Below are 67587 nucleotides of genomic sequence, written 5' to 3' on the forward strand. Positions count from 1 at the left end.
TCAGATCAGACCTATGCCCCTCCTGCCCACCCCATGCCCCCCACTCCTGCAAAGAGGACCTCAACATGGAAGTCACACATATGCCAAAGCTTTGAGCAGGCAAACAGGCCCAACCCCCACTCGTACACTAGTCCAAGCCAATGGTATGTACCAGATGCTCAGCAGGCTCTACTCACACTTACTGGCCTGAGGCCAAACCACACGACCAACAACATTGGACACTTTATGGAACACAAAGCCTTCACTATCTTATCCTGGAATATCCAAGGCCTGAGGTCATCTGCCTTTGATCTAAAGAGCAGGAACCTGGATTTCATCAAAGAAATCGGAAATACAGACATTGTCATCCTACAAGAAACATGGTATAGAGGAGACGGACCCACTGGTTGCCCTCTAGGTTACAGAGAGCTGGTAGTCCCATCCACCAAACTACCAGGTGTGAAACAGGGAAGGGACTCAGGGGGTATGCTAATTTGGTATAGAGCAGACCTAACTCACTCCATTAAATTAATCAAAACAGGAACATTTGACATTTGGCTAGAAATTCAAAAGGAAATGATCTTAACAGAGAAAAATGTCCTCCTGTGTGCTACCTGTATCCCCCCACTAGAATCCACATACCTTAATGAAGACAGCTTCTCCATCCTGGAGGGGAAATCAATCATTTCCAGGCCCAGGGACATGTACTAGTCTGTGGCGACATAAATGCCAGAACCCGGACAAGAACCTGACACCCTCAGCACACAGGTGGACAAACACCTGCCTGGAGGTGACAGCATTCCCTCCCCCATATGCCCCCCTAGGCACAACTATGACAACATAACCAGCCGCTCTGTCACACGCTGGGTATGTACATAGTCAATGGTAGGCTTCGAGGGGACTCCTATGGTAGGTACACCTATAGCTCATCTCTTGGCAGTAGTACTGTAGACTACTTTATCATTGACCTCAACCCAGAGTCTCTCAGAGCGTTCACAGTCAGCCCACTGACACCACTATCAGAACACAGCAAAATCACAGTCTACTTGAACAGAGCAATACTCAATCATGAGTCATCAAAGCCAAAGGAACTGAGTAATATTAAGAAATGCTATAGATGAAAGGAATGTAGTTAGGAAACCTACCAAAAAACAATTAGGAAACAACAAATTCAATCCCTTTTAGACAACTTCCTGTACAAAACGTTCCAATGTAATAGTGAAGGTGTAAACTTGGCAGTAGAAAATCTTAACAGTATATTTGACCTCTCAGCTTCCCTATCAAATCTAAAAATTTCAAACAGAAAACCAAAGAAAATGAACAACAATGACAAATGGTTTGATGAAGAATGCAAAAACCTAAGAAAGAAATTGAGAAACCTGTCCAACCAAAAACATAGAGACCCAGAAAACCTGAGTCTACGCCTTCACTATGGTGAATCATTAAAACAATACAGAAATACACAACGGAAAAAGAAGGAACAGCACGTCAGAAATCAGCTCAATGTAATTGAAGAATCCATAGACTCTAACCACTTCTGGGAAAATTGGAAAACAATAAACAAACAACAACATGAAGAATTATCTATCCAAAATGGAGATGTATGGGTAAACCACTTCTCCAATCTTTTTGGCTCTATAACAAAGAACAAACAGCAAAAACGTATACATGATCAAATACAAATCTTCGAATCAACTATTAAAGACTACCAGAACCCACTGGATTCTGCAATTACCTTGAATGAACTACAGGACAAAATAAAAACCCTCCAACCCAAAAAGGCCTGTTGTGTTGAAGGTATCCTCAATGAAATGATAAAATATGCAGACAACTAATTACAATTGGCTCTGGCATCTTCCCCAATATTTGGAACCAAGGACTGATCACCCCAATCCACAAAAGTGGAGACAAATTTGACCCTAATAACTACCGTGGGATATGCATCAACAGCAACCTTGGGAAAATCCTCTGCATTATCATTAACAGCAGACATTTCCTTAGTGAAAACAATGTACTGAGCAAATGTGAAATTGGCTTTTTACCAAATTATTGTACGACAGACCACATATTCACCCTGTACACCCTAATTGACAAACAAACAAACCAAAATAAAGGCAAAGTCTTCCCATTCTTTGTTGATTTCAAAAAAGCCTTTGACTCAATTTGGCATGAGGGTCTGCTATACAAATTGATAGAAAGTGGTGTTGGGCTAAAAACATAAGACATTATAAAATCCATGTACACAAACAACAAGTGTGCGGTTAAAATAGGCAAAAAACACACACACTTCTTCCCACAGGGCCGTGGGGTGAGACAGGGATGCAGCTTAAGCCCCACCCTCTTCAACATATATATCAACGAATTGGCGAGGGTACTAGAACAGGCTGCAGCACCCGGCCTCACCCTACTAGAATCTGAAGTCAAATGTCTACTGTTTGCTGATGATCTGGTGCTTCTGTCACCAACCAAGGAAGGCCTACAGCAGCATCTAAATAATCTGCACAGATTCTGCCAGACCTAGGCCCTGAAAGTAAATCTCAGTAAGACCAAAATAATGGTGTTCCAAAAAAGGTCCAGTCGCCAGCACAACAAATACAAATTCCATCTAGACACCGTTGCCCTAGAGCACACAAAAAACGATACATACCTTGGCCTCAATATCAGCGTCACAGGTAACTTCCACAAAGCTGTGAACGATCTGAGAGACAAGGCAAGAAGGGCATTCTATGCCATCAAAAGGAACATAAAATTCGACATACCAATTAGGATCTGGCTAAAAATACTTGAATCAGTTATAGAACCCATTGCCCTCTATGGTTGTGAGGTCTGGGGTCCGCTCACCAACCAAGAATTCACAAATTGGGACAAACACCAAATTGAGCCTCTGCATGCAGAATTCTGCAAAAACATCCTCCGTGTACAATGTAAAACACCAAATAATGCACRCGTAGCAGAATTAGGCCGATACTCGCTAATTATCAAAATCCAGAAAAGAGCTGTTAAATTCTACAACCACCTAAAATGAAGCGATTCCCAAACCTTCCACAACAAAGCCATCACCTACAGAAAGATGAACCTGGAGAAGAGTCCCCTAAGCAAGCTGGTCCTGGGGCTCTGTTCACAAACAGACCCCTCGGGGCCCCTGGACAGCAACACAATTAGACCCAACCAAATCATGAGAAAACAAAAAGATAATTACTTGACACATTGGAAAGAATTAACAAAAAAACAGAGCTAACTAGAATGCTATGTGGCCCTAAACTGAGAGTACACAGTGGCAGAATACCTGACCACTGTGACTGGCCTAAAATGAAGGACAGCTTTGACTATGTACAGACTCAGTGAGCATAGCCTTGCTATTGAAAAAGGCCGCCGTAGGCAGACCTGGCGAGAAGACAGGCTATGTGCACACTGCCCACAAAATGAGGTGGAAACTGAGCTACACTTCCTAACCTCCTGCCAAATGTATGACCATATTAGAGACACATATTTTATTTCCCTTAGATTACACAGATCCACAAAGAAATCAAAAACAAACCCGATTTTGATAAACTTYCATATCTACTAGGTTAAAATCCCACAGTGTGCCATTGTAAATACAACCCATATTTATGTGTATTTATTTTCCCTTTGTACTTTAACCATTTACACATCGCTACAACACTGTATATATCCATAATATGACATTTGTAATGTTTTTATTATATTGGAACTTTTGTGAGTGTAATGTTTACTGTTCATTTTATTCTTTATTTCACTTTTGTATATTATCTACTTCACTTGCTTTGGCAATGTTAACATATGTTTCCCATGGCAATAAAGCCGCTTGCACTGATCGATATGTGGGAGAGAGGGAGGACAAGAGGATAATGAGAGAGAGGAAGAGAAGAGAGAGAGAGAGAGAGAGAGAGAGAAGAGAAGAGAGAGAGAGGAGAGAGAAGAGGAGATGGAGAGCGAGAGACGACGAGCAGAGAGAGAGGAGGAGAGGGACGCAGGAGGTGGGAGGGAAAAGAGCAGCCGAGGAAGAGCAGAAGAAGAGAGAAGGATCAGAGAGGCAACGCGAGGGAGAGATCATAGAGAAGAGGGAGGGCGAGAGAGCGAGAAGAGAGAGAAGAGATGAAGAGAGAGAGAGAGAGAGAGGAGGAGAGAGAGAGAAGAGAGTGAGGGAGAGATGAGGGGAGGGAGAGAGAGAAGAGGGAGGAGGACAGAGACAGAGGACAGAGAGAGAGGGTGAGGGAGGACATAGAGGGAGAGAGGACAGAGGGCGAGAGAAGAGGCACGACAGAAAGAGAGAGACAGAGTGGGAGAGAGAAGTATGAAAAAGTGTGTCCTATCTCATGCTGCTCTCCTTTTCACCATGCTGACTAATGACCTATCCCCTCCCCCGAGCCTCATCAACCCCTCCTCCTCTCTCCACCTCCCCCCCCCCCTCACGCCATCCATCCCCTCCCCTAACCACCCAGGACTCCGAGGGGGGAGGAGGAGGGGTGGGGTTGTGACGTCCATGATAGGTCTTTCGATTAACCACATTGCTGTATAACACAAAGAGCCCCTCTGGCCGAGCCCCCTTCCAACAAAACAACTCTCCCCCTCTCTCACCCCCTACCTCTCCTCCCTTCCCCCTGCTAGTGAGCCTGTGCGTAATGAGGGGGTGGAGCCGTGATATCACGGGGACAGAATGCTACTGGACAGGCTGTTAGGAACCCTTCGCCGCTCCCCTGCTTTGAAGACGTGTTGCTCTGCTCTTTTTCTTCTCCTTTTCTCCTCCTCCCCTCTCATGCTATAGGCCTACTGCCCTCCTTTCATCTCCAGTTAAAATGTATTCTTTCCCTCTATCGTTTCATCAGACTTGTTGCCGTCCACTCCTCTCCTTTCCTCAAAAAGACTTGCTGCCGTCCTCTCCTTTCCTCAAAAAGACTTGTTGCCGTCCTCTCCTTTCCTCATAAAGACTTGTTGCCGTCCTCTCCTTTATAAAGACTTGTTGCCGTCCTTTCCTCTCCTTTCCTCATAAAGACTTGCTGCCGTCCTCTCCTTTCCTCATAAAGGCTTGTTGCCGTCCTCTCCTTTCCTTATAAAGACTTGTTGCCGTCCTTTCCTCTCCTTTCCTCATAAAGACTTGCTGCCGTTCTCTCCTTTCCTCATAAAGGCTTGTTGCCGTCCTCTCCTTTCCTCATAAAAAGACTTGTTGCCGTCCTCTCCTTTCCTCATAAAAATACTTGTTGCGCTCTTAATTCTCCAGAGAGTATTTTCTCCTTATCCTTCTGTTCTCACTTTTCATTTAAAAGACACGTGGATCTATTTTCTCTACTCCAAAGTCCTCTATGATTGTCTTAGTGAGAGGGGATACATTATCAGTCCCAAATCAACTGCTAAGCCCTTCCCCTGGACACATGGATGTGAAAGGACGGCTATAACGTGGTTATAGCTCCACCTAGCCTTCCTGTGGGCTCAGTGAAGAGCTTTTCCACCACATTGTGTGCACCTATTCAATCCTTTGCAATAGGTGTATACCCTCATGAAAAAAGTACTATACAAAAACTATGTGCAGTGGTGACTATGTAGAGTTTTGTTGGAATTGTGTAGTTTATACTACTCAAGATACACAAGTAGAGTTTTGTAGTATTTATTAGGAAAACAGTCGTGTTTCCAGTAGTAATCAGGTAAAGACTTTTACTACTTGATGTTTGTAGTAAATAAGTAGTCAAAACACTACAGCTTCACTACACAGGCTTTTCAATAGTAATCAGGTAGAGTTTTTACTACTTGTTTGTATAGTGAAAAACTACAGCCACACTACATCTGCTTATCAGTAGCGATCATTAGAGTTTTGCAGCTTGTAGCCTCTGTTTTCAATTCAAATCAATTTAAGGGATTTATTGGCATGGGAAACATATGTTTACATTGCCAAAGAAAGTGAAATAGATAGTAAACACGAGTCAAATAAACAATATATATATATATATATATATATATATATTTTTTTTTACAGTAAACATTATACTCACAAAAGTTCCAAAAGAATAAAGATATTTCAAATGTCATGTGTTTATGTGTTATCATGCTAGCTAATAAGTACAGTGCTTTCGGAAAGTATTCAGACCCCTTCCCTTTTTCCACATTTTGTTGCGTTTCAGCCTTATTCTAAAATTGATTAATAAAATAAATACTCAATCTACACACAATAACCAATAATGACAAAGCAAATGTTTTTCTTCTTCCAAATTTAAAATGTATAAATAACAGAAATACCTTATTTACAAAAGTATTCAGACCCTTTGCTATGATACTCGAAATTGAGCTCAAGTGCATCCTGTTCCCATCGATCATCCTTGAGATGTTTCTACAATTTGATTGGAGTCCACATGTGGTAAATTCAATTGATTGAACATGATTTGGAAAGGCACACACCTGACTATATAAGATCCCACAGTTGACAGTGCATGTTAGAGCAAAAACCAAGCCACGAGGTTGAAGGAATTGTCCGTAGAGCTCTGAGACAGGATTGTGTCAAGGCACAGATCTGGGGAAGGGTACCAAAACATTTCTGCAGCATTGAAGGTACCCAAGAACACAGTGGCCTCCATTATTCTTAAATGATAGAAGTTTGGAAACCACCAAGACTCTTCCTAGAACTGAGCAATCGGGGGAGAAGGGCCTTGATCATTGAGGTGACCAAGAACCCAATGGTCACTCTGAAAGAGCCAGAGTTCCTCGGGAAAACCTTCCAGAAGGATAACCATCTCTGCAGCACTCTATCATAAAGGCCTGATTGGTGGAGTGGCCAGATGGAAGTCACTCCTCAGTACAAGGCACATGACCAGCCCGCTTGGAGTTTGCCAAAAGGCACCTAATGACTCTCAGACCATTAGAAACAAGATTCTCTGGACTGATGAAACCAAGATTGAACTCTTTGGTCTGAATGCCAAGCGTCACATCTGGAAGAAACCTGGCACCATCCCTACAGTGAAGCATGGTGGTGGCAGCATCATGCTGTGGGGATGTTTTTCAGAGGCAGGGAATGGAAACTCGTCAGGATCGAGGGAAAGATGAATGGAGCAAAGTACAGAGAGATCCTTGACGAAAATCTGCTCCAGAGCGCTAAGGACCTCAGACTGGGGCAAAGGTTAACCTTCCAACAGGACAACATCCCTAAGACAATGCAGGAGTGGCTTCGGGACAAGTTTCTGAATGTCCTTGAGTGGCCCAGGCARAGGCCGGACTTGAACCCGATCAAACATCTCTGGAGAGACCCGAAAATAGCTGTGCAGTAACGCTCCCCATCCAACCTGACAGAGCTTGAGAGGATCTGCAGAGAATGGGAGAAACTCCAAATACAGGTGTGCCAAGCTTGTAGCGTCATACCCAAGAAGGTTTGAGGGTGTAATCGCTGCCGAAGGTGCTTCAACAAAGTACTGAGTAAAGCGTCTGAATACTTATGTAAATATGATATTTCCGTTTTTTTTTTTTATAAATGTGCAAACATTTCTAAAAACCTGTGTTTGCTTTGTCATTATGGGGTATTGTGTAGATTGGACATTTCTTTAAAAATCAGCCTTAGAACAAGGCTGTAACGTAACAAATTGTGGAAAAAGTCAAGGGGTCTGAACACTTTCTGAATGCACTGTAGGTCTACGTCAATTAGCATAAGCCTGCCCGAAAAATAAGATTATGCAACAAYTCAATTATTCAAAATGAACTTGCCCAAAGTGAAGCAATAAGGAGCAATAAAAAAATAATAATAATAATAAAAAATGAACAATACCCTTTAATACTTACCTATAATCCATGTTAGGCTACTATATAATAAAACGATAGGCCTGCCTGAATTTTTGGATTGAGAATCTCCACCTGCACCTCTGAACGGATGGACTACAAATGGCAAAAATGGATCTGGTTGAGGATTTCAAAGAGAGGTTTTCTGTGCCACATTCCGTTGCCAAAGGTTGTCAAATGTTGCAGACAGAAATGCCACGAATAGCGACGACGTGATTCCTTATTGAGCATGTCAGAGACATGCTTGTTCGACATAGCATATTTATTTCGGAACTTTACAAAATGTGCAATCTGGTGGTGGAACAAGGCATAGAAGTACAGTATATGGCAAGATCTTTTACAAAGGATATAGTTTATACTGCACACTAGGTTACACCAAAGTGGGTCAGTAGAGTTTCTATTATTCTTGCTGCTTTACCTCTGTATCAAAGCTGCCTTGTATTGTGGTAATATTCTCAGATGATTGTGTAGTGCACTGGGTAACACTTTACTATAAGGTACCCTTTAATGGGGGGGATGTAAAGTCTAAGTAATTAACAAACAGACATTAACAAACAACTTTGGTGCTTGCGAATGACTGGGTTTACATACTGACTCTTTTCAGACTTAAAAAAGGGTACCTTAGTATAAAAGTGTTACCATGCATGGTTTGKTGGACTACTGTGCCCAGAAAGGGGTCAGCACGAGAATAAATTACACCATGGTGTTGTCCCAAACCTTTATTGCAGCCCCTCAACAGAACATTTACAGAAACTGTGACAGTCATCCAACCCTGCATACAGGATGCATTTTCACAATAATTTAAAAACTTTTTTGCCTATTGTAGTGATGTTTTCTGTTATTGCTAGTTGTGCAATGGCTTTCCCTTGGAGTTAATCAAGTCTGTTCTGAGCAGCAGTGCCCCACCTTTCACATATGGCTTTGAAAAAAGTTGAACACTTTCTTTAACATTCAGGAAAAAAAAGTTTTGATCCTAGAAAGTGTATTTTTATTTAAAAATCTAGAACAGATATCTATCTTGTAAAGTTTGTTATAATGTAAAATTAACACCACGTTAAAAATTCACATCAACTTCAAAAGTGTTAGGGAATAGAAAAATAGCCATTAGTGTTATAGAAAAAACACAAAATATGTCCTAGGAACTATATTGCAACCACTTGACTTGTTTTATATGTCAAAACAAACCGTTTTCCCCCCAGAAAAGATTTGCATTGCAGCATTTCCTACAGTCCATCACATTAAATCAGCATCATATCACCTGGCACGCCCCTTATTACCACAATGCACAGAAAACTGCTACAATGGAAAGATTAAAAAAATAAAACACACCAATTTGAATTCACAGAAACATTACGGAGGAGTTTGAACACAGACTAAACACGTAACTCCTTCAAAATAATAAACATGATCTTAACCCTCCAGCCTCAAGTCCAGATCATGAGCTAGCATTGTCCTTGTAGTAAAAACAACAATGACAACATTAATGACAATAACGTCAATAGTAAATGCTAGCCAAATTCGAGCTGGGTGTCGTTAGGACATTAGGAGTTAACAGGTTACACGGTCACATTCCATTCTAGATGTACTACAGCATTTCTCATTGAACAGTTGGTTACAGTTGGTTTTAGGGGCTGCACTGAAACACATGCAGAGGGACAACAACAAGATGTGTTCCTGGTGTCTGCTAAAATCTTCCACAATCCCAGACATTCATAAATCTTTGTTCCAAATTAAGCACTTACCCTGGGCTAGAGCCAGTTAATATACAAGTGAAAGTGAACCTGTACATTTTGAGAGAAATGGAACAAAAGTTTATGAACATTGTTGACGCAGACTTTTGTTTTGTGTTTAAGTGTATTGAATTWTGAATTTTGATTAATCAGATTCCTGTTGGACCAGGAATGTGTGTGTGGCAGACCTATTGGGAGACTGGGTGGGGTTTCACCAGGAGACTGGGTGGGGTTGTGTCAGACCGTTAGCCCAGAGCAGCTACATCCACACTGCGCTAAACCTAAGGGTTACGACCATATACTCCGAGACCCAGCCCTTCCCTCGTCTCCCGGGATTTTTTTTTGTATCTGTTTTTCCCAGAACAAAATAGCATACGCCAACATATCTCCCATTTGGATAGTTTACTTCCAACCCAAATACTGTCCAAAAGAGACAACAACAAAAAAGTTTAAATAAAATAAAACTCGCATTGCTGGAAAAGAAATGTGTTCCCATTAGATCCTAAGAAATAGAAAAAGATGTTCACTGTTGTGGCTCGAGGTCTGAGTGAGTCAAAAACACATTTTCAGTACTTTAGAAATATCAGAGTGAGAGGTACTAGGAGTTGGAACAAACAAAAACGAAATGAAGAAGAGTCTCAAACACATCTTAATGAGAACTACGGCTAATAGGGATTGTTTTTCAAAGCGATATGTCTACAGACACACAATCGCACGCACACACAAAACATCTACACACATTCTCAGTCATACACACCAAAGCTCACACACTCGCCCAACACGTCACCTGACTTGTCCGAGTTTACCTTCCACGTGTAGTAGACTCACTACATACTGGGAATACAAAACTTAGAGTGAAATTGCCACGAAAGATCAGTGCAGCTTTGCATAATACCTTCATGTTTAACAAAAAAAAACATTAAAAATGTTAAAGTTCTGACCCACGATTCAACAGGTGAAACCACACTGCTGAACTCGGTTCAGACATGTGAAAATCTTTGACTAGCAAAGCAACACGTGCCTCTGCTTGTTATACACAGGAAAGGAAAAACAACCTACAACTGACATGATCTACCTACATCCGGAAGAGAAATTCATTGATACTTTCCAGTATAGGAAATGGGAATTCTTTAAACTAAAAATCATGGAAACAAAGTAGAACAGAAAAGAAAACAAAAAGGCAAGAGAGAAAAACAACATACTAATCAAACAAGTAATGGAACAGTGAGATTTTMCACTAACGGAAGAAAAACTAAATTCTGAGTGTGTGAGTGAGAAAACGGAGACAGTGGCGGAAGTCGTGGCAACGCTACTCTTTCTCTGGAGGTGGGGAAGCACGGCTGCACGTGCTCAGTGGGCTGGTCCTCGCTCCGTCTTACTGCGCTGAGACCGCAGGCTCTACGTTTCTATGGGAAGAAGATAGTGAGGTCAGTGATGGAGTACAGTGATGGAGCGAGGACCACTCCCAGTGATGGAGTACAACAGCAGAATTCAAATCAAAGTTATCATTAAATTTAGTTAATATTTGAATTACAATCTTGTAGAGAAAATATTTAGACGACATAATGTACTAATACAATGGATATGATTACTACGTAATTATTACAAAATGACAGCACAATCAAATTGATAAAAACAGGCTTGATGCCCTCCATTTCAGTTCTACTCACATCATAAGTAATCTTGCAATAATTTGTTTAATAGTATCAAAAAATCCTCTTAACTTCTTGAGGGCAGGGGGCAGCATTTTCACTTTCGGAACAACAGCATGCCAAAATTCAACTGCTTGCTACTCATCCCCAGAATATAAGATACGCATATTATTAGTAGATTTGGATAGAAAACACTCTGAAGTTTCTAAAACTGTTTGRATCATGTCTGTGAGAAKAACWKAACTTATGTAGCAGGCAAAACCCTGAGGACAAACCATTCAGAATTTGTATTTTTTTGATGTCACTGTCTTTTCAATGAGTTTTCTTAGAGACACCAGATTTCTAATGGACTTGCTTGCAGTTCCTACCGCTTCAGTTGCGTCAGTTTGTATTGAACACAGATCATCCCGTCTTCAAATTGATCGATTATTAACGTTTAAAAATACCTAACGTTGTATTACAAAAGTAGTTTGAAATGTTTTGGTAAAGTTTACATGTAACTTTTGATATATTTTGTAGTGACTTGGCGAAAGTTGGAAGCTGTGTTTTTCTGAATGAAACGGTCCAAATAAATTGACATTTTGGATATATATCGACGGAATTAATCGAACAAAAGGACCATTTGTGATGTTAATGGGACATATTGGAGTGCCAACAAAAGAATTTYRTCAAAGGTAAGGCATGATTTATATTTTATTTCTGCGTTGTGTGGTGCTTGCAGTGTTGAATTATGCTACTCTCTTTGTTTACTGTTGTGCTATCATCAGATAATAGCATCTTATGCTTTCGCCGAAAAGCCTTTATGAAATCTGACATGTTGGCTGGATTCACAACGAGTGTAGCTTTAATTTGGTATCTTACATGTGTGATTTAATGAAAGTTTGATTTTTATATCATGTTATTTGAATATGGCGCGCTGTATTTTCCCTGGCTATTGGCCGGTCCCACCTGCCCCAGAGAAGTTAAACAATATGTAAATATGTCAAATGAGTGGAATTGCTCGAGCCATTTTATAAACTGTGTTTCATAAACCAGCCTCAAGGGGGAGCTACAGCCTACAGTACAAATAGCTGCACTGGCCTTCATTACACACCACAAGGAAGAGTTAAGGGAAAAGTCTAAACGGGATCCTTGGGACATCCCAACTGATGTAACCCTATTGAAATGGAAATTTACGAGTTAAGTTTAAGTAAGGGTTAAGGTGAGGATCACGGCTAGCACTAGCTAAGAGTTAAGTCCTTTGAACAAAACCTATCTTGATAKGATTAATCCACTGACCAATAATTAGTCAACATTGCTTACACAAAGTCCATATTAAGCTTCAACACAACACAATAAAACCATAACGCCAAATAGTGTGACCAATGGGTCTTCTCTTTGGCAGAACGAGCCATAAGGCCTACACATTTTAGACAACACTACCTATTGATCAAGCATTTCCTACCTGGCATGGGCTTCGAAGTCAGGAATATCTTATYGTACAACATACACAGACAGGCTATTTTTTGTCTGCTGTGGAAACAAGCCCAAAGGTCAGACTCACTGGAAAAGCTGGGTTTCTAGGGACACGTTTTCTTAGATAGCATGATACGATACTGTATGATACTGTACTGCTGATTAATATCCAAAGGGAAAACATAACTTCTTATGGCTGCAGGGGCAGTATTGAGTAGCTTGGATGAAAGGTGCACAAAGGTGCCCAGAGTAAACGGCCTGCTCCTCAGTCATAGTTATATATGCATATTATTATTAGTATTGGATAGAAAACACTCTGAAGTTTCTAAAACTGTTTGAATTATGTCTGTGAGTATAACAGAACTCATATGGCAGGCAAAAACCTGAGAAGAAATCCAACCAGGAAGTGAGAAATCTGAGGTTGGTCGATTTTCAACTCATCGCCTATTGAAAACACTGTAGGATATGGATCTGTTTGCACTTCCTACGGCTTCCATTAGATGTCAACAGTCTGTAGAACGTTGAATGAAGCTTCTACTGTGATGTTGAGCCGGATGGGAGCTGTTTGAGTCAGYGGTCTGGCAGAGAGCCAGGTCYTGGTCACGCGCATTCCACATGATATCGACTTGCGTTCCATTACTTCTATAGACACAAAGGAATACTCCGGTTGGAACGTTATTGAATATTTATGATAACAACATCCTAAAGATTGATTCTATACTTAGTTTGACAAGTTTATTCGACCTGTAATATAACTTTTTGAAGTTTTCGTCCGACATTCGCCTGGACCTGCACGAGCATTTGGATGTGTACTAAACGCGCTAACAAAAGTAGCTATTTGGACATAAATGATGGACATTACCGAACAAAACGAACATTTCTTGTGGAAATGGGAGTCCTGGGAGTGCATTCCGACGAAGATCAGCAAAGTGAAGATTTATAATGCTTATGAGTTTTGTTGACTGCACAATTTGGCAAGTAACTGTATGGCTAACTTTTGTGGCTGAACGCTGTTCTCAGATTATTGAATATTGTGCTTTTGCCGTAAAGATTTTTGAAATCATTAAGAACAAGTGTATCTTTAATTCTATGTAAAACATGTATCTTTCATCAAAGTTTATGATGAGCATTTATGTTATTTGACGTGGCTCTCTGCAATTTCTCCGGATATTTTGGAGGCATTTCTGAACATGGCGCCAATGTAAACTGAGGCTTTTGGATATAAATATGAACTTAATCGAACAAAACATATGTATTGTGTAACATGAAGTCCTATGAGTGTCATCTGATTAAGATCATCAAAGGTTAGTGATTCATTTTATCTCTATTTCCGCTTTTTGTGACTCCTGTCTGGCTGGAAAAATAGCTGTGTTTTTCTGTGATTTTGCAGTGACCTAACATAATCGTTTGTGGTGCTTTCGCTGTAAAGTCTATTTGAAATCGGACACATTGGTGGGATTAACAACAAGATTACCTTTACATGGTATAAKATACATGTATGTATGAGGAATTTTAATTATGAGATTTCTGTTGTTTGAATTTGGCGCCCTGCACTTTCACTGGCTGTTGTCATATCGAACCCGTTAACGAGATTGCAGCCATAAGAAGTTTTAAACAATGATTATGTACTCAGTACAGTAGGGCTACATCCAGCTGGAAAATGTAGATTCTGTGAAATGTTGATTCTTAGTTAAAGTTTACCTGTTGGCGCATCTTCAATCTGTTCTTCTACCTCGGTATACTCTTCTGTAGAAACAAAACAAACCACAGTTGGAACTAAAAAACAGCTTCAACAGTCTTGAGTACACTACAGAGCAGTACTACTGGCCATGCTTTCAGAGAACAGGATCAATGGCCACTATGAAAGAATACAACATATAGAGCTGTTCCTAGTTAGAACATTCGACTGAGTTATCTTAGCACCAACCTGTGAACTCCTCAAATGGCTCATCAAATTCATCTACCTCCTCTGCAACAGAAAAGCAACAGTTGCAGTTAGTTGAGGGAGAGACAGAGACAGAAAGAGAGACATACAGACACAGAGACAGAGAGAAAGAGAGCACTGAAGAAAGAATGAACGTAAACTACTTTCACGGTTGCAACATCTGGAGGTACAGCTGAAGWYRGAAGTTTACATACACTTAGGTTGGAGTCATTAAAACTTGTTTTTCAACCACTCCACAAATTTCTTGTTAACAAACTATAGTTTTGGCAAGTCGGTTAGGACATCTAYTTYGTGCAKGACACAAGTCATTTTTCCAACAATTGTTTACAGACAGATTATTTCACTTATAATTCACTGTATCACAATTCCAGTGGGTCAGAAGTTTACATACACTAAGTTGACTGGCCTTATTAAACAGCTTGGAAAACTCCAGAAAATGATGTCATGGCTTAGAAGCTTCTGATAGGCTGATTGACATAATTTGAGTCAATTGGAGGTGTACCTGTGGATGTATTTCAAGGCCTACCTTCAAACGCAGTGCCTCTTTGCTTGATATCATGGGAAAATCAAAAGAAATCTGTTCATCATTGAGAGCAAATCCAAATGCCTGAAGGTACAACGTTCATCTGTACAAACAATAGCACGCAAGTATAAACACCATGGGACCATGCAGCCGTCATACCGCTCAGGAAGGAGATGCTTTCTGTCTCTAGAGATGACCGTACTTTGGTGCGAAAAGTGCAAATCAATCCCAGAACAGCAAAGACCTTGTGAAGATGCTGGAGGAAACAGGTACAAATATCTATATCCACAGTAAAACGAGTCCTATATCGACATCACCTGAAAGGCGCGCACAGCAAAGAAGAAGCCACTGCTCCAAAACCACCATTAAAAAAAGCCAGACTACGGTTGCAACTGCACATGGGGACAAAGATCGTACTTTTTGGAGAAATGTCCTCTTGTCTGACGAAACAAAAATAGAACTGTTTGGCCATAATGACCATCATTATGTTTGGAGGAAAAAGGGGATGCTTGCAAGCCGAAGAACACCATCCCAACTGTGAAGCACGGAGGTGGCAGCATCATTGGTGTGCTTTGCTGCAGGAGGGACTGGTGCCTTCACAAAATAGATGGCATCATGAAGATGGGAAATTATGTGGATATATTAAGCAACATCTCAAGACATCAGTCAGGAACTGAAAAAGCGTGTGCGAGCAAGGAGGCCTACAAACCTGACCAGTTACACCAGCTCTGTCAGGAGGAATGGGCCAAAATTCACCCAACTTATTGTGGGAAGTTTGTGGAAGGCTACCCAAAGGTGACCCCAAGTTAGACAATTTAAAGGCAATGCTACCAAATACTAATTGACTATGTAAACTTCTGACCCACTGGGAATGTGATGAAAGAAATAAAAGCTGAAATAAATAATTCTCTCTACTATTATTCTGACATTTCACATTCTTAAAATAAAGTGGTGATCCTAACTGTCCTAAAACAGGGAATTGTTACTAGGATTAAATGTCAGGAATTGTGAAAAACTGAGTTTAAATGTATTTGGCTAAGGTGCATGTAAACTTCTGACTTCAACTGTATACGCTTGCATGTGCACATACGTAGTCACACACACACACACACCTGGAAGCTCTTCCTCCTCTTGAGTTTCTTCTGATTCAGCTTCTGCTTCCTGTTCAGACTCTTCTTCTTCTGCTGCTTCTTCTTCTACCTCTTATTTGGAGCAAAGCAACAATGGATATAAGGAAACACCATTATTTTCCAAAAAACTGATTGAATCTATTATTTTCCAAAAGGTGACATAAGCAATGCAAAACCCACAGGAGACAGTGAGTGCCCTATTCACTACCGCAAGATGAGATGTGAGAAAGGCCTGTGCATGATCTCTCTACATACATGTAGCTATTTTCAGCAGATAATGTGTCATACACTTCAGCAATGCAGCACGAGCACTGGCGTTTAACAGTGCTCGTTCTGAGAGGAGTGTGAAGAAAAATGACTCGTCAGCACTTGAAAGGATTTTTGGTTCAATACTTTTTAGACCCAGAATAAGCCTACCTGGAATAAAGCCTATTGTTCTGTTCTGGATTATTTTTTCCTTACCCTCTTCTGCTGGTGCTGCTGCCTCTTCCAATGTCTCCTCTGCTGCTGGCTCCTTCTCCACAGCTTYCTCCTCAACTGGTGCAGCCTCTTCTTCTGCGGGGGTGGCCTCTTCCTCAACAGCCTGTTCCACGGCAGCGACTTCCCCATCAACTGGGACGGCTTCCTCTTCAACGGGTGCATCCTCTTCCTCCTCAGGTGTGGCCTCTTCATCAACCTCCTCAACAGGTTCATCCTCTTCATCCTCAGGTGCGGCTTCCTCGACTGGGGCGGCTTCCTCTACAACCTCTTCCTCAACGGGGGCAGCCTCCTCCTCGAAGGTCTCTTCTACAGTGGCAACTACCTCCTCCACAGGAGCAGCCTCTTCTTCAACTGGTACGGCCTCCTCAACAACCTCCTCCTCCTCCTCTGGCTCATCCTCCAGTACTTCGGGCTCTTCCTCGATTTGAGGCTCATCCTCCTCGAAGGGAGCAGAATCCTCCTCGAAGACAGAATCCTCCTCGAAGGGAGAAGAATGCTCCTCGAAGGGAGAAGAAGGAGAAGAATGCTCCTCGAAGGGAGAAGAATGCTCCTCGAAGGGAGAAGAATGCTCCTCGAAGGGAGAAGAATCATACTCCAGAACTTCGGGCTCTTCCTCAAAGATTTCAGGCTCATCCACCTCAGGCTCTTCCTCCTCATCCACCTCAGGCTCTTCCTCCTCATCCACCTCAGGCTCTGTAGGGAAAAGACAGCGTTAAGCAATTTAGCTGATAACGTGGATTTCCTGACAAAGCCAACTAAAGCAAGTTTGAACATGATACTAAGTTATACAAGTCCATGATATTGGTTGACATTTTTCATTTTAAACTTGACAATTTCAAGCCACAATCCATTCAAACATCTTAGAAAATGTTGTCAAGCTCACACACACACCTGGTGGGAAAGCAGTAGCTTCCTCTGCTTTGGCGGCTTCGATCACTTCTTCAACAATGTGTTCTGGTGTGGCTGAAGCAAGGGGCAGCGGGGAGAGATAAGGGAGCAGAGGGGAACCGTTAAGACCATCCACCTGGTCCTTAACTTGAACTAAGGCATTACCTGGCATACTTCATAGTTTTCCTCTAGCACAGAACTTTTCAAATGTCTTCCTTGAGACACATTTAAGAAACTGCTAAGTTTGTGTCAATAAAGAATAAGTGTATGCTCCTTTATTAAAAGCTMAAATAAATCATGAACCTGTAGACCTACAGTCCAGAAACTGCAGACTAAAACCATGGTAGGTATAGCTCTGGTACATTAGTTTGTATTATGTCACAACAGGTATAGGTGACTAATCGACAGTAGGTGAAAGCATGTCGTGTACACAGTAGTGCCAGATATTTGGCAAAAACAGATTATCAGAGCCAATGGATAAATGGTATATGAGGCTTATGTCCCCTCAACCAATGACAGCCCCTCTGGGGAAACATGTATAGACTGGACAGGTGGCAGACATATGGAATTAAGAGTCTACATGTTTGTACGATGATTTTACTGGTTAACTCTTGACATAGATAGCTATAGCAGCACCATGTGGGTGTCTGGTGGTGGACACAGTTCTACTGATGCTAAAGGTTTCATAAAGACCATCCCTTAAGAGTGAGTCAGCCTTAAGAGTGAGTCAGCCTTAAGAGTGAGTCAGCCTTAAGAGCGAGTCAGCCTTAAGAGCGAGTCAGCCTTAAGAGCGAGTCAGCCTTAAGAGCGAGTCAGCCTTAAGAGCGAGTCAGCCTTAAGAGCGCTTGTGATATTCTAGTTCTAATTTTGTCTAGTCCAGCCCACAGTTCAAATTCAATAAAAATAGGGGGGAATAACTTGCATGTTTAAGCAATTAGGATACTGCATAAACGTCTGACATGGGAAAGTAATATAATTGTAATATGAGGAAATTAGATAGTAGGCTATGTTTGAGTATGGTCACATTCTTAATGTACAGAAGGTATGCAACAGTGTCTGCTAAATGATTCAAATGTAAATGTGTTTGTGGCGTCTGTATGGTGTTCAAGGGATTTGCCCACCACCGATGCTACCGGTGTATTCTCCTTTGGGTGGGTTTCATTGAGAGAGCATACAGGCACACATAAGCTACCTCTTATGAGCTTTACCATCTACTACAATTAAATGCTGTTGTGTGTGTGCACATGTGTGTGCAGACCCGCAGGAGTTGTACCTTCTTCCACAGGTGCTGCAGGAGCCTCCTCTGGTGCTCCCTCTCTGCTAAAGACGACAGTAGCCTTCTCTTTCAGTCCTGGGGGTTTTACATGTGATGCAGGGGGATGAGGATGACATGGCAACAACTCATGTTCAGAAGAGCCTTTACGAAGGCCACAACTCTGTATGATGTATACTGTATTTGGTTAGGTGGCTTAGTAATATTCATGTATATGGCTAGTAATAATATAGTAACATTAGGATTGAGATCTAGGAGGTCTTACGTATCAACTTTTAGAAAACAAACATCATTCAAAAGGACAAAAATAAAAAGATAACATTTAAAGGCTGATTTGGGTTGACTTTTGCACTTCAACACTGAATTTGTATTGTTCCAATATGTTGTGAAAAAGTGAGGTCTATAGTGCTAAGAGAGAGAGATCAGGATAGGAGAACAAAAGAGGAGTGTTCCAGTAGAAATGGGAGAAAGTTCCCTTTTCAACACAATGCATGTGATGCCCATTTGTGTATCACCAAAGTATCTTATTGAACCGTGTGAGACAAGTGCGCTTGAAGACAGGAAACCTTCAAGTATCCAGCAACTTTATTAACACGGAACACACACAGCTGATCCTTTCAAATCTATCATTTGCCCCTTTGATGAAATCACGACTTCCATCTCCACTAAATGCTAAATAAATGATTGCGTCCTTGTTCAATTCTACTAATGTATTCTAGATTGACTCTAAAGAAAGTAATCTTTCTGATGTAAGATTATAGCACCTTGTGGTCCTCTTGGCACCGTTTATTTAACAGTTCATACTTCTATAGAGGACAGCATTGTGATTCTCACAAGCAGGGAGTGGCTAAAACAATATGCACTATACATTGCGGGAATGGGCACCCTTCATACTAGGGGGTTGCCTACTCCCATTCGCAGAGGTTTGTAACTGGAGTGAGACCTCTCACAGGAGGGGTTTCTCATTAATCTTTTAACATCCTGTGTCACTGTCACCGGGGGGGGTAGAATGATCACCAACATCAGTGCAGGTGTGAAGAGTCTCGCATCATTTCCTCACCCCCTTATCAGACACCTTGAGCTTTTTAGCAGAAGCTTTGGGGGCCTCTTTACTTTTGGCCTCTGCCTTCTGCCCCACTGCCTCTGCCCCTGAATTCTTCTCTGGCTTCTTCTCCTTCTTATCTTTCTTGCCCTTCTCTTTCTCCTGCTCTTTGTCTCTCCTAATCTTCTCCAAGGCCTTCTCAAACTCCTCCTTCTCTATCTTCTCCTCCTCCTCCTTCATCCTAGCTGCCACCGCCACCTTGGCCTTCTTTGCCGACTCATCCCTCGTCAGCCCCAGGACCTTCTCTTCCTCCTCCCTGGCCAGGATGTTCCTCACCTCGGCCAGCGCCATCTTGGCAATCTTTTTGGCCTCCACTCGCTCATGGATGATGGCTAGCTGCTGTTTCAGGGCCTCCCTCAGCTTCCAGCCCACATCTTTGGTCAGAGGTTGTTCTGGGATACGAGAATACCGTTTAGCTGGTAAAAAAAAAAATTGCCGCCAGGCTGCTAGGATCACACTGCAAGCATTTAGTAGGTTGCAAAGCACCCTGGGTATTTGGATTTGATGACTGGGAGTGTTGGATAACAGCAAGTGGCATCTTTCTGCACTTTAGAAAGGTGTCGCTAGAATTTATCCTGTCAAAATATAAGGTATATAGGGGTGTGGTCTGACACCTCTTACTCCACGGATGGGATTCAGTTAGTCCAACAGTTATATGATGCTGTCCAATATAACACCTAGCACACCACTGACAAGGTGAATTTCAATTATTTCATACCAAATACCCTATTACTACAAAAGCGGTAGTCAAATAGAGCATGCGGCTAGAAACCAATTCAAGCGTTTATGCCAAGAAGCATAACCATAATTTTCATCAATTCAATATCAATTCAAACTTCATTCGACTAGTAAATACACATTCTAAAGACCACAATGTGGTTATTAGAACTAAAGCAAGACCTTTTTAGTTCAAAGTCTACTGTACACTGGAACACACACGGTTCCTCATGCAATACCTTTTTGGGCTTCTCTCTTGGCAGCATGTCTTGGCTTTTCATCTGAGGTTTAGGAAAACAACAAGTTAAATACGGTTATAGTCTCAGACGGGCGTATCTGCTTGGTACTCAACCACCAATAGGAACAGCCGAATCGAAAAGCCTACCAATAGTAGGGGAGAGCAACTGTTACAACAGAACAAAACCAAGCTCAACCAATAACAGATAGAGGGAAGTATTGTACCCCGCTCAGCTTTCACTGACACCATTGGCAAGCTTACACACAGGCAAATATTTATTATCCAGCGGGGCTAAGCTTTCACAATCTAATAGTAAAGCCTTCGACATACAGCTTTTGGAGTATTAAGAGTAATTTGTACCATAGCAGCTGGGGTGTAGTTACAATTTAGGGGCAAATTCAGTATGATTTAAAAAACAAAATGAGCCAGACCTCAATCATATAGGCAAAACACGGAAAAGCTTACAAAATTCTACAACTAGGCAACCTACAAAGCAATCTGGACATTGATCCACGACCAAGTACCTTCTGTCGCCTTATTTTTCTTGAACTTTGTTTTTGGAGATTCTGTTTCAACTAAGTCGATAGGAAAAAGAAAAAACAATGACTACTGGAAGAAATCATCACCAACTTAGTCATGTTAAGTTTTCAACATTTTAGCAAGATATACAGGTTCTCTAACTAGCAGACCAGCTTTCCATGAATGTGATGCCATGCATTCACACATCTAAAAAGTAGACATCTGGCTCAGTCAGCTACTCAGAGCTTCTTGACGTTTTACTCTCAGCAGAGATAATTGGGGGGGTACCTCTGTGTCTCGCTCTTTTCCGATCGCGTCGAGGTTCATCTGATATTTTTCAAAAGGAACATGGCATTAGTAGCTAACAATCAGGTGACCATTAAAAAAAAAAATCTGAATATTTGACAACTCAAAACATGCCCATGCTACACCTCATAGACAACACATGCTAACACACGCACGACTGCATAGTGCCTACCTATATGTCCTATTCTGATGGTTTCATTACATTACTTGTAGAAGTATGTACAACTCGGAAAGGACGACCACGTGAGTGTAACATGACTGTGTAAGGAATTTTACACCTAACCAATACATTTGGATTCATAGTCATTCAATTTGAGGATCATTGACCCTTCCGTCGATGGTGCCAAAGACCAAATAAAACAATAGATGGTAGTCCACCATTAACCTCACCAGTTGAACCTGTTATGTAGCTATACTGTCGTTGTTCAGTCATTGGACTTGAGCACCAAGTCAAGTCTAAATTATTGAAGCCAATATGAAATCTGAAAGGGCTCCACCCAAAAGCTTGTTCAGCAGGTTTCTTGCATCTTTAACAGTGCTATTCCTTGTACCTTTTGTGCCAGACGTTTGTGTTTGCTAATACTTACTAGAAGCCTGTGTTTGTTTACAAAAAAAACGTATAAGTTGTCATAGATTACACATTCCTTTTACCATGCAACTACAAATGACTGGAACTTCACTCTCCAGCTGTTGAGTTCCACCTATAGGCTACAATGTTTATCATTTAAAGACTAATCTAGCTGGGTGAGTCTCTTTAGGGTGTGAGTGTGAGTCAGCACTGATCTGTTTCAGAGATCTGGGGTTGAGGTTATGACGTTGGGGTTGACATGAGGATAATGCCATATCTTCTGTGTCTCAAATCAGGTAAAATGTTCATGGGGTGTGGAATTTGGTAAAAGTCCTTGAACTCATTTTAGCCATTGAGTCAGGCTCCAAATGCATGGAATCCTCAACAGGGAGCACACTTTCCCAAAACGACCTCATATTTCATAACCCTGTTTTAGGACTTCTAGACAATTGGTTTAAAGAACAGCCAAAAGCTACTTTCTCAAGGGGTTTGCTTTAACAAAAGAAATGATTAACACCTGTGTAATAAGTCCTTCATCAAGCCGGTCTCTGAATATCTAACAGTAGACGACAATATGTGCAGACTCTTGGTCAATACATAAAAATGCACTACTTATCCAGACACAAATGTACACTATTTGTATTGTGTTTAACAAATTGATGACGAAGACAAAAATGGAAAGACGGGGGCAAATAGCTGACCTGAAGACGTTTAAAAACCAACAAACATGGAAAATTAATAGTAATCCTAACACGGACAAGAGACAAAGAAATACCATAACGAGGGAATGCGTCACTGATAATGTCTTAAAAAAATACYTTTCAACAAGCTTCAATAAACTAAGACGAAATGATGAACAACTCAAGTAAAAAAAAATACAAATATAATTCCTGCTAAGTGGATAAATATGTGCTGTGGTTAGGACCCTAGGGCATGCAGTAGTGTGGTTGGAAAAAGGAGACAACCATCTGTTGTCAAAGTGCAACTGTTCATTGCATAAGTTCGTAGTTTGCTGGGTATTGCAAGCAGTCTTCTCAGTGGAAATGCACATATCCTAGAAAAGCATTATTCTGTCTAGCATTTCAAAGTGCTCCAAAAATCTTGTAGGCATAATAGTCTTCGTCCCTCTATAGGAAATCTACAAAAAGAGACTTGAGGGGTTGACTGTGCCATGATAAAACCCTTTAAAAAGTATTCTACTAGGGATTGGTGATTTTGAGGGCTTTTCCACAAACGCTTGCTCCTCAAGCAATGGGAAACAAGTCTAAAGGAGAAACAAGTTGGGACCTCATACCAAGAGGGATATGGCTACTGGTTACTGGTTGTGGAGACCTAAGATCACACAACCCTTTCCCAGAACCTCGTCAGTCTGAGAAGTGCCAGCACTTTCTTCCTCCTCCTCCGCTGCTCCCTCCTCATCCTCAAATGGTTCAAACGGGTTTATGAGGCCATAGAGGAAGGTGAAGAAGCCTTGAAACCAATCAGAGCCCTCCTCCGCTAACATATCCAGGACCTCCTCGAAGGAGTCCGAGCTTTCCTGACTGCCATCTTTGGTCAGGCCTACGCAAAGAGGGGAAAACAAGGAAAGAGAGGAAGGGAGGGAGAAAAGGAAAGAGGAGAAAGATGTGGTAGAGCAGGAAAAAAGGAGGAAAGGAGAGGGTGGAAAGTTTTAAGCGAGGTTAGGCAGCAAGGGAAACTATATGTAGGTCTAAGGTCGCATGAAGCAGAGTTAGAAACTAAAGAGAGGAGAGGATAGCAATAGAATAGCCTAGAGAGGGGCATGCAGAGGGACTCTACAGAATCTATCACTAGCAGCAGGGGGACAACAGCCGTGCCAGACAGGCAGTGGTCTGGGCGACAAAGCAGAGCAGGAGTCTTTATGGCAGAGAGCGGCAGAGGAGACAATATCAGAACATGGGACCACCTCTTTGGAGAAAACACTCCTGAAGTAWGTTCTCTCCCTTTTGTTTAAAGAAAATAGCAACTTTAAGACATGACAAGTGACTTTGAGATGAGAGAACACCACATCTACGTCCTTGTTAAGTTATTCTTAAAGCATGCAGCAGTTTGGCCCTGTGCTAATTGTGGCGCATGTCTATTGATAAATGGATGTCATGTCAGTGGTGTGGGCCTGAAACACAACGGTCAGCATGGAATCCAATTCCAGACACCATTTCACACCATGCACATGCAGACCTCGTGGATTCATTGTTCAGTTCATTTGGTACAATTGACTAAAATAGTCTTGTGGTAGACATCCGGGATACCAAAGTCAGTCATGCAAAACAAAACCCAAATCAGTTAGTGGGAGGAGCTGCTCATTGGGATGGGCTCATTGTAATGACTGGAATGGAATCAAACACAAACGATATGGAAATCACATTTAACTCCGTTCCATTTCTGCCATTGCAATGAGCCCATCCTCCTATAGCACAGCCCACCAGCCTCCCCTGATCATCACACAAACACGTCAATAAATAACAATCCGGTAAAATCGATGAACTTGCCTAGTAATACTTTAGCATCCTCCACATCGAAGTCACCATCTCCATCGGCGTCATAGGACGAAAGTTTACCTAGCAAAGAAACAGGAGTCAGTCTTTAGCCACGGGTCAATGGGGGCTGGGTATGAATGGTGAAATGAGGTGGGATAATACATTATGCAATTGAATCGAAAGCGGGATGGGGGAAACAATAGTATTTAAGTTATAATAACATGTTCATTGCCACTATTCTTACATGATTATTAGTATAATCATTAACATTCATTTCTGCATTTCCAGAAGTTACATCGTTAAATTGCTATTAATTATCATTAGCAATGTTATAATGAGCAATTATTTAAATGATCATACTAGCGTTTCTGGTAAAATCACATTAGCATTATAGTATCATGTTAGCGTTTCAATATTTATTTACTTTTAATTATGAGGTATAATCACAACATAGTGGGGCTAAGTATTATTTTTATAAATTGTCTAGCTCAGCATTAAAAAAAAGAAAGGAAAATATTATTTTTCCAGCTTTGCATTACATTTGTTCATTTACATTGCATCTATGGCAGTGGAAACTTATTTAATTGGTATTAATAATTAGAAATACAGTGCGAAGGTAGTCTCTCCTATGACGTTAATTTAAGACTAATGCAAAACTTAAAATGAGTTATCTTTTCTTCGATAAGAATTGAGTCAAAAGCAAGTGATTAGATGACATGTATGGGAAACAAATTGATTATTTCAATTAGGACAGGAGGGTTAGTGAGTGAAATGGTTGACACGATCATTTGGGGGCATGATCATAGGCACAAATATCATACCTTGCAGTGTCTCAGAGAGGGTACTGTGCATGTCCTTTGCCTTGGCTGCATGCAAGATTAAGACCAGACGAAAACATTCACATTAGAGAAATGACAATATTTAAACATGAATCCAAACATGATTAGTGTACAGGCATATTCCGAGCCACACACTGAGCATGTGCACACATGCACCAAAGGTAAAACAACATCAAGGTTGAAAAGTTGAAAGTTCAATGTTAAAWTGCATCAAAGCACTCCATATCACTTTGGGTTATTCCTCAATGACGTTTGTGACTGGCGATGGCTGAAAGTTCTGTCAACAGACTATGACAGGCTGCTTGCTGTAGCTAGTAGGAAGTGTAGCCTTCCTACAGTTAACAGTTGTTTTTCGTGTCACGGTGTCACTTACCGATGGTGCCTTGGTAGTCGACCAGGTCGAAGTAGACGACGGCCACGGAGGTCCAGACCCCCAGGAGGGCCAACACCATGAACCAGGTGAAGAAGGAGCTTCCACCTGCTCCCTCAGGCTTCTTGCCATTCTTACTGGCTAGCTGTGCTTTGCCTTCTGTAATGGTGGGCGAGAGAGAAAAGAGTCAGATCTGAAGCCAATACTGTACAGGATAACGGCTTCACACAAATTCACACAAATGCAATTTGTTCCATTTGAGTTGTGAGATGGTCAAAATACAGGCCTAAATGTTATCCCAATCAGAAAGCCTTTGTAGTTAAAAGAAGCTGACAGCTAAGAGAGAAACTGCACCATAATACTTTAGATTATATGTTGTTTTGTTATTGCATTCATATACAAAAAAAGGAAGTAAATGGGTAAGAATAGAGAAAACCCATGCCACTGACAACTTTTTTTGCCACTTACAAGACAAATGGTATATAAAGTATTGCCTAAAAATAGCACGAAAACCAAATGAATGCCACAAACCTCACGAGGATTAAACATAGGCCGAGAGTTTTCAAGTAACTGAATTATAATTCAGTGTGTGAATGTTCAAGCAAAAGCCCAAAAAATCTATGGTTGTCCTTAAAGGCAACAATACAAAATCAGTAGAGTAGCTAGTTATTCTGGGTGCATTTGACACTGTACACAGAGCACTATGGGTAAAAATATCAATGTATTCGAAGAGATGGCAATGGAAGAATGAACAGGTGCCGAGTCCCCTACCCTCAAGCTAGGTCAAACCATTCACACATAGGCAGATGCACCATATTCAGATACACAGCACCTGCTCATGTCAATGTCGTGACAGTTATAAAAATATGTCTCGGTAAGTCCCAACAAAATATCCCCTTGCCCTCTGTCATAATTAATGCACCAATTAGTCAACTTCACTTTTTTGCAAATCCATCCACACACTACAGTTTCTGATGTTTCATTCTAAAAGTTAAATAAAGTTGTTCCACATCTGCACCAAAACCAACCCAAACACTAGGCCCAATCCTTATCCACAGAGCTGTGTCCTTTGTTCTTCTCGTCCCTAAGCTRAGCAGAACAAAAGCCAAAGTATTAAGGGGTCTGGACCCCTCAGAAAAACAACGGTTTCTCTACCATCACCAAAAAAAGATGCCACGGGTCGAATCAACGTATATGTATATATCTATATATATTCCTCATTCCGGATGAAGTTCTTATGTGACAGCGTTGCTCCATCTACCTTCGGTCTGTTCGACAACCATCGTGGGTTCAAGCACCCGGGTGGGTTCGACTATTGGCTCTTCCATCTGTGCAGACTGCCCCTGACCAGTCCGATTGGGAAAAGCCTCCGTGCGTCTCTTATCACCCTTATACTTCCTTCCCCCAAACCTCTGTGCCCTCCTCCTCTTTTTGTTCCTAGCAAACTCAGCCGGAACCTGATATGGGACCTGAACCAGCAAATAGGGCTATTTTTAGAGCTGTCCTCTTGTCCAGCCAGAAGACATTCAGGCACTCATATGGAGAGGCTCTGTTAACACCATGCCAACGGGACATTACCCAGCATCCCTCTTGGCTGTCATTATAGTGGTGCCTCTCGGGCTGGGAATTGCCAGGGACCTCACGATATGATATTATCTCGATACTTCGGTGCCGATATGATTTTTGTATTGCGATTCTCACAATTCAATATGTATTGCGATTTGATAATGCGATTTTATTGCGATTTGATGTTCCAAACATATTGCTCACTATATGCCTGCTACAGAGAGAGAGCATGAAAAAAGTAGTTTTGATTAGTCATGGAAATAAAAGTGCTGAAAAAAATGTTGGCTCACTATTTAAAAATGGATGATCAAACTAGCCTTCGCTAATGCTACTTTGCAAAAGAATTATGAATAAAATCGATACTGTATCGATTCGCCCCCCTCCCCCATCACCAGCTGCCTCCCGCCCCAGTAACAATAGAACAGCATCAGGTAGAGAAGGGGAGCTCTTTACTAGGAGAACTGGCTGACACCTAATCACACACACACACTGCCGTGTGATTGAGCGGACTGAGGGAGAGGGATTTAAAGGCTACAGGCCACAGGCCATGCAAATCCTGGCTTTCAGTGACTTTGCCTGGTTGCCAGGGGGATACTCGTTAGCCCTACATGGGCGGTTTAAGCAGGCTCTTAGAGAGAATGGAGGCATTTAAAAACTGCCGACTACTCTGCCTACTCAGGAAATGAGGGACAACGCCTTTCACAAATGTACCTTACCTGTGACAAATGTACCTTACCTGTGACATAGGACAATCTGCTGAAAAACAGTGTGCAAGTTGGGGGAAGGGGGTGGGTTATTTTTTTGTGTTAAATGTTGCTCATCCAGAACATCACTCACATGACCACAAATCATAGCAAGAAACAGCAAATGCATAAATGCACAATGAGCCACACATTGCCAAGCACACATGAAAATCACATTAAAATACTTGGGAGGCTGTACAAACAGCTGAAACAATCAACCTCTAGGCAGGCTAATCTGTCCGAAACCTGGTCACTGTTTGAACCTTGGTCAGAAAGTTGTTGGTCATGTTAAAACCAGAATCTTTTTGCACTATTTTCATCTGTTTAGTTTAAAGTATTTGCTACTCGATGTAGGCATACAGTTCTGAACACTAAGCCTACACAATATTACAACAGAATGAAAATAGCCTACAAATCAGATGCAAACAAACCTTCTAAACGGTTTGCAATCCTCATGAGAACATTGGTACTGACAATCCTGAAAAGGGTGCTGCCCTAATCTAGCAGACCTGGTGCTCCTGTCCCGAGCCATTCGTGCAGGCGTTTACTGCACACCATTCCCTACCAACTCTCTGGAGAGCCTCATAACCAACTCCCCCTACATTTACATTGTAGTCATTTAGCAGATGCTCTTATCCAGAGCATTCATCTTAATATAGCTGGGTGGGACAACCACATATCTCAGTCATAGTAAGTCCATTTTTCCTCAAAGTAGCTTTCAGCAAAGTCAGTACTAGGAGGAAAAAGTTAAGATTACCAAATGAATAAGGCTGCCATTGTGTACTACCTATCACATACATGTATTAACACACACACACACCCTCTGATGCAAAACTAACATTTACAGTGTGAATGTATTCAACACACAAGCACACCACACGCACCGTGTCTTTCAGCTGGATGCTCCATGACCACAACACCTCAGTAGTTCCACTGTAACCTCTTTTCAAATGTTTAGTAAGTTAGTTGGAGGAAACGGACTCCCTCTCCCTGTTCTCGGTCTCTGCTTGTCGTTTGTGAGTACATATTGTTCAGTTTGAGCTTACATAAGGATCCTGTGGAATGTCTGCTTTGACACACTCCCCTTCTTTTCTCTCTTTCAAACATACAAACACACCCTCAAAACACACACCATGACATTTTGGGACAGAAATTGGTGGCTATTGTCAAGGTGACAAGATAATGTTACTCCCGTCCTCAATCCCCCCACCCCCAGACTCTTCCAAGGCCAGTTTGATCTAATCGTGATGTGTTCAGTTTTCCAGAGAATGCCCTCAGGTTATAACCATAAAACCTGCTTGGTATCCAGCCCACACATGGTGCCCCACCCTTATACACCTATACACTGTAATGGTTTGGTTAAAAGGGCCAGTCCCAAGTCACCAAGTCCACAGATAGAGTTAAAAGAGACTCCAGACCAGATACAGGGTTACCATATTGCTGAAAGCTCCTTCTAAACACATGGAGCCAACACACTAGTTTGCATGCATAACCAAAGTGACCTTTAGTGATACTACTCACATTACCAGTAACGTAACAGCATTGTGATGTTCCCACATAGCCCATATAATGCTATCAGGAAATTAGCCTAACAATGGTGCTTAGTTGAAATCTAAAATGAATAGTGTTGCACGGTATACCCGAAACGTCGGTACTTTTTCGATACTAGAACATGAATAACGGTTCAGTACTAGAAATATTTAACTTTCAGTCTGTCAAATTTGTCTCGTCATATACGGAATACAGATTGAGAGGATGGAATCTGTCTAGTAATTTGTCTGAATCTTCTCAAGGGCAGCAGGTAAGCTAGCCAGGCTACTTATCTTCTCAAGGGGCAGTAGTAAGCTAGCCAGGCTACTTGTCTTCTCAAGGGGGCAGCTAGGTAAGCTAGCCAGGCTACTTGTCTTCTCAAGGGCAGTAGTAAGCTAGCCAGGCTACTTGCTTCTCAAGGGGGCAGTAGTAAGCTAGCCAGGCTACTTGTCTTCTCAAGGGGCTAGCAGTAAGCTAGCCAGGCTATTGTCTTCTCAAGGGGGCAGCAGTAAGCTAGCCAGTGCTACTTATCTTCTCAAGGGGCAGCAGTAAGCTAGCCAGGCTACTTGTCTTCTCAAGGGCGGCAGCAGTAAGCTAGTCAGGCTACTTGTCTTCTCAAGGGGCAGCAGTAAGCTAGCCAGGCTACTTGTTCTTCTCAAGGGCAGCTAGCTAAAGCGACCAGGTACTGCTTCTCAAGAGCAGGCAGCAGTAGCCTAGCCAGGCTAACTTATCTTCTCAAGGGGGCAGCAGTAAGCTAGCCAGGCTACTTGTCTTCTCAAGGGGGCAGCAGTAAGCTAGCCAGGCTACTTGTCTTCTCAAGGGGCAGCAGTAAGCTAGCCAGGCTACTTGTGCATGATGCTGACAGCGCACGCGAGTCACTTTTGAGAAGCAAGCCAAACTTCTGCGAAGCTAGTGAGAGAGAGAAAATGCAACAGCATGACTTCTAACGAAACATCATACCTCCACGTCCGCAGCTTGTTGACTGGCTTCAGAAGCTAACTATAGAAATACTTTGCCAGCCCACCAAAACAACTAAGCAAAATGTGTTACAAAGCCGTGCAGTGCAAGGGAGGTTGAGTTCCAAAACAACATAAAAAACGATTTCACACATGACATTTGCATTGTAAYGTTATTYTACTAGCAACTGAATTCAAAATATTTTTGAGTGACAATGTCATGAAAATATCTTAAGTATGAAATTCATGTGAGCATTTTAAATATGATTMCAACCCAAAAGTCATGTGAACACTTCCCATTTGTCTGGGCTTGCTAACGCCTAAGTATAATAAGAACTAGAGACCGTGTCCAATATGTCAGATGTTGTTTTAAACGTAATCTACTCACGTTCACATACGCCGATTCATGGACCATCTATATCCGGGTTGCATTCAGTTTACACAGCCCAACTTCACACACGCACTAGTAGGGCYGGGAATGGCCAGGGACCTGACAACACGATGTTATCACGATACTTAGGTGCCAATAGGATATATGTATTGCGATTACATACTGTGATTTTATTGCGATTCGATGTTCCAAACATATTGCTGCTGCAGATGGACAAGAGAGAGCCATGAGAAGTTTTGATCAGTCATGAAAATAAAAGTGCTTAAAACAAAATTAGCTCCCTATTTAAAAAGAGAATGGAGAACAAGTTATGAAGAAAGTAATCATTTTGGTGCAGGTACAGCAAACTAGCGCAAAATAATATTGCGATATTGTCAAAAAAATGTATCCTGATATTGATCCCAGCCCCCATCACTACGCACTAGAACAGTGCGCACAGGGAGCAGCGACGACGTCATCACGTCATCCAAAAACATGGCCGACATTGGACGAATATAAAATGTTAATATCTTCGGTTGTGAGTGAGGGAAAAAATAAAAATGGACCTCAGTGACAATTATWTGAATAATGCAATGGATGTTTTGTGCACAAAGATGATAACTAAAGTGTCTTATTAGRAATTTTATAATCTGACTTTGCTATGTGSCTGTCTAAGGAAATTATCTTTCTGGGCCGGGCGTCAGTTAAACTGAAGTAATGAAGAGAAATTGTAGGAGCGGTAGCCAGCCAGCAGCCCTGGGCGGAGCACTGCACCCTGGGAGATGAAATGCACTCTGGGAATCGTATTATGCGGTGTTTAATACATTAAATTATTTAGCTGTAATGAACAATGAATCATAGGTCTATGAATCATGCAAATTTGGCAAATGTATAAAATAAAAAAAACAGAAGTACCTTATTTACGTAAGTATTCAGACCCTTTGCTATGAGACTCAAAATTGAGCTCACGTGCATCCTGTTCCCATTGATGACCCTTGAGATGTTTCTACAACTTGATTGGAGTCCTCCTGCGGTAAATTCAATTGATTGGAAATCATTTGGAAAGGAAATCTGTCTGTATAAGGTCCCACAGTTAACAGTGCATGTCAGAGCAAAAACCAAGCCATGGGGTTCGAAGGAATTGTCCGTTGAGCTCCGAGACAGGATTGTGTCAAGGCACAGATCTAGGGAAGGGTACCAATACATTTCTGCAGCATTGAAGGTCCCCAAGAACACAGTGGCCTCCATCATTCTTAAATGGAAGTAGTTTGGAACCACCAAAACTCTTCCTAGAGCTGGMYGCCCGGCCAAACTGWGCAATCGGGGGAGAAGGGCCTTAGTCAGGGAGGTGACCAAGAACCCGATGGCACCTAAAGGACTCTGACTATGAGGAAACAAGATTCTCTGGTCTGATGAAACCGAGATTGAACTCTGTGGTCTGAATGCCAAGCGTCAGGTACGGAAGAAACCTGGCACCATCCCTACGGTGAAGCATGGTGGTGGCAGCATCATGCTGTGGGGATGTTTTTCAGCAGCAGGGACTGGGAGACTAGTCAGGATTGAGGGAAAGATGAACGGAGAAAAGTACAGAGAGATCCTTGATGAATTATTCTAAAATGTAGAAAATAATACAAATTAAGAAAAACCCTTGAATGAGTAGGTGTGTTCAAACTTTTGACTGGTACTGTGTATATATAGTAATATCTTATGTATGTGTAATTACTTGGTACATTATATTCAGTGGTGTAAAGTACTTGAAAAAGTGCAGCAAAAAAGTATTTGCCCCTTTTTYATTTTTGCATATTTTCTATACTGAATGTTATCAGATGTTCTACCAAAACCTAATATTAGATAAAGGTATCCTTTACAAATAACATAAAAAGATATATACTTATTTTATTGATTTAATTAAAAGTTATGCAACAACCAGTTCCCTTGTGTGAAAAAGTAATTGCCCCATTACACTCAATAACAGGTTGTGCCACCTTTAGCTGCAATGACTGCAACCAAATGCTTCCTGTAGTTGTTGATCAGTCTCTCACATCGCTGTGGGGGAATGCAGAACTGCTTTAACTCAGGGACATTTGTGGGTTTTCAAGCATGAACTGCTCGTTTCAAGTACTGACACAACATTTCAATTGGGATTAGGTCTGGACTTTGAATCGGCCATTCTAAAACTTCATATTTGTTGCTTTTTAAYCATTTTCATGTAGACTTGATTGTGTGTTTTGGATCATTGTCTTACTGCATGACCCAGCTGCGCTTCAGCTCACAGACRGATGGCGTGACATTCTCCTGTAGAATTCTCTGATACAGAGCAGAATTCATGGTTCCTTCTATTAAAAGGCAAGTCCTCCGGGTCCTGAGGCAGCAAAGCATCCCCAAACCATCACACTACCATCACCATGCTTGACTATTGGTATGAGGTTCTTACTGTGAAAGGCAGTGTTTGGTTTTTGCCAGACATAAAATGGGACCCATCTCATCCAAAAAGTTGATTCAAGTTTGCCAGAAAATAACCTGGAAGCACCTGGATGATCATCAWGACTCCTGGAAGAATGTTCTATGGATAGATGAGTCAAAAGTATAACTTTTTGGACGACATGGGTCCCATTATGCCTGGCAAAAACCAAATACTGCATTTCACAGTAAGAACCTTATACCAACGGTCAAGCATGGTGGTGGTAGTGTGATGGTTCAGTCTCTACTGAAAGTGCATATGACATTTTAAGCACAAGAAGTGTTCAAGTTCAACTTGACTATATTGACTGGAATCTGTGCCCAACTGTCTTTACTAGTATTACTGGTGCACAATGCTATCATTCATTAYGACAATGGTTTGATTAATCCGATAAAATAATTTACAGACCAATGAGCTAATCTTAATGCTTGATTTTTTATTTGAAACACTGGAGACCTAGATGGAATAGCTGCCAACAAAGAAAGATCAGGATCGAGGGAAAGATGAATGGAGAAAAGTACAGAGAGATCCTTGATGAAAACCTGCTCCAGAGCGCTCAGGACCTTAGACTGGAGCGAAGGTTCACCTTCCAACAGGCCAACGACTCTAAGCACACAGCCAAGACAAAGCAGGAATGGCTTTAGGACAAGTCTCAATGTCCTTGAGTGGCCCAGCCAGAGCCCAGACTTGAACCCAATCGAACATCTCTGGAGAGACCTGAAAATAGCTGTGCAGCGACACTCCCCATCCAACTTGAGAGGATCTGCAGCGAAGAATAGGAGAAACTCCCCAAATACAGGTTTGCCAAGCTTGTAGCGTCATACCCAAGAACACTCGAGGCTGTAATCGCTGCCAAAGGTGCTTCAAGAAAGTACTGAGTAAAGGGTCTGAATACTTATGTAAATGTCATATTTCTGTTTTATTTTAAATAAATGCGCAAACACAAAAAAAACTGTTATTGCTTTGTCATTATGGGGTATTGTGTGTAGACTGAGGGGGGAAAAAACTATGCATTCCAAAAGTCAAGGGGTCTGAATACTTTCCGAATGCACTGTGTGTGTATCTATCTATCTCACGGTGGTAAGGGATATGAACTAACAGGTTATAAACAACGCTATTACCACATAGGTGGTAATATGGCTTTTCTTCCTGACTTGGCTTCCTCAGTGACTTTATCCACGCACCGCTACTGTCAGAATACTAAACTTAGTATGAATATTTTAAAAGGCAAATCATCTCAAAACCACATTACTGACTCTCCATAAAGACTAGCTTGTCTCTCCTTCAATAGTTGTAGAGCCCCAAAATGCATAACCATAGTTCAAATTGAACAAACCGCATCCTGGCTCTGAGATGCAGCAGGCCTACATAATGTACACAGGACTCTAGCAATAAAATGGGCAGTTAACTCTTATCCAAATATTGATACTTCTGTGTTATCAATTCAATAGCAATCAAATTAACTCCAGCATCAGTGAGGCAAAAACAAACATTTAGAGCATGTGGGAAGTTTATACAACATTTTCCAATCCTGCCACTCTTGTACAAGTAAGCTAAAAAACATCCCATACAAACAAGCTCACACCACACGTGCAAGATTATTCCTCAAGAATAGTATCTAGTTTTGGCTAAATCCACTGCAAAGAAAAAACATGTTCACACAGGTCAGGGCAAGCAGTTGTTGCCTTTACCAGTTCTTTGGCCTTCGTCCAATCACACCAAGCTTCTAAGAGATGAGGAAGCCTGGGATGGGGCAATTTCATCAAAAAAAAATATATATCAATTTGATAATACATAATAAAATGTCCATAGAAAACCATTGTAGAATATCAATGACAATCAAACCTCTAAACAAACAATATGGTGAAAGAACGCACATTCAAAAGAAAACATTTGAAAACATTTGGTTACATACATTTTTAGATTGGTCATAAAGTACAGAATTTGACTTGGCATATACTTTTAACTGCTTATTACATAACCATAAATGCAGAATCGAAAACAGCTTTCGCTTTCATGTATCAATAAGTCACATCCCTATAGCTATAGGCAGGCAGTTCATAGTCAGACGTTGGGCAGTGAGTATGAGGGCCTGTTCAGAGCGGTGCAACGTAACCAATGTTAACTCATAAATGTATGACAGATGCTTCTCGGTCGTGTAGAATAGTAAATTATGTCACCTCTAGATATTACACTACATTTCTTTCTGCAAATTCCTGAACAGTTCACCTAGTGAATATGCCCCTGTACAACGGTCAACATACATGAAGGGGGAGGCGCCTTGTCTTGTGAATTACTCTGATAACTGTACATAGTTTTTTWWAAACATTATTTTACCTTTATCACTTAACATACGACGTGTGTAGACCCATCTTCAACTCATTTGCAACCACTAAATTGATGTAACGTTTGTAATTAATTTCTTGATTACTTTTCTAAACGTTCTAGTATTGCAGCTCAGTCAAAAGCCTGGCCCGTAATATTCACACTGATATGATCGATATGAATAGTGGCCTGATGATTATCATATTTCTTTAAAGAGTACAAAACAGTGGACATCGGGCGTTCTGTATCAGATGAATGAAGTCATTAGATTTAGAAATAAAGTTCTATAAGTAGCCTAGCCTAAAGTAGGAAGGGCACTGAAACTGATGTTATGAGATTATGCCAATAATTTACTATGTGCAACACATTCTACGGCCCAAGGCCACGTGTCACAATGCAACTGGAGTTTTGCAAAGGGGACATACATTTAGCATGACTCGTAGGCTACATGTAAAGCCCGCGCCCCCTTGCAGTCTGTCTTCCCTTAAACCACTAGTTAACGTTTAAAGTATGGGGCTCAGACCACGCCATTGTAACTTATTTTCTTGATAACTTGGGGAGCGGCGCCATATTATTAAAACGTCTCCATAGGGGTCCTGGTTTGAAACCGAGACGACGATAGRAGCCACGTGTAACCCCTCCCACGTTCTTCCATTATTGACACGTGAACACTTGGAGAAACGACCAAAAACTAAAAAAGGGGACGATACCATCGTCTACTGATGTAGTTTCTGTTGTAGTCTACGAGGAAGATATTTAATTGGCCTTGCTGCGTACAATGGCATAATTAGGAACGATATGACTCAAAGTCCTCATTAGTGCACAGGCCACTCAATTGTAATCAAAAATTGACCTGATACTCTCATGCTATGCTTTGCAACCTAACGAATTGCAACAGTGCTTCAAATCGAACGAATGCCTCGTTCGTTATACAATGTAGCAGAGAGGCAAAGCGCCTATCATCTTGATACAAAGACACTTGTGACGTTTACTATAACTCGACAAATGTATAGTTGATGGTGACTCCATAAAAAGGGACACAATTGTTTGGTAACTTGTTGGGTATATTGTGGACGTTGTGCTACATCTTGTCCAGTTATGGGTCTATAGTATTGTAGGCTAACTTGCATTGCCTAAATGCCGGACGATTAACTTTCAAAGGCCTTCTGTAGCCAAGTGAAGGTTGGTCGCATGCACCACTGCCATTACTGAAATTGAAATTACGAACCTTTCAGTTTCTGTCCTCGTGGGTTTTTCTTCGTGACCATGGCTATTCGAAGTTGCTTGAATTCAAGTGGAAATTCAAAATTAGCGAGCGTCACTGTCAATTTCTTGCATTAAAGGTGGCCCAGTAGAAATCAAATCTCTCTGCCCTCATAAACCGAAGCCCATAGCAACCCCGTCGACTTTTGAGTGACTGCGCCCTCAGCCAGTGCRGGTTTTACGAAGACAAGATGGGCGGAGAAAGGGAAAATGTCGTCCAATTCGCTTTCAGAGGATGTTGTCTTATTCAATCGTGTGGATACCCGCAGGTTAGAACCACCTCGCCCATGGTCATGTCTAGATGGGATACAGTTTTTCTCGAATTTGACCTCAAAAGGAGGTTTTCGCTAACCCTAACCTTAACCTTAACTATTTTCCTAACCTTGACCTAATTCTTCGGACCTGATACGTTAATTATCCTAACCTGCTGCGTAAATTCTCGTAAACCCGCTACATAAAGTCAATTTTGACAAAAGTTGTATCCCTTCTAGAGAAAGCCCTCGTTCATTCCCATTTTTTTCTGTACTGGAACGTGGCAAGATAGAAGATAAATCCATCGCGAGACCAGACGGTGTTCATCACTTTATTACGTAACTTATGTAATCACGGAGCCATAGTGCAGTTGTAAACAGTTTTTAACAAATATGTCGCTTAAAGCCACGTTGCCTTGTGACGGAATTGTATTAATGCATGTTAGATGTGCATTTRATAGAAAGACCTACTAAAAGTGAGTTATCACAAACAAGACGAGAGACTGCGTGTAGAGAATGGCCGTGTTCGAGAGAATCAAAACCGTAATGTGTCATGGGTAAATTGTGACTGACTGATCTACAAATAATAATGAGTAGTTATTATTGATGCAAGGTTTGTTGTAGATCAGTCAGTCGGCAGTCGCCTGCACGGTCTGCTCCAATTTCGAACAAGCCCAATTAATTGCATAGCCTAGTAGCTTCCATGAGCTCATTAGTGTTTGCGCACTTAAATCCAGTGTCAGCGCAATGCTGATTCTGCTCTAATTCTTCAGAAACGGATATCTATAATTATCAAAGTAGAGTACTCCCTTCATGCACTGCAAGTATGCGGTAGTATACAAATAATGACTTTCCAGTTGAATATTAAATTATATGATGTACACTTGTGCTAAGCTTGCGCCCACGTGCCCAGTCATGCAGGAGTCCACATCATCCTTAAATGGGTTCGTGGCAGGCAGAGAATTCTAGACATGCTTTTCAGGAATACAACCGCACATGAACATAATGGACAATTGTTGATTGAAGTAGGGAAATGTGTGTGTGTGTGTGTGTGTATATATATTTACAGTACCAGTCAAAAGTGTGGACACACCTACTCATTCCAGGGTTTGTCTTTATTTTTTATTATTTTCCACATTGTAGAATAATAGTGAAGACATCACAACTATGAAATAACACATATGGAATCATGTAGTAACCAAGAAAGTGTTGAACAAATCAAAATATATGTTATACACTGCTCAAAAAAATAAAGGGAACACTAAAATAACACATCCTAGATCTGAATGAATGAAATATTCTTATTAAATAYTTTTTTCTTTACATAGTTGAATGTGCTGACAACAAAATCACACAAAAATGATCAATGTAAATCAAATTTATCAACCCATGGAGGTCTGGATTTGGAGTCACACTCAAAATTAAAGTGGAAAACCACACTACAGGCTGATCCAACTTTTATGAAATGTCCTTAAAACAAGTCAAAATGAGGCTCAGTAGTGTGTGTGGCCTCCACGTGCCTGTATGACCTCCCTACAACACCTGGGCATGCTCCTGATGAGGTGGCGGATGGTTTCCCGGATGTTTCCTGAGGATAGGATAAAAAAAGTAATCACTTATCCTGCCACCCCCCCACCCCCCCCCCCCCCCCCCTTAAAAGATTTAGATGCAGAAAGTGTGATTGACTTGGAGTTACATTGTGTTGTTTAAGTGTTCCCTTTATTTTTTTGAGCAGTGTATTTCCGATTCTTCAAAGTAGCCACCTTTTGCTTTGATGACAGCTTTTCACACTCTTAGCATTCTCTCAACCAGCTTCATGAGGTAGTCACCTGGAATGCATTTCAATTTACAGGTGTGCCTTGTTAAAAGTTATTTAGTGGAATTTCTTTCCTTCTTAATGTGTTTGAGCCAATCAGTTGTGTTGTGACAAGGTAGGGGTGGTACAGTATACAGAAGATAGCCCTATTTGGCAAAAGAAAGCCACTCCTTGGGCTACAATACCTATTTTGCTAATTGGCCTGGACCCCTTTTACTACCGACACAGAGCCCCGACGACCTATCACGACTGGACTACCGATGTAATTCACCCGAGGKTTTTTTTCTACTGTCTCCTCCGTCGTGACGTCCCCTGAATGCCCATCTGTTAGCCTGCTAGCCGCGGCCTGCTAGTTGTCTAGAGCGTATCGGACTGTTAGCTGAAGAGGCCCATCGRACAAATTCTTTGGCCACTATACCTTTTTTGCCAATTGGTCTGGACCCTTTTACCGCACGGAGCCCTGCTGATCCATGACGACTCGTCTGACAACGTAACAGCACGCGGGGGCTACAACAGACTTCTTCCGTCGTGCCATCCCTCTAAGGCCCTTCTGCTTGCTTGCTAGCCCCGGCCCGCTAGCTGTCTGAATCGCCGAGCTACTCACTGGACACTCACTGGACCCCTATGATCACTCGGCTATGCATGCCTCTCCCTAATGTCAATATGCCTTGTCCATTGCTGTTTTGGTTAGTAATTATTGCATTATTTCACTGTAGAGCCTCTAGCCCTGCTCAATATGCCTTAGTTCCACCTCCCACACATGCGGTGATCTCACCTGGTTTAAATAATAATATCTCTCTCATCGTCACTCAATGCATAGGTTTACCTCCACTGTATTCACATCCTACCATACCTTTGTCTGTACATTTTTCCTTGAATTTATTCTACCGTGCCCAGAAACCTGCTTCTTTTACTCTCTGTTCCAAACCCACTAGACGACCAGTTATTTTAGCTGTACACTTATCATACATCTCCTCTGTTCCTCTGGTGATGTAGAGGTTAATCCAGGCCCAACATTAGAAGCCTCCTCCCTAAGTATGTTTTATTCACTGCTTTAGCACACTCTGCCAACCCGGATGTCCTTGACTTGTCTGAATCCTGGCTTAGGAAGACCACCAAAAACCCTGACATTTCCATCCCTAACTATAACATTTTCCGACAAGATAGAACTGCCAAAGGGGGCGGAGTTGCAATCTACCGCAGAGATAGCCTGCAGAGTTCTGTTTTACTATCTAGGTCTTAAAAATCCACCTTTCCAGAAACAAGTCTCTCACCATTGCCGCTTGCTATAGACCACCTTCTACCCCCGGCTGTGCCCTGGACACCATATGTGAATTGATTGCCCCCCATCTATCTTCAGAGCTCATGCTGTTAGGTGACCTAAACTGGGACATGCTTAACACCCTGGCCATCCTACAATCTAAGCTTGATGCCCTCAATCTCACACAAATTATCATTGAACCTACCAGGTACAACCCCAAATCTGTAAACATGGGCACCCTCATAGATATCATCCTAACCAACCTGCCCTCCAAATACACCTCTGCTGTCTTCAACCAGGATCTCAGCGATCACTGCCTCATTGCCTGCACCTGTAATGGGTCTGCGGTCAAACGACCACCCCTCATCTCTGTCAAACGCTCCCTAAAACACTTCAGCGAGCAGGCCCGGGTATCCTGGAAGGATATTGACCTCATTCCGTCAGTAGAGGATGCCTTGGTTATTCTTTAAATGTGCTTTCCTCACCATCTTCAATAAACATGCCCCATAAAAAAAAAAATTGAACCAGGAACAGATATAGCCCTTGGTTCACTCCAGACCTAACTGCCATTGACCAGCACAAAAACGTCCTGTGGCGTACTGTATTAGCATCGAATAGCCCCCGCAATATGCAACTTTTCAGGGAAGTTAGGAACCAATCTACACAGGCAGTTAGGAAAGGAAATGCTAGCTTTTTCAAACAGAAATTTGCATCCTGTAGCACAAACTCCAAAACGTTCTGGGACACTGTAAAGTCCATGGAGAATAAGAGCACCTCCTGCCAGCTGCACTGAGGCTAGGAAACACTGTCACCCCCGATAAATCCGCGATAATTGAGAATTTCAATAAGCATCTTCTACAGCTGGCCATGCTTTCCACCTGGCTACCCCTACCCCGGTCAACAGCCCTGTACACCCCACAGCAACTTGCCCAAGTCTCCCCCATTTCTCCTTCACTCAAATCCAGATAGCTGATGTTCTGAAAGAGCTGCAAAATCTGGACCCCTACAAATCAGCCGGGCTAGACAATCTGGACCTCTCTTTCTAAAATGATCAGCCAAAATTGTTGCAACCCCTATTACTAGCCTGTTCAACCTCTCTTTCGTATCGTCTGAGATCCCCAAAGATTGGAAAGCTGCCGTGGTCATCCCCCTTTTCAAAGGGGGAGACACTCTAGACCCAAACTGCTACAGACCTATGTACGTATATCATACCCTACCTTTCTATGGTCTTCGAAAGCCAAGTTAACAAACAGATCACCGACCATTTAGAATCCCACCGTACCTTCTCCGCTACGCAATCTGGTTTCCGAGCTGGCCATCGTTGCACCTCAGCCACGCTCAAGGTCCTAAACGATATCATAACCGCCATCGATAAGAGACAATACTGTGCAGCTGTATTCATCGACCTGGCCAAGGCTTTMGACTCTGTCAATCACCACATTCTTATTGGCAGACTCAACAACCGTGGTTTCTCAAATGACTGCCTCGCCTGGTTCACCAACTACTTCTCAGACAGAGTTCAGTGTGTCAAATTGGAGGGCCTGTTGTTCGGACCTCTGGCAGTCTCTATGGGGATGCCACAGGGTTCAATCGTCGGGCCGACTCTTTTCTCTGTATACATCAATGATGTCGCTCTTGCTGCTGGTGATTCTCTGATCCACCTCTACACAGATGACACCATTCTGTATACTTCTGGCCCTTCTTTTGACACTGTGTTAACCACCCTCCAGACGAGCTTCAATAACATACAACTCTCCTTCCGTGGCCTCCAACTGCTCTTAAATGCAAGTAAAACTAAATGCATGCTCTTCAACCAATCGCTGCCCACACCTGCCCGTCCGTCCAGCATCACTACTCTGGACGGTTCTGACTTAGAATATGTGGACAACTACAAATACCTAGGTGTCTGGTTAGACTGTAAACTCTCCTTCCAGACTCACATTAAGCATCTCCAATCCAAAATGAAATCTAGAATCGGCCTCCTATTTCACAACAAAGCATCCTTCACTCATGGTGCCAAACATACACATGTAAAACTGACTATCCTACCGATCCTTGACTGGCGATGTCATTTACAAACAGCCTCCAACACTCTACTCAGCAAATTGGATGTAGTCTATCACAGTGCCATCCGTTTTGTCACCAAAGCCCCATATATTACCCACCACTGCGACCTGTATGCTCTCGTTGGCTGGCCCTCGCTTCATATTCGTCGACAAACCCACTGGCTCCAAGTCTTTGCTAGGTAAAGCTCCGCCTTATCTCAGCTCACTGGTCACCATAGCAGCACCCACCCGTAGCATGCACTCCAGCAGGTATATTTCACTGGTCATCCCCAAAGGCATTTCCTCCTTCGGCCGCCTTTCCTTCCAGTTCTCTGCTGCCAATGACTGGAACGAACTGCAAAAATCACTGAAGCTGGAGACTCATATCTCCCTCACTAACTTTAAGCACCAGCTGTCAGAGCAGCTCCCAGATCACTGTACCTGTAAATAGCCCATCTGTAAATAGCCCAACTACCTCATCCCCGTACTGTTATTTATTTTATTTATTTTGCTCCTTTGCACCCCAATATCTCTACTTGCACACTCATCTTCTGCACATCTATCATTCCAGTGTTTAATTGCTATATTGTTATTATTTTGCCACTCTGGCCCATTTATTGCCTTATCTCCCTTATCCTACCTCATTTGCACACACTGTATATAGACTTTTTCTGTTGTATTATTGACAGTATGTTTGTTTATTCCATGTGTAACTCTGTGTTGTTGTTTTTGTCACACTGCTTTGCTTTATCTTGGCCAGGTTGCAGTTGTAAATGAGAACTTGTTCTCAACTAGCCTATCTGGTTAAATAAAGGTGAAAAAAAAAATATATATATATAATCGCTGCCAAAGGTGCTTCAGGAAAGTACTGAGTAATGGGTCTGAATACTTATGTAAATATGGTATTTCAGTTAAATATGTTTTTTTTTTAGCAAAAAAAATGTTTTTTTGCTTTGTCATTATAGGGTATTTTGTGTAGATTGATGAGGGGAAAAAACGATTTAATCAATTAATCAATATGGCTGTAATGTAACAAAGTGTGAAGAAAGTCAATGGGTCTGTGAAACATGGCATTTCCATTGACAGGATCCTACTGAAGAGGACTGACCACCCCGCAGAGCCTGGTTCCTCTCTAGGTTTCTTCCTTGGTTCCTGCCTTTCTAGGGAGTTTTTCCTAGCCACCGTGCTTCTACATTACTTGCTGTTTGTTTCTGTATAGCACTTTGTGACATCTGCTGATAATACATTTGATTGATTGATCCTGACTACTAGGTTGTGTTATTATATGTACAGAACCAGTCAAAAGTTTGGACACACCTACTCATTCAAGTTTTTTTTGTGACTATTTTCTACATTTTAGAAAAGTAGTGAAGACATCAAAACTATTAAATAACACATATGGAATCATGTAGTAACCAAAAAAGTGTTAAACAAATCAAAATATATTTTAAATTCTTCAAAGTAGCCACCCTTTGCCTTGATGACAGCTTTGCACACTCTTGGCATTCTCTCAACCAGCTTCAAATTCCCACATATGCTGAGCACTTGTTGGCTGCTTTTCCTTCACTCTGCGGTCCAATTCATCCCAAACCATCTCAATTGGGTTGGAGTCGGGTGATTGTGGATGCCAGGTCATCTGATGCAGCACCATCACTCTCCTTGGTCAAATAGCCCTTACACAGCCTGGAGGTGTGTTTTGGGTCATTGTCCTGTTGAAAAACTAATGACAGTCCCACTAAGCGCAAACCAGATGGGATGGTGTATGGCTGCAGAATGCTGTGATAGCCATGCTGGTTAAGTGTGCCTTGAATTCTAAATAAATCACTGACAGTTTCACCAGCAAAGCACCGACACATCATCACACCTCCTCCATGCTTCACGGTGGGAACCACAYATGCGGAGATCATCCGCTCACCTACTCTGCGTCTTACAAAGACACGGCAGTTGGAATAAAAAATAAATCAATTGGACTCATCAGACCAAAGGACAGATTTCCACTGATCTAATGTCCATTGCTCGTGTTTCTTGGCCCAAGCAAGTCTCTTCTTCTTATTGGTGTCCTTTAGTAGCAATTTGACTGTGAAGGCCTGATTCACACAGGCTCCTCTGAACAGTTGATGTTGAGATGTGTCTGTTACTTGAACTCTGTGAAGAATTTATTTGGGCTGCAATTTCTGAGGCTGGTAACTCTAATGAACTTAACCTCTGCAGCAGAGGTAACTCTGGTTCTTCCTTTCCTGTGGCAGTCCTCATGAGAGCCAGTTTCATCATAGTGCTTGATGGTTCTTGCGACTGCACTTGAAGAAACTTTCAAAGTTCTTGAAATGTATCAGATTGACCCGCCTTCATGTCTTAAAGTAATAATGGACTGTCATTTCTCTTTGCTTATTTGAGCGGTTCTTGCCATAATATGRACTTTGTCTTTTATCAAATAGGGCTACTGTAATGCACGTCGCCTGGAGAAGGAGAAGAGGACCAAGGTGCAGCGTGGTAAGTATTCATAATACGTTATTTTAATAAATATGAACACTCTAACCAAAACGACAAACAAACAGTTCTGTAAGGTGACGACAAACACTAAACAGAAAATAACCACCCACAAACACAGGTGGGAACAGGCTACCTAGTATGCTTCTCAATCAGAGACAACGATAGACAGCTGCCTCTGATTGAGAACCACACACGGCCAAACACAAAGAAATAGACAACATAGAACACCAGACATAGAATGCCCACCCAAACTCACGCCCTGACCAACCAAAATAGAGACATAAAAAGGATCTCTATGGTCAGGGCGTGACAGCTACCTTCTGTATACCCCCCTTACCTTGTCACAGCACAACTGATTGGCTCAAACGCATTAAGAAGGAAAGAAATTCCACTAAATAACTTTTAACAAGGCACACCTGTAAATTGAAATGCATTCCAGGTGACTACCTCATGAAGCTGGTTGAGAGAATGTCAAGAGTGTGCAAAGCKGTTTTCAAAAGAAAGGGTGGCTACTTTGAAAATATATATAAAATATATTTTGATTTGTTCAACACTTTCTTGGTTACTACATGATTCCATGTGTTATTTCATTGTTTTGATGTCTTCAGTATTATTCTACAATGTAGACATGTTTTTAAATAAAGAAAAACCCTGGAATGAGTAGATGTATCCAAACTTTTGACTGGTACTGTATGTGAACTTATAGTATGTGAATCTGTCACATTCGTCTCTTCTAGTCTGTCTGGCTGTCTGGGCCTCAATGCCAAGAACAAGACAGATTTCTCTTGATCCTCCAGAGGATTAAATTGGTAATTTTAATAATAATTTTGGTCTGAAAAATAGTCAATTTAATAAAGATTATATTATCTTGATAGTGGGTTTATGGAGGTGTGTACAGCTCATGGCGTCTGGTCTAATAGTAGGCATACTTACGAGTAATTTGACAATGAGTATTGATAGTCTTAAATATTTTACGGCATAGTAAAGAGAATTCAGGACGTGGAGATACTAACTCATAAGCGTTTGGACTTTGGACTCAGATTTTCCCCACTAGATGGCAACACAAGACCAGTTAAATATCCAGTAACTACCATTCTGTGACTGATTATGTTTCTATGCTTTTGAGCCTAGTCATTTTATGAAATGTCATGGAAAACGTTGTCTGTGGACACTCAAATTCTTTCCACTGAAAGTTCTTCCTCCATATTCATTCACCAGTGAAGGGAATTCCATAGGAGGAAAAAAAGTTGCACTCCCCTCTACAGGGCAATTTTCATAAAATAACTAGATAAATACATGGTAATAGACTCATGCGTTGCTTTCCTTCCCACTTCTATGTATTTCTATCGATTAGAGCAGAGGGCATAGACTGAAATTCTGAAAACCTGGAAGTTAAAATATAATTGGTAAGAACAAGCAGTGGTGGAAAAAGTACAAAATTGTCATACTTGAGTAAAAGTAAAGATACTTGAACAGAAAATAATTCAAGTAAAAGTCACCCAGTAAAATACTACTTGAGTAAAAGTCTAAAAGTATTTGATAATAATAATAATAATTTCAAATTCTTTATATTAGCAAACCAGATAGCACCATTTTCTTGTTTTTTAAATTTACGGATAGCCAGAGGCACACTCCAACACCCAGACATAATTTACAAACTAAAAATGTGTTTTTAGTGAGTACGCCAGATCACAGGCAGTAGGGATGACCAGAGATGTTCTCCTGATAAGAGTGTGAATTAGACAATTTTCCTGTCCTGCTAAGCATTCAAAATGTAACAAGTGCTTTTGGGTTTCAGGGAAAATGTATGGAGTAAAAAGTACATTATTTTCTTTAGAAATGTAGTGAAGTAAAAGTTGTAAAACATATAAATGGTAAAGTACAGATACTCCAAAAAACTACTTAAGTAGTACTTTAAAGTATTTTTAAAACATTTACAAATGTCAAGACAATGAGGGTAATATTAATGAGATATTTTAATAAAATATTCACCTTCTATAGGGCATTCAATTACAGCGGTTTAGTAAACTTTTAATAGTGCAAGTTGTTTAATTACAGTACTATTCCAATAGCTAATAATAGTAGGAAAAGTAAACCTTTGCCATATGAGGAAGCAAGATGACGGTCTATCAGGAACCACTGAATGACGCAAAGCTTACAAAAGTTATTTCAAATTACTGGTATGTTCACATTTCCTCAATGCAATGATATTGGTCATAAAGATGTAGCAAGCAATGTGTTCCAACATGCCTCAAGTAGAATATCAAGAGAAACACAAAGAGGCACTTCATCAAAAATAATTTTGCTCGTCTTGCTCCTAAACTCCAAACAAATGGACACAAATAAAGCATAACTGAACATTATTAAATCAAGCCATCCAAATGTGATGAAATCTCCTCAAACATGGACAGAGGGCTTGTTTACTGAGTTTACTGAGGGCCCAAGGTCAGGAGGGGAGGGAGCCCAGCCAAAATCAACACAGTAGATAGACTGAGAAAGATCCCAGCCAGGCTCAACACAATGTTGTGAGAGAACCTAACTAAGCTCAACACACTGCCCCTCTGGATGGCTTTGAGATCTTTGGACTGTTTCACATAAAGACAGGGAATGGACTCGAGCAGTGGATGCTGCTGAAGGGAGGGCAGTTCTTAACAATGGCTGGAATGGAGTCAATGGAATGGTATCAACCACATGCAAACCACGCGTTTGATGTGTTTGGTACCATTCCATTGACTCCATTCCAGCCATTATGTGCCGTCCTCCCCTCAGCAGCCTCCACTGGACTAGAGATTCTGTAATAACATACAGAGACGTATTTAGCACTTCTCTCATCTGAGTGAGAGAGATGTTGAAAACATTGTCATTTTTTTTTTTTTTAAATCTCTCCAATTTTGCTACAATGTGAACATTTCTGAGGACACCTTTCTTTCATAATCTTCTGTGAGAAAAAGACAAAACAGCAAAGAACTGAATCAATTTCCTCTGAGTTTGCTACTACAGACTGGACAAAAGATATTCAGGGATTTTTGCTATCTTGTATTATCAATCTGGGTTAACGGATCTTTCCAAGAACAGGCTGGCTCAGCTTATACTGATTTGAGTAAAGAACTAAGCACTTAATCTTCGTAATTAATTAAAACACCAATCATTGTATAAAAATATACTTCACTACTACAGTAGACATTCACAGAATTGTACAAATAGCTAAAATATGTCTTTAATCTTGCCTTTTGTTTTAACACATTATGGTAGCAGACAGTTGGTTGAGTAAAGGGGGATACCTAGTCAGTCTTACAACTGAACGCATTCAACTGAAATGTGTCTTCCGCATTTAACCCAACCCCTCTGAATCAGAGAGCTGCGGAGGGCTGCCTTAATCAACACTTTTGCACCCGGGGAACAGTGCGTTAACTGCCTTGCTCAGGGGCAGAATGACATTTTTTTACCTTGTCAGCTCTGGGATTCGATCCAGCAACCTTTCGGTTACTGGCCCAACGCTCCCACCCGCTAGGCTACCTGCCGTCCTAATAATATACATGTTTGCAAAACCTATAAAACAGATGAGATGGAGAAAAGTAGTCTAGGCCCAATTCCAATGTGTTATTACTTAAACACAATGTGTTATTATACTATTTTGAGCACTAGCTCCTACAGAGCATCCCTCGTCATCATCCTATCTTTTCATCGACTACTGGTAAAAACTTTAAATAAATAAACAGGATACTCATGTAAACTCAAAACTAGCAGACAATCTTGGACCGAGAGCTCAAGTTGTGCACCCCAACCATATCGATTGGACTTCCCTTAAAAAAGAAGGTGAAGGAAGGTATAAGAAATTGGAATTGGACTTCAGAAGGATGCTACGAGTTGTGTGGTTGGTCAGTGAGATGCACTCTGGGATGTGTAGTCTATGGGGAGTCAGGAGCTGTAGGCAGACTGGCTGTCAGGTTCTGGGTCAGAGGTGACCTCATCTCCTGCAGGGTAGATGGAGAGCTGGGTGAGGAGTTCCTCAGACTGCAGGATGTGGGAGGTCCACTCCTGACACACCTCTTCCATGGAGGGACCGCTGCCCCCGTACTCTTGGGGGAGGATGTCTTCGGAGAAGAAATCCCTCAGAGTCTCTTTGAAGGTGCTGCCATGCATGTGGATCTAGGAGTAAGACAGGAGGGCATTGACATGAATTAGTATCACTGCCGTCATGATCAACATTGTTGTCACTATCATCAGAGACATCATCATCATGGGTTATAAGAACCTGCTCTAAACAACATCGAAGGTCGCTAACATCAACTCCATCACTCCCGTTAAATGTATGAAAGAGATGTATCCAGGTGAAACAAGAGTCAGTGCAAGAACGTGAATGATGAAGCATGGCGACTGACCCGCTGTTTAATCTTATCAGGCAGAAATGGGCGGAGCATGGCGAAGACGGGTCTGAAGAATATGGGCTCGTTGATCAGATGGATTCCTCGCACCTTCAGAGGGAACGAGTCCTGAGGAGATCACATTTAAACAGAGGCTTAAAGGTACACTCAGCTAGATGATGTTGCAACGAGCAGCACCGCAGATATTGAGATGARCGGGATGCAACACTTTGCTCTCACACAGTCACACACAGTATCTGTGCATGTGCACGGGTGTGCTTCCCACTACAACAGAGGAGAAGTTCAGCCTCACACTACAACGCTCTTAGTTGTTGCGTATATTGACTAATTACTGTTGTTTACTTTGTGCATCTACATCATCTTGCTGATTCTACCTTTAGTACAGTATTATTACAGACTTACAGTATAGCTATTGTGTATAGCTATATTCTGTAAGAGTAACACATGAGATTTCTGCAACTCTGGATCCAGAACTAACCTTATCCTTAGACCTTTACAATTACCGATCATGTATTCTAAAACTTATCATACAAAGATTATTTCTCAAACCAGCGGACGGGCCCATTAAAACAGTAGTTGAAAATGTTGAGTGTCCTAATGGACATGACCCAGTTCAACAGATAACCTACCGTGAGCACAGAGGAGATCCTCTTGGCCAGGGAGGGGTTGATCTGGAGGGCGTGAGCGAAGCACCATCCCTGCATGTCAAAAATGGCTTTTAGTCCATTCCTCTGGGTCTCCGTCTCCTGGACGATCAGCTCAGATGTGATCAGACTGACACGGAACACCTCGTACACTGTGAAGTCTTTGGGGTTCCACTGGCCTGAGGAGAAAAGCCAATGCATCTCAAATGACAACATATCAAATGACACCCTATAGATAGCCCTCAAATTCAAATCTTGACCTCGAAGCCAGTTCCACTGCTTAAAAAAAAATGTATTCCCCTCTAATCGGGGACTGATTTAGACCTGGGACACCAGGTGGGTGCATTTCATTATCAGGTAGAACAGAAAACCAGCAGTGCTCCAGACCTCATATGTTAAGAGTTCAATATCCCTACTATAGAGTATACTATATTGAAGAGTATTCCATCTCCTTACATAGCCTTTTACACAGCCATGACCAGATTATTCCTTTTGATTTATGTTCAAAGCACATTTTAGGTATTTTTATGCAGTGGTACCGCTTGCCTTGCCTGACACCCAGACCACACCCTATGAGACCGTAGAGGTGAGAACTAACCAATCCTATAGATGAGCACTCTGCTGCCACTGAGGTCCCGGTCCCTCAGCACTCCATGGTAGTTATTCTGGAGGAGTCCCAGGACAGAGGACGGCTGCAGGTTGGCACTGATCTCTGGGCACTCTCTCCTCCAACGCTGGTAATTAACGAGTAGCTATAGATAGAAAGAGAAAGAAAATACATATTTTGGGGATTGCAACAGAGGACCCTCAGCCAGCTGTCAGCCTGTCAAATCATGTCAGGCTGTGTGGGCACTGTTAAGTGCCAAGCTGGTAAATGTTTTCCAAACCTATGTGCACTGACTGACATTTGTAGGCTATGAACAGGATACAGGGCTACAGGCATGAACTATGCCACACATTTTGTTGAATGCAGTTAAGACACATACAAACATTAACTTACACTAAGTAACCCAAGTGTTTAACCCATTAATGATACAAAATAATTCACTCTCCTATAAACCTATGCCTGCATTGCCTATCCTACAGTGAATGTTTAGTTTGGAGAGGTCCAAAACGTTCAACTATTGCAAAGCAAAATGTATTTTTTGACATGCTTTTTGACATGATCTATGCATGTGCTGCAATCTGGTCGTTTAAAACTTCCTCACATAGCGACAACCTGTAGCCCAAATAGTTTATTTTCCCCGTTACTCCAGTTGGCATGGACCCAACTTTCTTTCAGTGACAAACAGTCTTTGAGTCCAAGTTCTAAACAAGTGCGATTGGCATCGAAACCCAGCTAGCACATAACGTTCTGAGAACCATGTTTCTTTAAGCTTAGTCTTATGGTTATTTTGCATACAACCTTCGCCACAATTTTCTGGAAATGGTGCAGGATAACCACATAACGTTCTGAGAACTATGTTTCTTAGGTGGGAATTTCAGTACTTCAGCATAATGTTTCCTCTAGGTTTCTACCTCAAGGTTTTATTTAAAGTAATTCTCAAATAGTTTCCTGAGAACATTAAGAAACAACATTCTTCTTTGGGAATTTCAGTACTTCAGCTTAACATTTTCTACAGATTATCATGGTTCTATTTAAAGTCATGTTTTTTAAACACTAAGGAAACTTTTCAGAAAAAACACATGCTACAAAAACATAAATGGTTGCATGATTAATGCCGTAGCAAATTAATTTCCATGTGTCCTATCTGTGCTGGGAGTTCAAAATAGTTCAACTAGGCTATCAGTTTTATTGAGTTATTGAAACATGTTATCAGAACATTAATTATCTTCAAATAACTTATAATTTCCATTCTCAGAAAGTTCATAAAACCTTCTAGGAAAATGTTCAGGGAACCATAGTAAAACATTCTCAGAACCTCCCTGCAATCTAAAAAATAACTCTATCAATAGGCGAAATTTTAACTTCTGTTCTCAGAACATTTAAAACGTTTTCAGTTTTACCGGTCAGAACACTTACGGCTTCGTTCCCAGAACCAATGGGATACCAAAAACGTACGTTCCCACAACTTCCAAGGAACCAACGTGCTAGCTGGGCAACATCTCAATATCTTTAACCCACCGAGATACCAACCTTCAGTGACAGCTCAACATTAAAGTCTCTCGCTCGCAGAAACTTTATTAGAAAACTTTCGGACCAATTCAAGCTTTGCTGCGGGTCGATGATGTCTTTCTGTGCCCTCTGTCTCAGTTCTAATAAATAAGGTTTGACAAAGTTGGAGTCGTCGGGCAAACTATTTAGGTCTCCCTCGTAATCCGTGTCCTCTCCGGACTTCATGTCGGTACTGTATCACATTTCACGCCCATCACACACAAAAGTAARTTACTCAATTGACATAAAGGAGAATGAAGAAATTTCCTTCGGCGCAATCTGAATAGGCTACTGAAATAGTCTCGCTCGTCAACACGCACGCGGCTCACTTACTCACCTCTGTACAACAAGGCAAATACTTTAAGCGCGTGTCGACGAAAACAAGGCTGTACAGCCTTTTACTGGTCAGGGGTAAAACTATGTTTTCAAGTTCTTGTCGACCTAAAGTCCACTGCCATGATACGTGGCAGTAGGGCAAGACAGTGGAAAAATTAGTCCAGCGACTTGAGAAATGTTTCAGCTATTAGACTAAATAAATTGTTCCATTATGCTACAATTCAAACACTCAAATAAGGCAGGCTAGTGTCGTCTGTACATTTTATTTAACTAGGCAAGTCAGTTATTAAGAACAAATTATTATTTACATTGACGACCTATACCGGCCAAACCCGGACGACGCTGGGCAAATTGTGCGCCGCCCTATGGGACTCCCAATCACGGCCGGTTGTGATACAGCCTGGAATCGAACCTGGGTATCAGTAGTGACGCCTCAAGCATAAAGATGCAGTGCCTTAGACCGCATGCATCACTCCCTAAACGGAATGAAATACTTCCAGTGGAGAATGATCAGGAATAGATTGTACCGCTACAAACGGGCTGTAAAATGTTATTTTTTCTAGACTAAGTGTATCCATTGTTATAAAGTGTTTCAACGTTCTTCCACGAAAGGGCGGTGTCGTATTGACCACATTTGATAGCGGACGTCTAGGCATGGGCATATTTTTTTGTGCCAAATCAAATTTGTGGCTTGCCCTTGCCTAAACCTGGTAAACAGAGAACAGTATTCAAATATTACAATATTTCATAGAATTTCTCTTACACCCATTAAAAAGGTTTCAGCCTGCCAAGCATGGGCAAGAAACGTTGTCTATTACTTTGAGTAAGCTATAAGAATACATTTCTTTGACACCTCCCTATGCAAAAGAAACCAAATATATAGCAAAATGTTCTCACCATTAGGCCAGCTACATTCAAACATTATGGAATAGAATGCCCTCTAAAGGTCATAGAAAAGCGCCACCTGCAGGACAAAGAAATAGTGGAAGAGAATGGATAAAGAGGAAATAAACAGCTACAAGTACAGATATGTGTTGACTTTTTTTTAAACTCAAAAACCATGTAACAGGGACAGGGAGTCGATCCAGGCACCTCAGTTAGCATCGAATGCCAAATGCATGAGGAGTACTCTTAAGGTAGTAGTTACAGTGACCAGGGGTACAGGGTATGATGACAGTACATAGGGTGAGCATGTTAAAAAACCGGAACATAAAAACACAACGCTGGCGAGACATATGGGACATGGGCAACAGTCCGTTTCATATAGTTCATACAGGGCCCTTCCTTCACTTGGGTTTTTTCAGTCTTTATAGCGTTCTAGGCAGAAGGGAAACACGGTAACTTTCCAAAGAGCTTTGTTTTGGTCCAGGCTTTTGGTACAGTAGGTTCCACTCTTCTTCCATAGGAGGATCTATTTGAGTGACAGCTCTAAGAGATCAAGTGATCCAATGAGAAGCGACAGGGAGACAGGTCCAGTGCAACTCCACCCTTAGCATTCATAGCTGGAACATACTCCAAAGCAAGGTGTTTGGGTGTGTGTACAGGGTATAATTGTAAGCAGGGTGTGTGTAAGCACTTTAGAGAGAATGTGCATTAATATTTACAAGGCTTTGTATGTGTGTGTGTGGGCCCTCCAGCTCACTCTCTCAAGGGTGAGATGTTACTTTAGGAATGTAACAAAAGGATACAGATATTCTCTATTTCCCCCACTAGGTTCATTGGTTGACCTAGGTGGTACAGTCTCCAGACCTGTAGAGACCACAATATTTAAAAAAGTAACAACAGGTGACCATCACAATCTTTTCAAGGGGCGGGGGACCCAAGGTGCACAGTGTGTTGAATTGTTACTAGTTCTCATTGGGCCCCAGCTTCTGCGTTTCTGTTTATTCTGTGTCTACTATGGTTCTTTTTAGCAGCTAAAGTGCATTTCTGGCAAATCATTCAGATGAGGTGACTAGTTAAATAGGAACTATTTGATCTACAACACACTGAGGCCCAATGAAAACCAACAGTTTGCCCTGAGGCACTGGGGTCCCTCCTCCCTCTGCTGCAAACATCACTTTATACTTATGACTTATTACAGGGATAATGCATGGCTGTTATTGCTAACCAGCTCCATTCAAGTCTAAGAGCCTCCGAGGTCGGCTCCCTTTGAGCTGGTCATGACATGGTCGACAAGAACGCTCAACCATCCCAGGGACATATCTGAAATGGCACCCTATTGCCTATATAGTACCCTAAGTTAAAAATAAGTGCCCTATATTGGGAATAGGATGTTATTTCGGATGGAGCCACAAATCGAACACCATGTTGTCTTTATGTGGTTATCTTCATCACATTATTTAAGACAAGTTCCCCCAGACATTTAAGCTACATCAGGCTTTCCACAATCACTTGTGGTTGACCTCTACACTACGAAATGCAGCTTGAACTTAAAGAAGTATGGGCCAAATCCTAACCTGAGATACACCTGGGTTAACTCAAACCTTTGAATATTGTGCATTAATGTCAATGGGAGACGAGTTATCCGGGCATATCAAGTTAGGATTCTGCCCTAAATGATTGCTTATATCTTTACAGGGTTAGTAAATCTACCAGGGCACACAATGGGGGTTAAAACCCTCAGGTGGCTTTTGGGAGAGGCAGGAATTCTAGGAAATTGTGTTTACTCAGTAAGAGTAGCTTAATGAAGCTCTAGTTCTAATGAAGCTTTTGCCTTCATTAGAACTGAGAATATGCATTGAATGCATTCTAATATTAAAGACTCCTTAGGTGAGTCAACACAGACACTTCTCTTCGGGACTAAATGTGAGAACGCACACACATCGTGTTTGTTGGCTGGAATTACTAACAGAACGATACATTCAACAAATGACCCAAAGTGAGAAGTGTTCAAGCTAGGAACGAATAAAAACTATTGAATGGATGGAATGACTTATATTCCTCTGTAGCAGAAATCTAATGATGTTTTATAATTTAATTTCACAGAAAATATTAATTTGTTATCTAGTAAAAAAAAAAAAAGACGGTACACACCCAGGAAGTGGACATCAGAATGGGTGGATCAGAATGGAGATGATTGGTTGGTGAAGAGGCCAATCCCTGCACACCCCCAGACATACGCGACACCTGACTCCTAACTGGCATTGGGTGTGCTACCCTGAGATCTAATGGAATGGAACGGATCACGAACACCACAGGGCCCTAAAGATGGATAAACTGAAGTTGACAACAGAGATCTGCGTTATGCTGCTTAGTGGACACAAGACTGCGAAGCAACGCAGATAGAACTAGGATGTCTAGAACAGAAGGTATATATTAAAAAGTGAGTAGGGCTCTGATTTTCTCCTGACCATGTGACCTGACAACTCATGTCACATGACCAAGAAAAAGTGAGGGCTGATAATAGTGAAATATCTTCTATAGATTCTATTTATATCTGCTGTGCTATGTGACTTACGTAGGTGTGCCGTGGAAGCACAGTCCAGCTCTCAATGGAATGTTGCAGATATTTGGCTAGCTCTGAGAAGAGCAAGCGATATAACGATAGTAGAAAATCCTGCCATTCTCACACAGCTTACTGAGATACCAGTGTGAGCTAATGCAGTATCTAAAAAGACAAAYGACTAGATTTGGCATGAAAGTAAACATAATGTTATAGTTAACCCAGATTGGAAGGTTCTGAAGACAGCGAAGGGTGTGGCTTGTTTTAAGAGAATTGTCTACATCGGAGCCTCCTGAGGGTTTTTGAACATACAAAGTCCTTTTATAGGAAGAGATGGCCTAAAAACATTGGTCTCTGATCAGACTTATATTCAGGCCGACCCACTTAACCATTAGAATGAATCCCAATCCCCAACAGGTCCTGGAACAGTTCTTATGGGCAACGTCAGGCATACACTTTAGAAGCCATTTCAAATCAGAAACACCCATTTTGTTTAAWTTTTTTTTTAAATCACTCCCAAAATGTTTTAGGCATCTCTCCCCTCGCATAAATAACAATTAAATGTACATTCAACAAAATAAAATAAGAACCAAGGTATTCGTGGAAGAACTTATAGCACATGGAAAGAACAGCCACATTAATATATAGTCATCTTCATCATCATGTTCATCAAAACATGGAATGAGGAAGTCAAAGAACCAGACTGATCAGACACTCCTCTGCAATCACTGTTCAGAGTCCAACGCTCTCTGTCTTTTTTTATATTCGATCATTTCTGATTAGCCATCTTGAAATTAAAAGTTAGTCCACCCGTTTGTTCTTCCTGATATCTACATCAACATGTACAGTCTTGTTGTTTCGTCTCTTTCCCATGAATCTGAAAAATAATGGGTGACGTCAACTCAGTACTAAATGGTCCATGAATGTAACAAAAACAAAGTGGCTTAAAAGTAGCTGTTCCAAGGTGTGTGTGTAATATTTTGTTCCTCTACCTACTCCTATATTCATGTCTTTGTACTCCCTCTCTCTGTGTGTGTGTGTGTGTGTGTGTGTGTGTGTGTATTTATGTCAATACATGTAAGGTGCAGATAGGCAGCTCTGTGATGGACTGATTGGAGAAGCTGACAAGGGGGCAGGTCAATCAAACGATCGATCGACTGATTGATGGGGGAGGAAGGGGGTCAGGGGGGCGTGCTCCTAGGAGGGGCGTGGTCCTTTAAAGAGGTTCTGAACCCATGCTATGGATGCAATGGGTCTGGCCTGATGTCAGGTGTCCTCGTCAGTGTCCTCGATGAGAACTTTGGTGTCCCGGGTCTTGGTCCTGAGAGGGAGAGAGAGAGAAAGTTTAGTAGAGGGCAACACAGCCATAAGTTTTATATAAGGTGTGTATGTTATTACAGTACTGGGAAGCAAGGCGAGGCCGTCTTAGGGACATGCTGTAGCTTTGTGTGGGTGTGTATGCATGCCAATGTGTGTGTGTAGCTCTTCTATAACCGTACTGGGAAGCGAGGCGAGGCCGTCTCAGAGACATGCTGTAGGAGCGTTTCCAGTTCTTCTTGCCTAGGCGGTTCCGGACTCCATCCTCCTGGTCCATCATCTGCTCCAGCAGCGTCTGGTCGTCAGCGTTCAGTGGAGCCACTGAGATGTCCCTCACAGCTCGGAACTCACCACAGTTATTCAGGTGCTCGTTCTCCAGACGGAAGAAGTTCCAGACAAAACGTCTGCAGTGGAGAGGGGGAGGAAGAGAATAGCAAGAAATATTGTTGAGGTGTTTCAATGTTCGTATGGGAAGAGAGAATTATGTATGAAATGTCCTTGAGGTATTTAGTGGCTAAATGTTTGCCTTTTAAAATCTTCAGGAGAAAGAGCTCTACCTAGAGGTCACCACAATAGTAGTCAGCCCTGAAATGTCCATTTACAGGAAATAAGATATTGGCAAAGAAAAAGGGTGTTTGAGAGACAGAGGGTAGGGAGAAATAAAGTGAAAAGAAGAGAGAATGCAAAGAAAATATAGAACACGAGACAGAGAGAGAACGACAGAGAGAGAACGACAGAGAGAGGAATGCTATTTGGCCCTAAACAGAGAGTACACAGTAGCAGAACACCTGACCACTGTGACTGACTCAAGATTAAGGAAAGCTTTGACAATGTACAGACTCAGTGAGCATGGCCTTGCTATTGAGAGGCCGCCGTAGGAAGACCTGGCGCTCAAGAGAAGACGGGCTTATGTGCGCACTGCACACAAAATGAGGTGGAAACAGATGCACTTCCTAACCAAATGTTTGACCATATTAGAGACAGATATTTCCCTAAGATTACACAGACCCACAAAGAACTCCAAAACAAATCCAATTTTGATAAACTCCCATATCTACTGGGTGAAATACCACACGAAAAGGGCAACGAGTGAAGAACAAACGTCATTGTAAATACAACCCATATTTATGTTTATTTACGTTCCTTTTTTTACTTTAACTATTTGCACATCATTAACACTGTACATAGCCATAATGACATTTTAAAATGTCCGTTCATTTTTGATTGTTTATTTCACTTGCTTTGGCAATGTCAACATATATTTCCCATGCCAATAAAGCCCTTTGAATTTAATTGAGTGAGAGAGGGGGAGGTAGAGCGATGTAGAGCGAGGTAGAGAGATGTAGAGCGAGGTAGAGAGATGTAGAGCGAGGTAGAGAGATGTAGAGAGATGTAGTCTGTTCTCACCTGAAGACCTCCAGAGGGGCTAGGATGGTGGCCAGGATGTCTGCAGCAGAGGGTATCCCACTGACTGTGCTCAGGGAGAGGGGTATCGTCCAGGCAAAACGTAGCAACACATCCTCCAGTATGGCACAGTAGTAGTAGGCCTGAACACACATCAAATAATCACATACAAACCTTCTGAAATAATGGGCCTGAAAATATTTTTATGATGATTTACTACATTATCAGACACTTCTCTGTTCCTCTTTGAGGCATAGGCTTTCCCCAACAACATACACACACACACACACACAAAAGTTTGGGGTCACGTAGAAATTTCCTTGTTTTTTAAATACATTTTTTGTCCATTAAAATAACATAAAATTGATCAGAAATAGAGTAGACATTGTTAATGTTGTAAATGACTATTGTAGCTGGAAACTGCAGATTTTTTAGGGAATATCTACAGAGCCCATTATCAGCAACCATCACTCCTGTGTTCCAATGGCACGTCGTGTTAGCTAATCCAAGTTTATCGTTTTAAAACGCTAATTGATCAGCTTCATCAAATAGTACCCGCAAAACACCAGTCTCAACATCAACAGCGAAGAGGCAACTCCGGGAGGCTGGCCTTCTAGGCAGAGTTGCAAAGAAAAAGCCATATCATAAGCCATAAAATAACACAGACACTGGACAGAGGAACTCTGCCTAGAAGGCCAGCATCCCGGAGTTGCCTCTTCGCTGTTGACTTTGAGACGGGTGTTTTGCGGGTACTATTTGATGAAGCTGCCAGTTGAGGACTTTTGAGAAACAGACGCCTCACACTAGACACTCTAATGTACTTGTCCTCCTGCTCAGTTGTGCACCGGGGCCTCCCACTCCTGTTTTTATTTCTGGTTAGAGCCATTTTGCGCTGTTCTGTKAAGGGAGTAGTACACAGCGTTGTACGGGATCTTCAGTTTCTTGGCAATTTCTCGCATGGAATAGCCTTCATTTCTCAGAACAAGAATAGACTGATGAGTTTCAGAAGAAAGTCTTTGTTTCTAGCCATTTTGGGCCTGTAATCAAACCCATAAATGCTGATGCTTCTGATACTCAACTAGTCTACAGAAGGCCAGTTTCATTGCTTCTTTAAATCAGCACAACAGTTTTCAGCTGTGCTAACATAATTGCAAAAGGGTTTTCTAATGATCAATTAGCCTTTTAAAATGATAAACTTGGATTAGCTAACACAACGTGCCATTGGAACACAGGAGTGATGGTTGCTGATAATAGGCCTCTGTACGCCTATGTAGATATTCCATTAAAATAAAAATCTGCCGTTTCCAGCTACAAGTCATTTACAACATTAACAATGTCTATCTACACTGTATTTCTTATCAATTTGATGTTATTAAAATGGGGGAAAAAAATTGCTTTTCTTTCAAAAACAAGGACATTTCTAAGTGACCCCAAACTTTTGAACGGTAGTGTATATATATTGAACAAAAATATAAACGCAACATGTAAAGTGTTGGTCCCATGTTTCATGAGCTGAAACAAAAGATCCCAGACATTTTCCAATCGCACAAAAAGCATATTTCTATCAATTTATTTCAAAAAGAATTTGGCAGAATGTCCAACCGGCCTCACAACCACAGACCACGTGTGTGGCGTCTTGTGGGCCATACAGCGGTGTGCTGATGTCAACATTGTGAACAGCGTAGCCCATGGTGCGGTGGGGTTATGATATGGGCAGGAAAAAGCTACGGACAACGAACACAATTGCATTTTATTGGTGGCAATTTGAATGCACAGAGATATTGTGACGAGATCCTGAGGCCCATTGTCGTGCCATTCATCTGCTGCCATCACATCATGTTTCAGCATGATAACGCACAGCCCCATGTCCCAAGGATCTGTACACAATTCCTGGAAGCTGAAAATGTTCCAGTTATTCCATGACCTGCCTACTCACCAGACATGTCACCCATTGAGCATGTTTGGGATGCTCTGGATTGACGTGTACGACAGTGCATTCCAGTTCACGACAATATCCAGCAACTTCGCACAGCCATTGAAGAGGAGTGGGACAATATTCCACAGGCCACTGATCAACTCTATGCAAAGGAGATGTGTTGTGCTGCATGAGTCAAATGGTGGTCAAACCAGATACTGACTGGTTTTCTGATCCACATCCCTACTTTGTTTTTTATGCATCTGTGACCAACAGATGCATATCTCTATTCCCAGTGATGTGAAATCCATAGATTAGGGCCTAATTCAATTATTTCCTGATATATGAACTGTAACCCAGTAAAATCTTTGAAATTGTTGCATGTTGCATTTATATTTTTGTTCATAGATGATTAAATCAATATTTAACATTTTGGTTGGTATAGCTTTTTCCCCCAAAGGTGCACACTAACTTTCTGGGGGTAGACGATCTCCTCTCTGAGTAAGGTGTTATCGCCTGCGTTTCGGTCAAACAGGCCCCAGTCCATCTTCAGGTCCCACACCAGGGTGTAACAGGAACTGACTATGGAACAGCCAATCAGCAGGTAGAAGAAGATCTTAGCTTCGTTGTGACTCGCAGCTAGGAGAGAGGCATACCAGTTTGACACCAAAATATTGAAAACACAAACATATTGACAAGGTCAAATTAATAAGTGTGTAAACATTGTTTCACCCTCATTAAACACCAATGGTATTCACTAAGTTGAAGGCTTATATTTAGGATAATGTTTTTCAGCTTTGTCATAAACATTTTCAAAAAAAGTCTATAATCTTATTCAATTATTTGATATATTTGACATGTGATAAGGTCACACAGAGGGCCAAAGATTATTAAATACACCAATGATAATCTGAGGTACCCAAAAGAGCCACTAGATATCTTGTGCTAGGTTATATAAAATCCTTGAAAGAAACCAAAATTCCGGTACTTTACTGGTAAACTTCTAAAGTTTCCAGTAATATACTATCCCTTTGTAACTGTACTAATGTCTGAGGAGTACACTAGTACAATACAGTATCACGACACTCACAATTCTCTTTGTGAGTGCTGTACAGGGCAGCGAAGGTGACCACGAAGAAAGTGGTAGAGTATTTCCCGGCGTTGACCAGGTGAGGGAAAGCCCGTTTGGAGTCACGGTAACGGCGCAGACACTGCACGAAGCGGAACCACGCCGGTAGACACTGGATCACGGCCCGCACACCGTACGAGTAGGAGTGACACACGCCTCCACCTATCATAATACACATTGATTAGAAATRAACAGATCAAATCATGCGCACGGTATATGAGTAGGAGTGACACATGCTTCCATCTATCACAATGATTATCAGTCAACCAATAAAATCCGCCGAATATGTTCCATTGAAATTCCCCTTTGGATGAATTAGACATTTTCTTTATAGGAATGCAATTCAATATACACAAATGACTTGAGTTTAAAATGGAGTTGACTCCAACACTTCTCACCCATGCAATCAATAACATAAACATGATAAAACATGTGTTGGAACAGGGTTAGGTGGTGGTGGTGTGTATGTTTGTTTGGACTGGATAATGTTTGTTGTGTTTGCATTATGTGTGTGTGGACTAGGCTATGTTTGTTTGGACGAAAGTCTTGAGGGTATGTTTAGTGTGGGCTAGATCAGGCTGTAGGCTTGTTTTGGCTGAGCTTTGTGTGTTTGGATAAGGCTGTGTTGAGTTGTGTTTAGTTGTGTGTGAGAAAGAGATATATACAGACAGAAAAAGGAGAGAGGGACAAAGGAGGAGAGAAAAATAAAAATAACCATCAGAAATAAGAAAAGCCCCGATTGAAGGTCTGAAACTCTAACAAGCTTATTTTCAATGGAGCTTGGAGTGTGTATTTGTGTCTCCGTGCGTGTATGTTGGCATGTGTATGTGTGTGTATCCATGTGTACTCGTGTATCCATTGCTTACTGTCCTGCAGTAGCCCGTCCTGTTGCTTCCAGTCGAGCTCGAAGCTGTAGAAACAGATGAGGTACTCCAGGTCCATCAGAACCACCCCTAGAGAGTTGAGCTGGTCAGCCAGCCAGAAGTCTGCAAACTCTACCCTGTGGAACGGGGCTGTCACCACACGGAACTGGAGGAGAGGGAGGGAGGGATATGGGAAAAGTAGAGGGGGGGCAGAGAGGGAAATAGAGAGAAGGAAACAGAGAGAGAGAAAGAGAGGGAAACAGAGAGAGAGACAGAGGAAAATAGATAACTATATATTACTGATCAGGATACAGAATACACCACTTGGCAACATCAAATGTCAATATTTTTCCCCCATCATGATGCCAAATACATTCAGACATGTTCAGCAGCTTTCTGAGCGTCTCACCAGCAGTTTGAGGAGCCAGAAGCGTGACTTGTAGTAGAGGGTCTTGAAGGGGTTGATGAGGAAGAGTAAGAAGAAGCCGTAGAGGACCAGCGGGTTGGCCTGCATGGGCACCAGAATGGATTTGGAGAACAGACAGGAAAGGATGCTCACACACCACAGCACCCCCAGGAAACCAGCAATCTATGTGGAGGAGAGAAGAGAGGTTAATTGGTGTTGGAATTTGATTGCATTTTCAATCTATTACTGTGTCATTCCATTCTACTGCTTATTGCTTTGGCAACAGTTGATTGCTAATTTCATATCAATAAAGCTAGTTTAAATTTGAGACAAAGAAAGAGAGCGAGAGATAGGTGGAGAAAGAGAGAGAGATAGGGGTAGAGAGATGGGGGAGAGAGAGCGAGAGATAAGGGGAGAGAGAAAGATAATTCAAACAAATTACTTGATACTAATGTGAAAATAAAAGATTCAGTAACACGACAATAAATGTGAACACAAACAACCACATAGTTACAACTAATATCCATGGCTGTATGAATAAAACACAATCAGTATCCAACCACTGTATAGAGGCCCAAACTCCTACCTCAAAGAGGTGCTGGTGGGAGAGGTTGTTGCGTGGGTTGAGCTCGAAGATAAGCACGTGGTTAACCCCTGCCTGGCGCCAGCCGTACGTGTTGATGCCCAACAGGAAGAGGAACTCGATCAGCAGGAAGCCGCCGCGGTAGATCCTCACCAGTGGCCACACGTTGGCATTCTCTATCACAACCGCAGCTAGCGGGCAGGACGGTTAATAACACATTCATAACATATTMATTACACAAAGGCAACTTTGTCGATAACTGAGCTATCAAACCCTGAACTAGAGGACTAGGGCCTGTTTGAAATAATGAGAATTGGGATATGTGAAAAATGGACGTAGAAAATMTCACTATCAAGCCAATCTTTTCACATGGTAAAGCGTTTCACACCACCATGGTTTAAAACCTGTGTTACAGCTTCAGTAAGACAGAGGGTAGGAGGAGAATAGGGGAAAAGGCAGGGAAGACAGCTATACCTGTGATGACGACGGTGACCATGAGGACTAGRAAGACTCCACAGTACAACCCAACCCTAAAGGTGGTCCACGCCGGAGCAGGCTGTGCAGCACCCAGTGGTGGCACTCGTAGCCTCTTCATGGCTCGCTGTCTGTCTCCTCCCTCCAACTCTTGTGTTACCAGGGCCTGCGAGGAGAGAGATTGTGTCACAGCTAAAAGACAAAAACGATTATAGTACATTGCTACGAGCCAATACTTCTCATTGATAAGAAGGGGAAACAAAATGGCTGTCCAGTACCTCCGTCTCAGAGATGAGCTGGGTGATCTTCTTGCAGGTGTAGAAGGGGGCAACCTCCACATGGGCCACGCGCCAGTCGGCCCCCCGCGACGTCTCCAGGATCTTATCATGCTTCTTCAGGATTTTACGGAAACCTGTGAAGTTCAGATTCTGGGGAGACGAGAGGAGAAACAGTTGAATGGTTATAAGTAGGGGTCTCTCAGATTCCTTTTTCGGATCCCTCAGATATATTTTTTGGACCATCAGTAGGGGTCTCTCAGATTACTTGCTTGTACAGATATGACAAAACCTGTTGCAATTGATCAGGTGACACAAAACAACAAGGTTAGGCTTAGCGGTAGGATGTCTAGGGTTGGTGTTTAGGAGCTGGTAACTAACGCTGGTAGTTCTGCAGCAGGATGAGGTAGTAACCAGGAAGTGTATAGGGGGTGATATCTAAAAGGTAGTATCCAGGGTTGGAAATTAACACCCGCCAAAGGCAGGTAGATCGTCATTGGCGGGTTAGAATGTCTATTTCACCAGCCAAATTGGAGGGTGGTCACACAACATTTAGGATTATAATTTTTTTATCCGAAGCCCATATGTGGAAGTTGGCCAAATTGACAAGCCTACTAAAACGTGACTTTGTCTTCGTGTTTTCTTTGGCAAGTTACATTGTTTTGTTCACATGCTAGGTTGTTTTTCAACATTAGAGTTTGCTGCAACTTTCTGCTGCTAGGAAGACATCAYAGACAAGCAAGTGTGAAAGTTACCATGGTTACGGACCTTAAAGGAGGCAGCTGAACATTTGTCTCACCTAATGATTGCGCTCGATTAATAATGAATCACTCCCAAAAAACATTTATCCATGTACTTTTTGTCATTAATCTCGTAGATTTACTTGTGTGCTTCGACACTGAACAAAAATATAAACTCAACATGTAAAGTGTTGGTCCCATGTTTCATGAGATGAAATAAAAAATCCCAGATATTTTCCATATGCACAAAAAGCTTATTTCTCTCAAATTTTGTGCACAAATTTGTTTACAACCCTGTTGGTGAGCATTTCTCCTTTGCCAAGATAATCCATCGACCTGACAAGTGTGGCACATCAAGAAGCTGGTTAAACAGCATGGTCATTACTAGGGTTGCACATGTTGGGGAATATTCATAGGTGGAAACTTTCCGTGGGAATTAACGGGAATATGGGAAATAACGGAAATATATGGGAATTAACGGAAATATGCAAATTAATATTGTTTTTTTGCATTGGATATATTTACCATATCATATTGAGACAAACATAAACCTTTTACCTTATCATAAGTAGACATATTGCAAATAATTAAATCCTCCTAAAAAACTATTTAGTTACGAATTGAACTTTAATTAAATGAGTTGACTCTTCACATGGGATGATTTCACTGAACAACAAAAGAAAGGGAATATTGAATGATGCCCAATGATCCATCGCATCTCCCAAAAACGTTTTCAACATACATCTGTAAAATGATAGTTTAGAAACTAAAGCTTTGGTTGTCTTCCTCTCAGGCTTCCATGTCTTCTCCCTGGACCTCCTCAATGTCCACCTTTAATTTTTTATTTATTACACCTTTATTTAACCAGGTAGGCCAGTTGAGAACAAGTTGTCATTTACAACTGCAACCTGGCCAAGATAAAGCAAAGCAGTGCGCCACAAACACAGAGTTACACATGGAATAAACAAACGAACAGTCAATAACACAATAGAAAAAATATGTATACAGTGTGTGCAAATGAAATAARGAGGTAAGGCAATAAATAGGCCAAAAGTTGCGAAGTAATTACAATTTAGCAATTTACACTGGACTGATATGTGCAGATGAGGATGTGCAAGTAGAAATACTGGTGTGCAAAAGAGCAGAAAAACAAAAACATGAGGTAGGTAGTTGGTTGGATGGGCTATTTACAGATGGGCTGTGTACAGCTGCAGCAATCGGTAAGCTGCTCTGACAGCTGAGGCTTAAAATTAGTGAGGGAGGTATCTTCAGTGATTTTTGCAATTCGTTAYAGTCATTGGCAGCAGAGAACTGGAAGGAAAGGTGGCCAAAGGAGGTGTTGACTTTGGGGATGACCAGTGAAATATACCTGCTGGAGCGCGTGCTACGGGTGTTGCTATGGTGACTAGTGAGCTGACATAAGGCATAGCTTTACCTAGCAATGACTTACAGATGACCTGGAGCCAGTGGGTTTGGCGACAAATATGTAGCGAGGACCAGCCAATGARAGCATACAGGTCGCAGTGGTGCGTAGTATATGGGGCTTTGGTGACAAAACGGATGGCACTGTGATAAGACTGCATCCAATTTGCTGAGTAGAGTGTTGGAGGCTGTTTTGTAAATGACATCGCCGAAGTCAAGGATCGGTAGGATAGTCTGTTTTACGAGGGTATGTTTGGCAACATGAGTGAAGGAGGCTTTGTTGCGAAATAGGAAGCCGATTCTAGATTTAACTTTGGATTGGAGATGCTTAATGCGAGTCTGGAAGGAGAGTTCACAGTCTAGTCAGACACCTAGGTATTTATAGTTGTCCACATATTCTAAGTCAGAACCATCCATAGTAGTGATGCTAGTCGGGCAGCGATCGGTTGAAGAGCATGCATTTCGATTTACTAGCATTTAAGAGCAGTTGGAGGCCACGGAAGGAGTGTTGTATGGCGTTGATGCTCGTTTGGAGGTTTGTTAACACAGTGTCCAAAGAAGAGCCAGATGTATACAGAATGGTGTCTTGAACATCAGACTCTGAGGCCTCATCTTCACTGTCACTTTCCAACCTTGTTGAGAATGGCTCATTGTCAGGCTCAAAAAGCCTCAAATTTGCCCGGATGTCCACTAATTTTTTAAAACCTGGTCAGCCTGTTGCGTGATTTGGTGTGTGTGTGTGTGTGTGTGTGTGTGTGTGTGTGTGTTCCCAAACAAGGACCAGTTGCGCTCTGGAGGCGGCTGATGTTGGTGGGATTTGGAGGATGATGTAGGCAATAGGGGAAAGAGCCTCAGATCCAGGTGGCTGAGTCCACCAGGTGGCTGATGAGATACAGTGGGGCAAAAAAGTATTTAGTCAGCCACCAATTGTGTAATTTTCATCATAGGTACACTTCAACTATGACAGACAAAATGAGAAAAAAAATCCAGAAAATCACATTGTAGGATTTTTWATGAATTTATTTGCAAATTATG

The 67587-nt window shown here is 41.7% G+C and overlaps 4 protein-coding genes across 4 annotated transcripts in view; all 4 read right to left on the bottom strand.

The window, feature by feature from the left end:
* Positions 1-8456: 8456 nt before the first annotated feature.
* LOC111979344 (aspartyl/asparaginyl beta-hydroxylase) lies at positions 8457-27440 on the bottom strand. The gene is made up of 11 exons (XM_024009816.2): positions 27244-27440; positions 25986-26141; positions 25595-25639; positions 24786-24854; positions 18829-18906; positions 17559-17630; positions 16650-17360; positions 16170-16259; positions 14517-14558; positions 14291-14335; positions 8457-10888 (listed from the first exon to the last, which is right to left on the bottom strand). Exons 1-11 carry the CDS (start codon positions 27308-27310, stop codon positions 10881-10883), a joined length of 1383 nt encoding a protein of 460 aa, XP_023865584.1. The 5' UTR covers positions 27311-27440; the 3' UTR covers positions 8457-10880.
* On the bottom strand, positions 19396-21686 carry LOC139029293 (troponin T, slow skeletal muscle). The gene is made up of 3 exons (XM_070448934.1): positions 21410-21686; positions 20887-20928; positions 19396-20322 (listed from the first exon to the last, which is right to left on the bottom strand). Exon 3 carries the CDS (start codon positions 20219-20221, stop codon positions 19877-19879), a length of 345 nt encoding a protein of 114 aa, XP_070305035.1. The 5' UTR covers positions 20222-20322; positions 20887-20928; positions 21410-21686; the 3' UTR covers positions 19396-19876.
* Positions 27441-47017: 19577 nt separating the features above from the next.
* ttpa (tocopherol (alpha) transfer protein) lies at positions 47018-52574 on the bottom strand. The gene is made up of 5 exons (XM_024009248.2): positions 52226-52574; positions 50687-50840; positions 50074-50267; positions 49442-49552; positions 47018-49208 (listed from the first exon to the last, which is right to left on the bottom strand). Exons 1-5 carry the CDS (start codon positions 52427-52429, stop codon positions 48978-48980), a joined length of 894 nt encoding a protein of 297 aa, XP_023865016.1. The 5' UTR covers positions 52430-52574; the 3' UTR covers positions 47018-48977.
* A 3937-nt stretch (positions 52575-56511) lies between these two features.
* LOC111978986 (xenotropic and polytropic retrovirus receptor 1 homolog) overlaps positions 56512-67587 on the bottom strand; it is a 39523-nt gene continuing 28447 nt past the window's right edge. Inside the window, exons 5-14 of the mRNA XM_024009247.2 lie at positions 64394-64543; positions 64116-64281; positions 63645-63832; positions 63062-63241; positions 62656-62818; positions 61751-61951; positions 61133-61299; positions 58749-58888; positions 57524-57745; positions 56512-57345 (exon numbers count right to left, since the gene is read on the bottom strand). Of these exons, the coding sequence (XP_023865015.1) occupies positions 57291-57345; positions 57524-57745; positions 58749-58888; positions 61133-61299; positions 61751-61951; positions 62656-62818; positions 63062-63241; positions 63645-63832; positions 64116-64281; positions 64394-64543 (1632 nt within the window). The 3' untranslated portion in view covers positions 56512-57290. The remainder of the gene's footprint in view (positions 57346-57523; positions 57746-58748; positions 58889-61132; positions 61300-61750; positions 61952-62655; positions 62819-63061; positions 63242-63644; positions 63833-64115; positions 64282-64393; positions 64544-67587) is intronic.

Source organism: Salvelinus sp. IW2-2015, linkage group LG19 (genome assembly GCF_002910315.2).
Source record: "Salvelinus sp. IW2-2015 linkage group LG19, ASM291031v2, whole genome shotgun sequence".
NCBI classification, from domain to species: domain Eukaryota; kingdom Metazoa; phylum Chordata; class Actinopteri; order Salmoniformes; family Salmonidae; genus Salvelinus; species Salvelinus sp. IW2-2015.

What these genes read in the sequence shown, in the direction of transcription:
- ttpa (XM_024009248.2), bottom strand. Translation starts at nt 52,429, where the DNA reads ATGAAGTCCGGAGAGGACACGGATTACGAGGGAGACCTAAATAGTTTG. An exon ending in ATGTTGAGCTGTCACTGAAG is followed by an intron (nt 50,841 to 52,225) that starts GTTGGTATCTCG and finishes TTCTATCTATAG; the next exon opens with CTACTCGTTAATTACCAGCG. An exon ending in CTGATAAGATTAAACAGCGG is followed by an intron (nt 49,209 to 49,441) that starts GTCAGTCGCCAT and finishes TCTTACTCCTAG; the next exon opens with ATCCACATGCATGGCAGCAC.
- LOC139029293 (XM_070448934.1), bottom strand. Translation starts at nt 20,221, where the DNA reads ATGGCGCTGGCCGAGGTGAGGAACATCCTGGCCAGGGAGGAGGAAGAG.